This window comes from Danio rerio, chromosome 15 (assembly GCF_052040795.2).
Source record: "Danio rerio strain M-AB ecotype USA chromosome 15, GRCz13ab, whole genome shotgun sequence".
Lineage (NCBI taxonomy): Eukaryota > Metazoa > Chordata > Actinopteri > Cypriniformes > Danionidae > Danio > Danio rerio.
The window spans coordinates 10,817,472-10,889,560 of record NC_141035.1 but is presented as its reverse complement, the minus strand read 5'-3'; the positions used below and the strand labels follow the sequence as shown (position 1 = coordinate 10,889,560).

The 72,089-nt window shown below is 35.0% G+C and overlaps 1 protein-coding gene across 13 annotated transcripts; it reads right to left on the bottom strand.

The window, feature by feature from the left end:
• Positions 1 to 18,465: 18,465 nt before the first annotated feature.
• LOC147840506 (uncharacterized) lies at positions 18,466 to 24,997 on the bottom strand. 13 transcript variants are annotated; one of them, XR_015509057.2, is made up of 11 exons: positions 24,895 to 24,997; positions 24,398 to 24,488; positions 23,686 to 23,735; positions 22,917 to 23,215; positions 22,569 to 22,699; positions 22,393 to 22,439; positions 22,173 to 22,263; positions 21,945 to 22,075; positions 20,511 to 20,686; positions 20,029 to 20,116; positions 18,466 to 18,668 (listed from the first exon to the last, which is right to left on the bottom strand). XR_015509057.2 is itself a non-coding variant. In XM_087283733.2 (10 exons), exons 2-6 carry the CDS (start codon positions 24,410 to 24,412, stop codon positions 22,259 to 22,261), a joined length of 306 nt encoding a protein of 101 aa, XP_087139859.1. In that variant the 5' UTR covers positions 24,413 to 24,488; positions 24,895 to 24,997; the 3' UTR covers positions 18,466 to 18,668; positions 20,029 to 20,116; positions 20,615 to 20,686; positions 21,945 to 22,092; positions 22,173 to 22,258. The 13 variants fall into 13 exon arrangements, 6 of the variants coding, with proteins under 6 accessions (XP_087139859.1, XP_087139858.1, XP_087139854.1 ...); XR_015509056.2 differs by having other exon boundaries at positions 22,917 to 23,024; XR_015509058.2 differs by having other exon boundaries at positions 20,520 to 20,686; positions 22,917 to 23,024.
• Between the last annotated feature and the right edge of the window lie 47,092 nt (positions 24,998 to 72,089).

The window sequence follows — 72,089 nt, the reverse complement described above, 5'->3', positions numbered from 1 at the left end:
TGGACAAAAAATATATTAAATATATTTAATATATATTTTTACATTTTTGGTGCTGTGTAATATTCTGAGATACTTTATACGGTTCCTTTTACAGCATCCATGGTGTAAATTAAGCGTTTCCGGCGAATTGAATGCCAATGCAAAATCCGGTGCGTTTAAGGTCTGTTTTCTTTCAAAATCAGCGATCTCCACAAGCTGAGTGATATCCGATTTAAAGTGGGTCTCAGATTGTACAAGAAGCACTGCATTAAATTACATTTCCCCCGCCATATCCTTATAATATGAGCAATATATTTTACCCCAGTATATTCAATGGAGCTTCTGCGTTAGCCTGCCGATTCTGACGGGCGCGTGCGAGTAAACAGCTTTTTGTCTCGTTTTACGCTTGAGCAACTAAATAAATGCAAAAGTTTATTTAACTGAATGTATGTTAATGACATTACAACATCGATGCTGTATAAGGAACCGTATAAAATGGAAAAAAAGTTCACAATAACAGGTCACCGGAAGTGTATCAGCATGGAAACAGCACTAGCTCGGCATATACCCTATTTAAATAGGAACTTATATACATCTAATATATCTAGAAAACTACAGGAGTATTACATACTAAGCAACAGAATCCTGTGGTGCCACAGAAATGTTTAAGTGATACCACACACTACCACAAGAATACCGCAGGAGTATTACATACTGTACAACACAGAAAACATCCCAAAAAAACAACAAAGTAATTCACAATCATCACATGGTTTTTGTTTTGTACATTTGAAGGTTTACCACATGAAATACCACATGCTACCACAAAAATATTACAGGAATATAACAGTAATACCACACGCTCTACCACAAGAATATCCCAGGAATATTACATATTGTATAACAGAATCCTGTGGTAAATACTACCACAATATGAAAGTGATACACTACCACAAGAATACTACAGGAGTATCACATACTGTACAGCACAGAATCATGTGGTAAAACGTCCCAAAAAACAACAAAGTACTACACAGTTACCACATAACATTTGATGGTTTACCACATAGAATACCGCAGGTAATGTTTGTAATGGAGGGTGTCGGTCATCTTGTTGTTTCAATTGCAAATTTATTCCAGTACACAAACATTTGCACACTGAAAAGTTTTTACAATAAATATGAATACATGTGATGTTACTTTGTAAGAATAGGTATTTCTTAATTAAACGACTTAAATGCAGAACATACTGATTTTACCTTGCACTGAGAAAAAAAAAATGTTTTAGAAAAAAACAGAACAAAAAAGCTAATTCTTGTGATATTGTACTGCAGAAATTGCTGTAGCAATCCTGTGATATTTAGCTGTGTTGGTATTACCACACAAAAACAACAGAGAAACCACATACTTCATCCAATGGTAAATTCCTGTGAAATTTCACTGCAGAAAGGGCTGTAGTAATCCTGTCATATTTAGCTTTGCTCATTTTTTTGTGTGGTAAATTTATGTTGTACTGCTGAAATACCACAGGATTACCACAGGACATTTTTGTAAATCCGGTCGCACACCAGAAGCGAACTTAAGTCCAACTTTTGTGCTACAGAAAAGCCCAACAGTTTGTAACGACATAAGGGCATGTGCTAGCTAGACAATATTTTAAATGTCATCCTCTAGTATTAATTATCATAAAAATTCACATTTTCAAAAGAACTCCTCGTATTATAGTAAAACAGATAGTGAAGGGTTAACTAGTGAGTCTTTTCGTCATTTTATTTGATTTCTTTTTTATTACTACAGGTTTGGAACAACATGAGGATCAGATTATTTATTATTATTATTAATTTATTTTTTTGCTTTGGATGAAGTTTTTATATTTTTATTGTTTTTATTCAATGATATGTGCATGATTGTGATAAATGTAGGCAGTTCCTTTGAAAATATGCTATGTACCAGGGATGTCAAACTCCTGGAGGGCCGCAGCCCAGCAGAATTTAGTTCCAGCCCTGCTTCAACACACTACCTTTAGATTTAGTTTGATCAGGTGTGTTTAATTAGTATAACTGCAGTGTTACCCTGTAGATTGTGCAGTAAATAACTGTAAAATAGCCAGTGTTTTGCTGTAATAAAAGGAAACAGTATTTTACTGTAAAAGGAGTAGACTTTGTATGAAATTGTGTAGTGCAAAGAATAAATTACAGTAATTTATTTTATGTACTCATTACAGCTTTGACAATAAATAGCAAATTACTGTTCAACCATTACCGTCCCATCCACTCTGATGCTTTATGTTGCTAATTATAGAGACGTGCATTTTGAAGGTTGAAAACAATGATTTGGGCATCACCACACACTCCCACAGGCTGTCTGTCTTAAAAAGTTTTCAGAAAATGCTGGCCCTTTAAGGGAGTCAGGTGTTTGATTTGTTTACTGCTGAGTGTGCTTCATTCTCTGTCCATCAATTCAGATGTAGAGTCTGATATGTTTTAGGCTTTAAATAAGAATCTACAATGAGTAAGTAAAATGTGTTCAAATGTTTTTGAGGGTTTCTAAAATAAGGCTGTGTTTTAAGTTATATTGTTGTTATCTTGAACTGTGTACTTGAAAGCTACATTGTTAGCTAGTTAGCCCCTCCTCATATAACTTCTTACATTTATTGTATATTGCATACTGCCATAATGTACAGATGTTAACAGTTTTATGTATCTTTCTGGCAACTAAGCCAAAATTAAATTCCATCGCCTCAGTAAGGTAACATGTGCACAGAAATCATCACAGGGAATCACAAAAACATATGATACACTTAACCATCCACACACAAAAGCTCCACTGTCAGCTCCCAGGTTGTGAGTTTGTTGCTAAGTATTTTTCAGAGCTGTGTTTCCACCTATGAATTTATATTAGAAACAATAGAAAAGTTTGTTGTCATGAGATTTTTTAAGTAAATAATAATTATAACAATAAAATATTGGATTCTTTGGTTTTTCGGTGTTGCCGACTTTATTTTTGTTTATATAATTATTTGTAACTTTTTATTGAGAATTGAGTTTTTAATTATTTTAAACTTTAACATTTAAAATAATTAGTTTTTTTTTTTTTTTTTTGCATGGTCAGCATTGAGGAGAGAGTAACACATTTCACCGCAGCACTTTGTGTGTGTGTTTGTGTATAATACCTATACCTGCTGCAGTCAACCTAAAACCTACAGTAGGTTGACATAAAACGAAAATAACACCCATTCTTGTCTTAGGACATTTTATTTGGCAAATTTTAAAATAACAGTAAGTATATGTGACCTTTTAAATATATAGTATAATTTGCTGGTTTTAAACATACAGAATGATAATAAATATAGTTATGAAACAACTATAACACCAAATGTTGACTAATGAAAGTACATTTATAACAATTATTTATTTGTTAGACTTCTGTATTGTCAAACCATGTTGCATACAAATGCATTCAACAGACCTATATGACAGTGCATTGCTGTAGAGGACAAATAAAACACGAGACAGGTGTTTAGAAAGAGTATAGTTTATTTAGTTTGACATGCAAACTTATCTAAACAAGACACACTTTCAGAAAACAGCCCGGAAACATTATAATGCGCGCGCTCGTGAATATAACCCGCGGTTGTCTTCAACTGTTGTCTTCAATAGTTCTTCTTTGCTCAACAACTGAGCTGAAAAACAAAGCAAAACATTACAACAGTCAGACATGGAGCAAAGAGCATAGAATTACCAAGAGGCGACACTCTACAATTTGGGAAACAATAACGCGCTTTTTGAATAAAATAAATAAATAAAAAGCAGCTGCTTTCCATCGCGACAGCAATGACGAGCGATCGCTATCACTTGAAACTGGCGGAATCCGGGTCTGTTGCTCTTGGTCATTCTAAGCTCTTTGCTAAAGGTTTAATCATAACAGTTACCATGGTTTCTATTTCAAACTATAGTAAACTAAAGTTTGAAACTATAGTTTAAAATAGAAGATGAGTGGGCCTCGCTACTCCCACCCACCATAACCCTCGCAGCGAGGCCCCACTACCGGCCGCCCGTGTTTCCCCGAGGGTCCTCGGGGGTTGTGTTCTCCCTGCCTAGGGCTCAAAGGCCGCCTCGCTGACAGAGCACACGAGCTTTATAGGAATGCATATGCAAATTTTTACAAGGCACGTCACTGTTGTCTCGCTGTCATGGCGAGCGCTGAGGAGGGCTCACCTGATTGGACCAGGGAATCTGCGTCAGGGCGAGGTGCCGTCTGCTGTGGACAAAAAATATATTAAATATATTTAATATATATTTTTACATTTTTGGTGCTGTGTAATATTCTGAGATACTTTATACGGTTCCTTTTACAGCATCCATGGTGTAAATTAAGCGTTTCCGGCGAATTGAATGCCAATGCAAAATCCGGTGCGTTTAAGGTCTGTTTTCTTTCAAAATCAGCGATCTCCACAAGCTGAGTGATATCCGATTTAAAGTGGGTCTCAGATTGTACAAGAAGCACTGCATTAAATTACATTTCCCCCGCCATATCCTTATAATATGAGCAATATATTTTACCCCAGTATATTCAATGGAGCTTCTGCGTTAGCCTGCCGATTCTGACGGGCGCGTGCGAGTAAACAGCTTTTTGTCTCGTTTTACGCTTGAGCAACTAAATAAATGCAAAAGTTTATTTAACTGAATGTATGTTAATGACATTACAACATCGATGCTGTATAAGGAACCGTATAAAATGGAAAAAAAGTTCACAATAACAGGTCACCGGAAGTGTATCAGCATGGAAACAGCACTAGCTCGGCATATACCCTATTTAAATAGGAACTTAAATACATCTAATATATCTAGAAAACTACAGGAGTATTACATATTAAGCAACAGAATCCTGTGGTGCCACAGAAATGTTTAAGTGATACCACACACTACCACAAGAATACCGCAGGAGTATTACATACTGTACAACACAGAATCCTGTGGTAAAACATCCCAAAAAAACAACAAAGTACTACACAATCATCACATGGTTTTTGTTTTGTACATTTGAAGGTTTACCACATGAAATACCACATGCTACCACAAAAATATTACAGGAATATAACAGTAATACCACACGCTCTACCACAAGAATATCCCAGGAATATTACATATTGTATAACAGAATCCTGTGGTAAATACTACCACAATATGAAAGTGATACACTACCACAAGAATACTACAGGAGTATCACATACTGTACAGCACAGAATCATGTGGTAAAACGTCCCAAAAAACAACAAAGTACTACACAGTTACCACATAACATTTGATGGTTTACCACATAGAATACCGCAGGTAATGTTTGTAATGGAGGGTGTCGGTCATCTTGTTGTTTCAATTGCAAATTTATTCCAGTACACAAACATTTGCACACTGAAAAGTTTTTACAATAAATATGAATACATGTGATGTTACTTTGTAAGAATAGGTATTTCTTAATTAAACGACTTAAATGAACAACATACTGATTTTACCTTGCACTGAGAAAAAAAAAATGTTTTAGAAAAAAACAGAACAAAAAAGCTAATTCTTGTGATATTGTACTGCAGAAATTGCTGTAGCAATCCTGTGATATTTAGCTGTGTTGGTATTACCACACAAAAACAACAGAGAAACCACATACTTCATCCAATGGTAAATTCCTGTGAAATTTCACTGCAGAAAGGGCTGTAGTAATCCTGTCATATTTAGCTTTGCTCATTTTTTTGTGTGGTAAATTTATGTTGTACTGCTGAAATACCACAGGATTACCACAGGACATTTTTGTAAATCCGGTCGCACACCAGAAGCGAACTTAAGTCCAACTTTTGTGCTACAGAAAAGCCCAACAGTTTGTAACGACATAAGGGCATGTGCTAGCTAGACAATATTTTAAATGTCATCCTCTAGTATTAATTATCATAAAAATTCACATTTTCAAAAGAACTCCTCGTATTATAGTAAAACAGATAGTGAAGGGTTAACTAGTGAGTCTTTTCGTCATTTTATTTGATTTCTTTTTTATTACTACAGGTTTGGAACAACATGAGGATCAGATTATTTATTATTATTACTAATTTATTTTTTTGCTTTGGATGAAGTTTTTATATTTTTATTGTTTTTATTCAATGATATGTGCATGATTGTGATAAATGTAGGCAGTTCCTTTGAAAATATGCTATGTACCAGGGATGTCAAACTCCTGGAGGGCCGCAGCCCAGCAGAATTTAGTTCCAGCCCTGCTTCAACACACTACCTTTAGATTTAGTTTGATCAGGTGTGTTTAATTAGTATAACTGCAGTGTTACCCTGTAGATTGTGCAGTAAATAACTGTAAAATAGCCAGTGTTTTGCTGTAATAAAAGGAAACAGTATTTTACTGTAAAAGGAGTAGACTTTGTATGAAATTGTGTAGTGCAAAGAATAAATTACAGTAATTTATTTTATGTACTCATTACAGCTTTGACAATAAATAGCAAATTACTGTTCAACCATTACTGTCCCATCCACTCTGATGTTTTATGTTGCTAATTATAGAGACGTGCATTTTGAAGGCTGAAAACAATGATTTGGGCATCACCACACACTCCCACAGGCTGTCTGTCTTAAAAAGTTTTCAGAAAATGCTGGCCCTTTAAGGGAGTCAGGTGTTTGATTTGTTTACTGCTGAGTGTGCTTCATTCTCTGTCCATCAATTCAGATGTAGAGTCTGATATGTTTTAGGCTTTAAATAAGAATCTACAATGAGTAAGTAAAATGTGTTCAAATGTTTTTGAGGGTTTCTAAAATAAGGCTGTGTTTTAAGTTATATTGTTGTTATCTTGAACTGTGTACTTGAAAGCTACATTGTTAGCTAGTTAGCCCCTCCTCATATAACTTCTTACATTTATTGTATATTGCATACTGCCATAATGTACAGATGTTAACAGTTTTATGTATCTTTCTGGCAACTAAGCCAAAATTAAATTCCATCGCCTCAGTAAGGTAACATGTGCACAGAAATCATCACAGGGAATCACAAAAACATATGATACACTTAACCATCCACACACAAAAGCTCCACTGTCAGCTCCCAGGTTGTGAGTTTGTTGCTAAGTATTTTTCAGAGCTGTGTTTCCACCTATGAATTTATATTAGAAACAATAGAAAAGTTTGTTGTCATGAGATTTTTTAAGTAAATAATAATTATAACAATAAAATATTGGATTCTTTGGTTTTTCGGTGTTGCCGACTTTATTTTTGTTTATATAATTATTTGTAACTTTTTATTGAGAATTGAGTTTTTAATTATTTTAAACTTTAACATTTAAAATAATTAGTTTTTTTTTTTTTTTTTTGCATGGTCAGCATTGAGGAGAGAGTAACACATTTCACCGCAGCACTTTGTGTGTGTGTTTGTGTATAATACCTATACCTGCTGCAGTCAACCTAAAACCTACAGTAGGTTGACATAAAACGAAAATAACACCCATTCTTGTCTTAGGACATTTTATTTGGCAAATTTTAAAATAACAGTAAGTATATGTGACCTTTTAAATATATAGTATAATTTGCTGGTTTTAAACATACAGAATGATAATAAATATAGTTATGAAACAACTATAACACCAAATGTTGACTAATGAAAGTACATTTATAACAATTATTTATTTGTTAGACTTCTGTATTGTCAAACCATGTTGCATACAAATGCATTCAACAGACCTATATGACAGTGCATTGCTGTAGAGGACAAATAAAACACGAGACAGGTGTTTAGAAAGAGTATAGTTTATTTAGTTTGACATGCAAACTTATCTAAACAAGACACACTTTCAGAAAACAGCCCGGAAACATTATAACGCGCGCGCTCGTGAATATAACCCGCGGTTGTCTTCAACTGTTGTCTTCAATAGTTCTTCTTTGCTCAACAACTGAGCTGAAAAACAAAGCAAAACATTACAACAGTCAGACATGGAGCAAAGAGCATAGAATTACCAAGAGGCGACACTCTACAATTTGGGAAACAATAACGCGCTTTTTGAATAAAATAAATAAATAAAAAGCAGCTGCTTTCCATCGCGACAGCAATGACGAGCGATCGCTATCACTTGAAACTGGCGGAATCCGGGTCTGTTGCTCTTGGTCAATCTAAGCTCTTTGCTAAAGGTTTAATCATAACAGTTACCATGGTTTCTATTTCAAACTATAGTAAACTAAAGTTTGAAACTATAGTTTAAAATAGAAGATGAGTGGGCCTCGCTACTCCCACCCACCATAACCCTCGCAGCGAGGCCCCACTACCGGCCGCCCGTGTTTCCCCGAGGGTCCTCGGGGGTTGTGTTCTCCCTGCCTAGGGCTCAAAGGCCGCCTCGCTGACAGAGCACACGAGCTTTATAGGAATGCATATGCAAATTTTTACAAGGCACGTCACTGTTGTCTCGCTGTCATGGCGAGCGCTGAGGAGGGCTCACCTGATTGGACCAGGGAATCTGCGTCAGGGCGAGGTGCCGTCTGCTGTGGACAAAAAATATATTAAATATATTTAATATATATTTTTACATTTTTGGTGCTGTGTAATATTCTGAGATACTTTATACGGTTCCTTTTACAGCATCCATGGTGTAAATTAAGCGTTTCCGGCGAATTGAATGCCAATGCAAAATCCGGTGCGTTTAAGGTCTGTTTTCTTTCAAAATCAGCGATCTCCACAAGCTGAGTGATATCCGATTTAAAGTGGGTCTCAGATTGTACAAGAAGCACTGCATTAAATTACATTTCCCCCGCCATATCCTTATAATATGAGCAATATATTTTACCCCAGTATATTCAATGGAGCTTCTGCGTTAGCCTGCCGATTCTGACGGGCGCGTGCGAGTAAACAGCTTTTTGTCTCGTTTTACGCTTGAGCAACTAAATAAATGCAAAAGTTTATTTAACTGAATGTATGTTAATGACATTACAACATCGATGCTGTATAAGGAACCGTATAAAATGGAAAAAAAGTTCACAATAACAGGTCACCGGAAGTGTATCAGCATGGAAACAGCACTAGCTCGGCATATACCCTATTTAAATAGGAACTTATATACATCTAATATATCTAGAAAACTACAGGAGTATTACATACTAAGCAACAGAATCCTGTGGTGCCACAGAAATGTTTAAGTGATACCACACACTACCACAAGAATACCGCAGGAGTATTACATACTGTACAACACAGAAAACATCCCAAAAAAACAACAAAGTAATTCACAATCATCACATGGTTTTTGTTTTGTACATTTGAAGGTTTACCACATGAAATACCACATGCTACCACAAAAATATTACAGGAATATAACAGTAATACCACACGCTCTACCACAAGAATATCCCAGGAATATTACATATTGTATAACAGAATCCTGTGGTAAATACTACCACAATATGAAAGTGATACACTACCACAAGAATACTACAGGAGTATCACATACTGTACAGCACAGAATCATGTGGTAAAACGTCCCAAAAAACAACAAAGTACTACACAGTTACCACATAACATTTGATGGTTTACCACATAGAATACCGCAGGTAATGTTTGTAATGGAGGGTGTCGGTCATCTTGTTGTTTCAATTGCAAATTTATTCCAGTACACAAACATTTGCACACTGAAAAGTTTTTACAATAAATATGAATACATGTGATGTTACTTTGTAAGAATAGGTATTTCTTAATTAAACGACTTAAATGCAGAACATACTGATTTTACCTTGCACTGAGAAAAAAAAAATGTTTTAGAAAAAAACAGAACAAAAAAGCTAATTCTTGTGATATTGTACTGCAGAAATTGCTGTAGCAATCCTGTGATATTTAGCTGTGTTGGTATTACCACACAAAAACAACAGAGAAACCACATACTTCATCCAATGGTAAATTCCTGTGAAATTTCACTGCAGAAAGGGCTGTAGTAATCCTGTCATATTTAGCTTTGCTCATTTTTTTGTGTGGTAAATTTATGTTGTACTGCTGAAATACCACAGGATTACCACAGGACATTTTTGTAAATCCGGTCGCACACCAGAAGCGAACTTAAGTCCAACTTTTGTGCTACAGAAAAGCCCAACAGTTTGTAACGACATAAGGGCATGTGCTAGCTAGACAATATTTTAAATGTCATCCTCTAGTATTAATTATCATAAAAATTCACATTTTCAAAAGAACTCCTCGTATTATAGTAAAACAGATAGTGAAGGGTTAACTAGTGAGTCTTTTCGTCATTTTATTTGATTTCTTTTTTATTACTACAGGTTTGGAACAACATGAGGATCAGATTATTTATTATTATTATTAATTTATTTTTTTGCTTTGGATGAAGTTTTTATATTTTTATTGTTTTTATTCAATGATATGTGCATGATTGTGATAAATGTAGGCAGTTCCTTTGAAAATATGCTATGTACCAGGGATGTCAAACTCCTGGAGGGCCGCAGCCCAGCAGAATTTAGTTCCAGCCCTGCTTCAACACACTACCTTTAGATTTAGTTTGATCAGGTGTGTTTAATTAGTATAACTGCAGTGTTACCCTGTAGATTGTGCAGTAAATAACTGTAAAATAGCCAGTGTTTTGCTGTAATAAAAGGAAACAGTATTTTACTGTAAAAGGAGTAGACTTTGTATGAAATTGTGTAGTGCAAAGAATAAATTACAGTAATTTATTTTATGTACTCATTACAGCTTTGACAATAAATAGCAAATTACTGTTCAACCATTACCGTCCCATCCACTCTGATGCTTTATGTTGCTAATTATAGAGACGTGCATTTTGAAGGTTGAAAACAATGATTTGGGCATCACCACACACTCCCACAGGCTGTCTGTCTTAAAAAGTTTTCAGAAAATGCTGGCCCTTTAAGGGAGTCAGGTGTTTGATTTGTTTACTGCTGAGTGTGCTTCATTCTCTGTCCATCAATTCAGATGTAGAGTCTGATATGTTTTAGGCTTTAAATAAGAATCTACAATGAGTAAGTAAAATGTGTTCAAATGTTTTTGAGGGTTTCTAAAATAAGGCTGTGTTTTAAGTTATATTGTTGTTATCTTGAACTGTGTACTTGAAAGCTACATTGTTAGCTAGTTAGCCCCTCCTCATATAACTTCTTACATTTATTGTATATTGCATACTGCCATAATGTACAGATGTTAACAGTTTTATGTATCTTTCTGGCAACTAAGCCAAAATTAAATTCCATCGCCTCAGTAAGATAACATGTGCACAGAAATCATCACAGGGAATCACAAAAACATATGATACACTTAACCATCCACACACAAAAGCTCCACTGTCAGCTCCCAGGTTGTGAGTTTGTTGCTAAGTATTTTTCAGAGCTGTGTTTCCACCTATGAATTTATATTAGAAACAATAGAAAAGTTTGTTGTCATGAGATTTTTTAAGTAAATAATAATTATAACAATAAAATATTGGATTCTTTGGTTTTTCGGTGTTGCCGACTTTATTTTTGTTTATATAATTATTTGTAACTTTTTATTGAGAATTGAGTTTTTAATTATTTTAAACTTTAACATTTAAAATAATTAGTTTTTTTTTTTTTTTTTTTTTGCATGGTCAGCATTGAGGAGAGAGTAACACATTTCACCGCAGCACTTTGTGTGTGTGTTTGTGTATAATACCTATACCTGCTGCAGTCAACCTAAAACCTACAGTAGGTTGACATAAAACGAAAATAACACCCATTCTTGTCTTAGGACATTTTATTTGGCAAATTTTAAAATAACAGTAAGTATATGTGACCTTTTAAATATATAGTATAATTTGCTGGTTTTAAACATACAGAATGATAATAAATATAGTTATGAAACAACTATAACACCAAATGTTGACTAATGAAAGTACATTTATAACAATTATTTATTTGTTAGACTTCTGTATTGTCAAACCATGTTGCATACAAATGCATTCAACAGACCTATATGACAGTGCATTGCTGTAGAGGACAAATAAAACACGAGACAGGTGTTTAGAAAGAGTATAGTTTATTTAGTTTGACATGCAAACTTATCTAAACAAGACACACTTTCAGAAAACAGCCCGGAAACATTATAATGCGCGCGCTCGTGAATATAACCCGCGGTTGTCTTCAACTGTTGTCTTCAATAGTTCTTCTTTGCTCAACAACTGAGCTGAAAAACAAAGCAAAACATTACAACAGTCAGACATGGAGCAAAGAGCATAGAATTACCAAGAGGCGACACTCTACAATTTGGGAAACAATAACGCGCTTTTTGAATAAAATAAATAAATAAAAAGCAGCTGCTTTCCATCGCGACAGCAATGACGAGCGATCGCTATCACTTGAAACTGGCGGAATCCGGGTCTGTTGCTCTTGGTCATTCTAAGCTCTTTGCTAAAGGTTTAATCATAACAGTTACCATGGTTTCTATTTCAAACTATAGTAAACTAAAGTTTGAAACTATAGTTTAAAATAGAAGATGAGTGGGCCTCGCTACTCCCACCCACCATAACCCTCGCAGCGAGGCCCCACTACCGGCCGCCCGTGTTTCCCCGAGGGTCCTCGGGGGTTGTGTTCTCCCTGCCTAGGGCTCAAAGGCCGCCTCGCTGACAGAGCACACGAGCTTTATAGGAATGCATATGCAAATTTTTACAAGGCACGTCACTGTTGTCTCGCTGTCATGGCGAGCGCTGAGGAGGGCTCACCTGATTGGACCAGGGAATCTGCGTCAGGGCGAGGTGCCGTCTGCTGTGGACAAAAAATATATTAAATATATTTAATATATATTTTTACATTTTTGGTGCTGTGTAATATTCTGAGATACTTTATACGGTTCCTTTTACAGCATCCATGGTGTAAATTAAGCGTTTCCGGCGAATTGAATGCCAATGCAAAATCCGGTGCGTTTAAGGTCTGTTTTCTTTCAAAATCAGCGATCTCCACAAGCTGAGTGATATCCGATTTAAAGTGGGTCTCAGATTGTACAAGAAGCACTGCATTAAATTACATTTCCCCCGCCATATCCTTATAATATGAGCAATATATTTTACCCCAGTATATTCAATGGAGCTTCTGCGTTAGCCTGCCGATTCTGACGGGCGCGTGCGAGTAAACAGCTTTTTGTCTCGTTTTACGCTTGAGCAACTAAATAAATGCAAAAGTTTATTTAACTGAATGTATGTTAATGACATTACAACATCGATGCTGTATAAGGAACCGTATAAAATGGAAAAAAAGTTCACAATAACAGGTCACCGGAAGTGTATCAGCATGGAAACAGCACTAGCTCGGCATATACCCTATTTAAATAGGAACTTAAATACATCTAATATATCTAGAAAACTACAGGAGTATTACATATTAAGCAACAGAATCCTGTGGTGCCACAGAAATGTTTAAGTGATACCACACACTACCACAAGAATACCGCAGGAGTATTACATACTGTACAACACAGAATCCTGTGGTAAAACATCCCAAAAAAACAACAAAGTACTACACAATCATCACATGGTTTTTGTTTTGTACATTTGAAGGTTTACCACATGAAATACCACATGCTACCACAAAAATATTACAGGAATATAACAGTAATACCACACGCTCTACCACAAGAATATCCCAGGAATATTACATATTGTATAACAGAATCCTGTGGTAAATACTACCACAATATGAAAGTGATACACTACCACAAGAATACTACAGGAGTATCACATACTGTACAGCACAGAATCATGTGGTAAAACGTCCCAAAAAACAACAAAGTACTACACAGTTACCACATAACATTTGATGGTTTACCACATAGAATACCGCAGGTAATGTTTGTAATGGAGGGTGTCGGTCATCTTGTTGTTTCAATTGCAAATTTATTCCAGTACACAAACATTTGCACACTGAAAAGTTTTTACAATAAATATGAATACATGTGATGTTACTTTGTAAGAATAGGTATTTCTTAATTAAACGACTTAAATGCAGAACATACTGATTTTACCTTGCACTGAGAAAAAAAAAATGTTTTAGAAAAAAACAGAACAAAAAAGCTAATTCTTGTGATATTGTACTGCAGAAATTGCTGTAGCAATCCTGTGATATTTAGCTGTGTTGGTATTACCACACAAAAACAACAGAGAAACCACATACTTCATCCAATGGTAAATTCCTGTGAAATTTCACTGCAGAAAGGGCTGTAGTAATCCTGTCATATTTAGCTTTGCTCATTTTTTTGTGTGGTAAATTTATGTTGTACTGCTGAAATACCACAGGATTACCACAGGACATTTTTGTAAATCCGGTCGCACACCAGAAGCGAACTTAAGTCCAACTTTTGTGCTACAGAAAAGCCCAACAGTTTGTAACGACATAAGGGCATGTGCTAGCTAGACAATATTTTAAATGTCATCCTCTAGTATTAATTATCATAAAAATTCACATTTTCAAAAGAACTCCTCGTATTATAGTAAAACAGATAGTGAAGGGTTAACTAGTGAGTCTTTTCGTCATTTTATTTGATTTCTTTTTTATTACTACAGGTTTGGAACAACATGAGGATCAGATTATTTATTATTATTACTAATTTATTTTTTTGCTTTGGATGAAGTTTTTATATTTTTATTGTTTTTATTCAATGATATGTGCATGATTGTGATAAATGTAGGCAGTTCCTTTGAAAATATGCTATGTACCAGGGATGTCAAACTCCTGGAGGGCCGCAGCCCAGCAGAATTTAGTTCCAGCCCTGCTTCAACACACTACCTTTAGATTTAGTTTGATCAGGTGTGTTTAATTAGTATAACTGCAGTGTTACCCTGTAGATTGTGCAGTAAATAACTGTAAAATAGCCAGTGTTTTGCTGTAATAAAAGGAAACAGTATTTTACTGTAAAAGGAGTAGACTTTGTATGAAATTGTGTAGTGCAAAGAATAAATTACAGTAATTTATTTTATGTACTCATTACAGCTTTGACAATAAATAGCAAATTACTGTTCAACCATTACTGTCCCATCCACTCTGATGTTTTATGTTGCTAATTATAGAGACGTGCATTTTGAAGGCTGAAAACAATGATTTGGGCATCACCACACACTCCCACAGGCTGTCTGTCTTAAAAAGTTTTCAGAAAATGCTGGCCCTTTAAGGGAGTCAGGTGTTTGATTTGTTTACTGCTGAGTGTGCTTCATTCTCTGTCCATCAATTCAGATGTAGAGTCTGATATGTTTTAGGCTTTAAATAAGAATCTACAATGAGTAAGTAAAATGTGTTCAAATGTTTTTGAGGGTTTCTAAAATAAGGCTGTGTTTTAAGTTATATTGTTGTTATCTTGAACTGTGTACTTGAAAGCTACATTGTTAGCTAGTTAGCCCCTCCTCATATAACTTCTTACATTTATTGTATATTGCATACTGCCATAATGTACAGATGTTAACAGTTTTATGTATCTTTCTGGCAACTAAGCCAAAATTAAATTCCATCGCCTCAGTAAGGTAACATGTGCACAGAAATCATCACAGGGAATCACAAAAACATATGATACACTTAACCATCCACACACAAAAGCTCCACTGTCAGCTCCCAGGTTGTGAGTTTGTTGCTAAGTATTTTTCAGAGCTGTGTTTCCACCTATGAATTTATATTAGAAACAATAGAAAAGTTTGTTGTCATGAGATTTTTTAAGTAAATAATAATTATAACAATAAAATATTGGATTCTTTGGTTTTTCGGTGTTGCCGACTTTATTTTTGTTTATATAATTATTTGTAACTTTTTATTGAGAATTGAGTTTTTAATTATTTTAAACTTTAACATTTAAAATAATTAGTTTTTTTTTTTTTTTTTTGCATGGTCAGCATTGAGGAGAGAGTAACACATTTCACCGCAGCACTTTGTGTGTGTGTTTGTGTATAATACCTATACCTGCTGCAGTCAACCTAAAACCTACAGTAGGTTGACATAAAACGAAAATAACACCCATTCTTGTCTTAGGACATTTTATTTGGCAAATTTTAAAATAACAGTAAGTATATGTGACCTTTTAAATATATAGTATAATTTGCTGGTTTTAAACATACAGAATGATAATAAATATAGTTATGAAACAACTATAACACCAAATGTTGACTAATGAAAGTACATTTATAACAATTATTTATTTGTTAGACTTCTGTATTGTCAAACCATGTTGCATACAAATGCATTCAACAGACCTATATGACAGTGCATTGCTGTAGAGGACAAATAAAACACGAGACAGGTGTTTAGAAAGAGTATAGTTTATTTAGTTTGACATGCAAACTTATCTAAACAAGACACACTTTCAGAAAACAGCCCGGAAACATTATAACGCGCGCGCTCGTGAATATAACCCGCGGTTGTCTTCAACTGTTGTCTTCAATAGTTCTTCTTTGCTCAACAACTGAGCTGAAAAACAAAGCAAAACATTACAACAGTCAGACATGGAGCAAAGAGCATAGAATTACCAAGAGGCGACACTCTACAATTTGGGAAACAATAACGCGCTTTTTGAATAAAATAAATAAATAAAAAGCAGCTGCTTTCCATCGCGACAGCAATGACGAGCGATCGCTATCACTTGAAACTGGCGGAATCCGGGTCTGTTGCTCTTGGTCAATCTAAGCTCTTTGCTAAAGGTTTAATCATAACAGTTACCATGGTTTCTATTTCAAACTATAGTAAACTAAAGTTTGAAACTATAGTTTAAAATAGAAGATGAGTGGGCCTCGCTACTCCCACCCACCATAACGAGGCCCCACTACCGGCCGCCCGTGTTTCCCCGAGGGTCCTCGGGGGTTGTGTTCTCCCTGCCTAGGGCTCAAAGGCCGCCTCGCTGACAGAGCACACGAGCTTTATAGGAATGCATATGCAAATTTTTACAAGGCACGTCACTGTTGTCTCGCTGTCATGGCGAGCGCTGAGGAGGGCTCACCTGATTGGACCAGGCCCAGACAGCACACATACGTTGGGCCGACGTCGTGCCGATTTTCAAAATTCCATCGGCGCGATGTCGCTCAGGGAGCGTTTGCTAATTGGCAAAATGTCGCCGCGACGTCGGCAAATGATCGGAAACGCTGTCCGGCCGATGTTAGGACGACGCAACCGGAAATACCGGCCGCTCCGCGGAGGCGCTGTTCTCAGGCGTTTTGCTCATACTTATGGACCACTAGCTGCAGCAGCTGCTTATTTATAATAAACACGACACACCACTCTCAATAACAGTTAAAGATTTATTAATATTTTCACAAACATACAGACAGATTAACATACTTTTATCACACATAACCATGTTTTACCACGTTTAAAACAAAACCAACAAGTTGTACTATAACCATGGCTGAACTACTGTGCAATAAAGATTTTAAATACAAAGTCCATTGCAGCATTTACATTAAGACCATAGGAATATTTACAAGTACTTCAAAACATGTACACTAAGGGAGACTATAGTTTACTATAGTAAAAACACAAATAACTTGTGTAAGCACATGTTATAATGCTTATAATTTCTTAAATAGTGTTAAAGAAAATGCATGTTTCCAAGACTATAATTTTAATACCAGTCATGATAATACCAGTCATGTGTTCAGTATCCAAAAGACTTTCTTCAAGGAGTTACAATAATAAAAGAGTACACAAACACAAAATAAATACCAAGCAAACAATATTTACAGTAGTAAATAAAATCATACAAATTAAAATAATTGTCTGATAAAATCTTATTAAAGACTGTAGTCAATTTATTTTTTACAATTTTTTTATAAATGGCATTCAACAATTTGCAATCTCCTCTGAACTAATAACACATCAATAATATAAAATAACAATACTTTCTCAGAGATAATCAGTTTTTTTAAGCAAACTCTAATGCACGACACAAAACAGTTTTTGTCATATATATATATATATATATATATATATATATATATATATATATATATATATATATATATATATATATATATATATATAATCCCTTAATTTCTGTTTATAGGATATATTTTTTACCACATTTCTAATCACAATAGTTTTAATAACTAATAACTAATTTCTAATAACTGAGTAAATAATATTTGACTAGATATTTTCAAGACACTTCTATACAGCTTAAAGTGACATTTAAAGGCTTAACTAGGTTAATTAGCTTAACTAGGCAGGTTAGGGTAAGTAGGCAAGTTATTGTATATCGATGGTTTGTTCTGTAGACAGTAGAAAAAAATTGCTTAAAGGGGCTAATAATAATTACCTTAAAATGTTTTTAAAAAAAATTCAAAACTGTTTTTTTTTCTAGCCGAAATAAAAGAAATAAGACTTTCTCCAGAAGAAAACATAACATTTTCTTGCTCTGACATATATATATATATATATATATATATATATATATATATATATATATATATATATATATAAATAAAACTGGTTGTAAATTGTGTACAATGTTCCAAGAAAACAGACAAAATTAAAAGAAATAACCTGTCATTTAGTTTTGTTTTATCTTGTGGAATGTTGCTTACACATAAAAGGTGATATATAGGTGGAATAAAAAGTGTGTCGCCATCCTCTAAATTGTTCATGTATGTTGTCTTCATCTTTAGTCTTCACAAGTGAGGCTGGCCCAAACCGGGACTGCAGTAGCCAAATCTAATCCTTGTAGTGGGAACCCTTAAATAAAGCAAGAAACCAAAAGGAGAAAGATTAGCATTGCAGCAGTTCATATTACCACAAATATATATTATTTGTTTCATGACAGACATATAACTGGAGTATGTGTTATGCAAGTGCCTAGCTAAAGTGTGTAATTTAATTTAAACTTAAAGAGTGTGTCTGAGCACTAATTTTCAGAAAAGCCATTTGAAAGTTAAATTCCTTGTGAAATTATAATGAATGTTTTTTTTTTTTTTTTTGGTTTTTAGTATCATTGTGTTAGTATAAATGTGTATCTAAATATATGTCTAATCTTCAGATACCACATTACATGCAAATTAAACTAAGTTTTGTCAACTAAAATGTCACACTGTACACCACATTTAATATATCATGACTAGGGCCAGGAGGAATCTGCAGATGTTTTTTTGCTATTTCTGCTGAAAATTTTGGTGGAAGTCTGCGGAACTATTTTGGGAGTATCATAACTAAAACCTTAATATATAAAATAAAAAAATAATATATTTTTAAGTTTTATTTAATGTTTAAAATGCAAATCCAATTAGATTCACGTTATTTGGTAAATAAAGCAAGTTTTTCATATAACATATCTAGTAAGACAGAAAATATTACTGTACAAACCTCATTGTACATAAATCAGATGAACATTTTCACATTAGTCAATAATATTACTGAAATTAATTTAAAAACTGAATAAATATAGATTTACACACGTTTACTCAAGTAAATAAACAGAATTAATGATAGGCTAAACATCTGCGGAGTTCTGCGAAAAATCCGGGTGGGTCTAATCATAGCTTTATTTCTGCTACAAAAAGGTTTTTCAGCAAACAACTTCTATTATATGTAGGCTATAGAGGAGGATATATAAAGAAATTATATATTCAACTCTCTAATTAAATGCACCTGATGCAGCTAATCAAGTCTTTTAGGCTTATTTGAAAACTTAAATGACCTGTTGGACCACAGTTGGACAACGCTCAGTGAGAATACTTTTTTGCACAAATTCTTTCTGTTCTAAAGAAACATGTCTGATTGTTAGCAATCATCAAAGAGCAAACTTTTTTTTTCCAAATAAATACTATGCTCTTAAAAATAAACTTTTCATACATCAAGAATATTAAAAATATGTTTATTTAAAATGTTTTATATTTAAAAAAACAGCTTGAGGAGAGAATCAGTACATTGGAATACTATTTTTTCATCATGTGACACTATTAATTATATACATTGTATTAAATTCACAGTATTACTGCTTGACTATATTAATTAAATAAAGCTGACACTATTAGAAGAGAATTTACCATACCAACCTAAAAGCTATGAAACAGTAGTGTATGTTTAAGATGTTACTTACTAGTCCTATTGTACTTTGGAGAGGTTGTCTGACAGGAGGATCCCTTCAACTCAGCAGAATTCTCAGCAGACCATCAGCGTACACCAATCTAGGAATAAAATAAGCAATTGGTTAAAAACCAAAAATATATATATTTTATATTTCCAGGTTTATAGGAAAGAAGAAAGCTAAAGCAGATTTAAAATGTAGGAAAAAAATAAAACCTGTTGACAATTTAATGGCACAACATACCCCAAACTAAGCACGCTCAAATGGTTAATTTACATAAATGACAACTGCTGCTCATTATACCAATATTAACTGTTAAGGATTCATTCATTCATTTTCTTTTGGGCGTAGTCCCTTTAATAATCTGGGGTCGTCACAGCGGAATGAAAGGCCAACTTATCCAGCATATGTTTTACGCAGCGGATGCCTTTCCAGCTGCAACCAATACACACTCATTCACACACACTTATACACTATGGTCAATTTTAGCATACCCAATTCACCTATGTCTTTGGACTTGGGAAAACAGGAGCACCCGGAGGAAACCCACGCCAACACGGGGAGAGCATGCAAACTTCACACAGAAACGCCAACTGACCCAGCCGAGGCTCGAAGCAGCGACCTTCTTGCTGTGAGGCAAACGTGCTACCCTCTGCGCCACCGTGCTGTCCTGTTAAGGAATCAGATTAATATAAATGAATTGACATGTTTATTTAGTGTCTGACACATTAAATATTGCATTTTTAAATATTGTTTCATTTTAAGATTTATTTCAGAATTAACTATAGAACCTGGATATATCGTCACATTTTCATGCACAGCAGCATTTCCAAGAACATAGAAAAACAGAATATAGGCCAAATGAAAAAAAAAATTAATTAAAAAAACTCTGACTGTAACTGGCTAGGAATGGGCAGGTATAAGATTCTGAGGGTATAATCTTGGATAAAAATACCATAGGTTCACAGTATTGTGATTACTGCTCTGAAATGTGTTTTTTTTTTTATCTCTGTGTAAAAAACAGCTACTTTTTCCCCATTGAACACAATATGTTTTGTTTTAAGAAACATTTAAAATATTTTGTAACAGTAAACATGCCAGGCTAAATAATAATTTAATAAAATAGTACTATCTTCATTAGACTCAAAAACACTGATTTCTTGTGAAGGCATAATAAGCTATTTGTTTTTCAGATTTTTGCTTAATCGTGAGCTGACCAGTAGCTTTTGATGTGGAGGGTCTTTTGCTGCTGTAGATAAAGTTGGACTATTTTTTTAAGCCTTTGATAACGCGCTAAAAACCATATACAATGCATCCGGAAAGTATTGATAGCGCTTCACTTTTTCCACATTTTTAATGGTTCAGTCTTATTTCAAAATGGATTAAATTCATTAATTTCCTCAAAATTCTACACACAATCGCCATAATGGTTGTTGACCCGATTTTAGTTTATCATTTACAAGTCAATATTGCCTATATGGATTGTGATTTAAAAAAAAATAACATATAAAATTGCAGTGTTAAATGCAATGCCATCAAACATTTTAGATGCACCAGTGCAAAAAGCTAGTCTAGAGCACTTGGAATGCTGGTGTAGTTCTAGTTAAATTCAGTTCAGTTAAAGCTGTATATGCAGCCGGTCTCAAGTATAGGATTTAGTATTCAACTAATCTTAACAACTAAACATTTACGAGTCTGTATTTTCCAGCTCATGTACTACAATGTAACAGATACTGTATATTGCCACCTTGATACTTAAGCTTTCTTTAAAATATTTTGTGTTCAACCGATTAATTAATTCTTTCATTTAATTTTTTCAGTGCAATAGTATAGCTTACACTGGTGTATTTGTATGGACCCCCCAAAATAGCGGAGGCCACTTTCTGGCCACCCAAGTATAAACTTCTAGCCTAGCCACTGTGAACTACCTGTCTGTCCTGCTCCAGAACTCTTTGTCGGCTGCTTGTATGTCTGCATACAGCTGCACAAGTCTTTTAACACTGACAAATACAGCCTCTGCACATCCTCACAACCAGGAGAACAGAATGATCAGGAGGACCTGAAAAATATAACCAACTGAAATCAGTTGAAATGTATTTTGTCTTGTGATGATGGCACAAAAATATATCTTATTTTCACAAAGGATGTGCTTGTACCTATGAAACGGTCTATAATGAATGATCTTTTGATCCTGTTTCCTTGATGTCATTCACTCAGAGATGGTTTGGACATTTGATTGTATCTAAACTGTACTGAATTTAAGTTACAAAAACATTGATAGCAGGACCATTGATCTTGTAACTTATACAAATTGTTAATTATTGAACAAGTCTGCAACCAAACTAGTCAAGTTAATAATACTAATCTCAACCTAACTATGATTAGTTGTCTTGTTTCTGCTGCCCAGACGGTCTCTCCACCTGCTGATAAAAAAAGGAAAAAGTATGGTATTTTTACAACAATGAAACTGCAAACAACTTAACTATAAGGGGGTAAGCAGTGAGCATCTTTTATTATAAGCAATTTACTGAATACTTTGTCACTGGAATTACCTAAAAGCCAAACGTCCCAAGTTTGGCTCATAGCTGTCCACATATCTGCCCAGAAGCTTGTGGTAATACTGAAGACACTGATCAGCTGGTCCAACTGAGTTTGGAGTTGAACTGCAATCAGGCATCCAACACTGCAAAAAAAGAGAAACTCACTTTGGGTTAACAAATAATTGAATCCCATCCACACATTTCAAGTAATTGTGCAGTTAATTCTCTTATTGAATTTTCTGAGAGCTTATGAATATATTTTGTCTTCCCAAAATAGCATGTACTGAAACACAACATTATATAAATATAATTTAATAAGAGCGTGACGTGGTGACACAATAGGTAGTGCTGTCGCCTTACAGCAAGGATGCTGACTCGAGGCTCGGCTGGATCAGCTGGCATTTCTGTGTGGAGTTTGCAAATTCTCCCTGCGTTTGCGTGGGTTTTCTCTGGGTGCTCCGGTTTTGCCTACAAGTTCAAAGACATGGTGTACAGGTGAATTGGGTAAACTAAATTGTCTGTAGTGTATAAGTGAGAATAAGCGTATATGGTTGTTTCCCAGTGATGGCTTGCAGCTGGAAGGGCATCCACTGCGTAAAACATATGCTGGATAAGTTGACAGTTCATTCCGCTGTGGTTACCCCAGATTAAAAAAGGGACTAAGCAGAAAAGAAAATGAATGAATGAATGAATGAATGAATTTAATAAGAGTTAAACTGATTTGTTAACATGTCTGTCAGGAGCTGATCTACGTTTTAATTAATTTTTTGCTTAATTTTTTTTTAACAGGTAAATCAATACACTTTTTCTATGCTATTTGTGAGATTGTGTATGTTGTCAAACTGATGAAAATGTTTTCTCAATTTACTTTAACATTTTTGTGTTTGTTTGTTTTTATAACTTGCAGCCGTTGTTAAATTTAAAAGTATTTTAAACATGGATGGACATCTAAATGCATAAAGGGCACATATCTCAACAAATTATGAAATATTTCCAGATAAATCAATTTTGAATTAAAATGTATATTAATCTCCAGACTTGCATCTCCCTGATCTTTTTAAAAGAACAGCCCCTCGTTTGCTCATCACTGTTTGACAAGTGTCTGGCAGTCAGTCAAAAATATACTTACATATAAAGATGTTCATCAGCTACACAGCACTTAGGTTAAACTTAGACCTCCTTTTCAGTTGATGTGGAAAACAAAAGCAAAGAAAGAAAAAACAAAACGACTGAATACAAGTTGCATATCATGCCTGTACAAATCAAAATGTATTCATTTAGGGCTTAAATTGACTTGTTTGAGGATGAGTTAGGGTGTAAGGGATGGGTGAACGGTGTAAATATACATGTAATTCATAGCTATGATGTAAAGCTGAATTTTCAGCATCATTACTCAAGTCTTCAGTGTCAGTTGATCTTTCAGAAATCTTTTTTTAAGATGTTGATTTAGTGCTTGAGGTTGAACTAATATAATGGTGATTATCAAATGGTGCTGATTTGCTGCTCAAGAAAAATTTCTGATTGCTATCAATGCTAAAAACAGATGTGATGACAAATAATTTAGTGTAAACTTTTTTCTAAGATTTAATAAATCAATTAATCATAAAAAAATTAAACAAAATGAAAATCACAAATATTACTTCATTAGCAGCAAATCTGCATATTTATTAAGTTCTGAAGAATCATGTGATGTGAAATTTAATACCACGTTTCAATATCAAAACTTTCTTAAAATAACTGCAATAAAGACAAGTAACAGATGCATAATATATAGACATGTAGCGTGTGCATAATGATGTGCAATGGAAATTCATATGAATTAATCCTCTGCTTAAAGTTACCTGTCTTTCCTGCATCTCTGTGATCAGCTCCCTGCAGAAATTTAGGAATCTTGTGTTATATTTTCTGTAGCAGGGGGTTATTCTCTCACTCCTGAAACCACAGAACACTTTTTTTACTTAACATTTGTTTAAGATACCATGAAATATCAAAACACGATTGAACTTTTGATTCACGGTCCTTTACAGTACAATGCGTATTTTACACTACATATGGAGTGCATTCAATAAAACATTGACAAAACCTCTCATCTACACATAAAGAATAAATAAAAGCCAAAACTTTAACAAACAAGTTTAACAATAGCTAACATTAAGTAAGTTAACGTAATATTACCCCGACGCTAACGTTACCAGTGCTAATATGCTAACGGACTTTTACGAAGACTTACCACGCTTATATAACATATTATTCAACTGAATATTCATCAATTGCCAATAATAAAAGTGTGAGGAACAGTTTTATGTAGTATTTGCTTTGTTTTAGGGACTAAACTTACCTGAAAATAGTCAAAACGGCAGCTTGAGAGAAGTCGTGTTGTGTCTTTCAGGTGTGGTGTCGTGTCGTGTTGTAGCTTCGTTTCCCATAGCAACATCCTCTCCGCTCCAGTGTTGGAATGAGACGCGCGCGCGCACATCAAAGTCATGCAGTATTACATTTATAAACATGACAACTCCATAGACAATTTAAATAATAACCTTGTATTTTATATCTTGAATTTAAAATGTATTTAGCAGTTTTATATACGCTATTATCTTTAAGACGAGCTTTATTGCCTACTAACTGTTACAAAACAAACACTTTATTTGTGCAACAGATTCACTGTCAAAATAACCAATAAATATAAATGCAAGTATATATAAAACAAAGATGTCACTCTGTAAAAAGGGGTTTATTTTAATTAAACAGCCGAAATGCAGAACATACTTGATTTTTACACTGGGAAAAATTTAATAGAAAAAGCCACGATGAAAAAAGCAAACAGCAAAAACTAGAAAAAAACAACGTTTTCTTTATTAAAGCATAACAATAAAGCTTTTATATTTTAATGAATTGAAATCATGTATTGTAGGCATTTTGGTCAGTTTTACTGCATTAATGTAGGCTATATTCAAAGCTGGACCGACCGACGCAGTAGACATGATGCATGGCGCGTTTGTCTAATTAATTATGCACGCAAAAACTTACTTGTAAACAAATATGTTGCCGGATTCTTTCATGGGCATGAGAGATAAAGTGCTTATATAAGTGCTTCGTCGGCCCCTGGTCGTTAACCGATGCAGAGCCGACGTTTGTTGAGCTGGAACAATAGAACACACGACCGAACGATCATGCGTATGTTTGGCCGACCATATACCGATGTTAGAATTAGAGGGGCCGACGTGTTGACCTTCGGCCGACGTCGGCCCAACGTATGTGTGCTGTCTGGGGGGAATCTGCGTCAGGGCGAGGTGCCGTCTGCTGTGGACAAAAAATATATTAAATATATTTAATATATATTTTTACATTTTTGGTGCTGTGTAATATTCTGAGATACTTTATACGGTTCCTTTTACAGCATCCATGGTGTAAATTAAGCGTTTCCGGCGAATTGAATGCCAATGCAAAATCCGGTGCGTTTAAGGTCTGTTTTCTTTCAAAATCAGCGATCTCCACAAGCTGAGTGATATCCGATTTAAAGTGGGTCTCAGATTGTACAAGAAGCACTGCATTAAATTACATTTCCCCCGCCATATCCTTATAATATGAGCAATATATTTTACCCCAGTATATTCAATGGAGCTTCTGCGTTAGCCTGCCGATTCTGACGGGCGCGTGCGAGTAAACAGCTTTTTGTCTCGTTTTACGCTTGAGCAACTAAATAAATGCAAAAGTTTATTTAACTGAATGTATGTTAATGACATTACAACATCGATGCTGTATAAGGAACCGTATAAAATGGAAAAAAAGTTCACAATAACAGGTCACCGGAAGTGTATCAGCATGGAAACAGCACTAGCTCGGCATATACCCTATTTAAATAGGAACTTATATACATCTAATATATCTAGAAAACTACAGGAGTATTACATACTAAGCAACAGAATCCTGTGGTGCCACAGAAATGTTTAAGTGATACCACACACTACCACAAGAATACCGCAGGAGTATTACATACTGTACAACACAGAAAACATCCCAAAAAAACAACAAAGTAATTCACAATCATCACATGGTTTTTGTTTTGTACATTTGAAGGTTTACCACATGAAATACCACATGCTACCACAAAAATATTACAGGAATATAACAGTAATACCACACGCTCTACCACAAGAATATCCCAGGAATATTACATATTGTATAACAGAATCCTGTGGTAAATACTACCACAATATGAAAGTGATACACTACCACAAGAATACTACAGGAGTATCACATACTGTACAGCACAGAATCATGTGGTAAAACGTCCCAAAAAACAACAAAGTACTACACAGTTACCACATAACATTTGATGGTTTACCACATAGAATACCGCAGGTAATGTTTGTAATGGAGGGTGTCGGTCATCTTGTTGTTTCAATTGCAAATTTATTCCAGTACACAAACATTTGCACACTGAAAAGTTTTTACAATAAATATGAATACATGTGATGTTACTTTGTAAGAATAGGTATTTCTTAATTAAACGACTTAAATGCAGAACATACTGATTTTACCTTGCACTGAGAAAAAAAAAATGTTTTAGAAAAAAACAGAACAAAAAAGCTAATTCTTGTGATATTGTACTGCAGAAATTGCTGTAGCAATCCTGTGATATTTAGCTGTGTTGGTATTACCACACAAAAACAACAGAGAAACCACATACTTCATCCAATGGTAAATTCCTGTGAAATTTCACTGCAGAAAGGGCTGTAGTAATCCTGTCATATTTAGCTTTGCTCATTTTTTTGTGTGGTAAATTTATGTTGTACTGCTGAAATACCACAGGATTACCACAGGACATTTTTGTAAATCCGGTCGCACACCAGAAGCGAACTTAAGTCCAACTTTTGTGCTACAGAAAAGCCCAACAGTTTGTAACGACATAAGGGCATGTGCTAGCTAGACAATATTTTAAATGTCATCCTCTAGTATTAATTATCATAAAAATTCACATTTTCAAAAGAACTCCTCGTATTATAGTAAAACAGATAGTGAAGGGTTAACTAGTGAGTCTTTTCGTCATTTTATTTGATTTCTTTTTTATTACTACAGGTTTGGAACAACATGAGGATCAGATTATTTATTATTATTACTAATTTATTTTTTTGCTTTGGATGAAGTTTTTATATTTTTATTGTTTTTATTCAATGATATGTGCATTATTGTGATAAATGTAGGCAGTTCCTTTGAAAATATGCTATGTACCAGGGATGTCAAACTCCTGGAGGGCCGCAGCCCAGCAGAATTTAGTTCCAGCCCTGCTTCAACACACTACCTTTAGATTTAGTTTGATCAGGTGTGTTTAATTAGTATAACTGCAGTGTTACCCTGTAGATTGTGCAGTAAATAACTGTAAAATAGCCAGTGTTTTGCTGTAATAAAAGGAAACAGTATTTTACTGTAAAAGGAGTAGACTTTGTATGAAATTGTGTAGTGCAAAGAATAAATTACAGTAATTTATTTTATGTACTCATTACAGCTTTGACAATAAATAGCAAATTACTGTTCAACCATTACCGTCCCATCCACTCTGATGCTTTATGTTGCTAATTATAGAGACGTGCATTTTGAAGGTTGAAAACAATGATTTGGGCATCACCACACACTCCCACAGGCTGTCTGTCTTAAAAAGTTTTCAGAAAATGCTGGCCCTTTAAGGGAGTCAGGTGTTTGATTTGTTTACTGCTGAGTGTGCTTCATTCTCTGTCCATCAATTCAGATGTAGAGTCTGATATGTTTTAGGCTTTAAATAAGAATCTACAATGAGTAAGTAAAATGTGTTCAAATGTTTTTGAGGGTTTCTAAAATAAGGCTGTGTTTTAAGTTATATTGTTGTTATCTTGAACTGTGTACTTGAAAGCTACATTGTTAGCTAGTTAGCCCCTCCTCATATAACTTCTTACATTTATTGTATATTGCATACTGCCATAATGTACAGATGTTAACAGTTTTATGTATCTTTCTGGCAACTAAGCCAAAATTAAATTCCATCGCCTCAGTAAGATAACATGTGCACAGAAATCATCACAGGGAATCACAAAAACATATGATACACTTAACCATCCACACACAAAAGCTCCACTGTCAGCTCCCAGGTTGTGAGTTTGTTGCTAAGTATTTTTCAGAGCTGTGTTTCCACCTATGAATTTATATTAGAAACAATAGAAAAGTTTGTTGTCATGAGATTTTTTAAGTAAATAATAATTATAACAATAAAATATTGGATTCTTTGGTTTTTCGGTGTTGCCGACTTTATTTTTGTTTATATAATTATTTGTAACTTTTTATTGAGAATTGAGTTTTTAATTATTTTAAACTTTAACATTTAAAATAATTAGTTTTTTTTTTTTTTTTTTTTTGCATGGTCAGCATTGAGGAGAGAGTAACACATTTCACCGCAGCACTTTGTGTGTGTGTTTGTGTATAATACCTATACCTGCTGCAGTCAACCTAAAACCTACAGTAGGTTGACATAAAACGAAAATAACACCCATTCTTGTCTTAGGACATTTTATTTGGCAAATTTTAAAATAACAGTAAGTATATGTGACCTTTTAAATATATAGTATAATTTGCTGGTTTTAAACATACAGAATGATAATAAATATAGTTATGAAACAACTATAACACCAAATGTTGACTAATGAAAGTACATTTATAACAATTATTTATTTGTTAGACTTCTGTATTGTCAAACCATGTTGCATACAAATGCATTCAACAGACCTATATGACAGTGCATTGCTGTAGAGGACAAATAAAACACGAGACAGGTGTTTAGAAAGAGTATAGTTTATTTAGTTTGACATGCAAACTTATCTAAACAAGACACACTTTCAGAAAACAGCCCGGAAACATTATAACGCGCGCGCTCGTGAATATAACCCGCGGTTGTCTTCAACTGTTGTCTTCAATAGTTCTTCTTTGCTCAACAACTGAGCTGAAAAACAAAGCAAAACATTACAACAGTCAGACATGGAGCAAAGAGCATAGAATTACCAAGAGGCGACACTCTACAATTTGGGAAACAATAACGCGCTTTTTGAATAAAATAAATAAATAAAAAGCAGCTGCTTTCCATCGCGACAGCAATGACGAGCGATCGCTATCACTTGAAACTGGCGGAATCCGGGTCTGTTGCTCTTGGTCAATCTAAGCTCTTTGCTAAAGGTTTAATCATAACAGTTACCATGGTTTCTATTTCAAACTATAGTAAACTAAAGTTTGAAACTATAGTTTAAAATAGAAGATGAGTGGGCCTCGCTACTCCCACCCACCATAACCCTCGCAGCGAGGCCCCACTACCGGCCGCCCGTGTTTCCCCGAGGGTCCTCGGGGGTTGTGTTCTCCCTGCCTAGGGCTCAAAGGCCGCCTCGCTGACAGAGCACACGAGCTTTATAGGAATGCATATGCAAATTTTTACAAGGCACGTCACTGTTGTCTCGCTGTCATGGCGAGCGCTGAGGAGGGCTCACCTGATTGGACCAGGGAATCTGCGTCAGGGCGAGGTGCCGTCTGCTGTGGACAAAAAATATATTAAATATATTTAATATATATTTTTACATTTTTGGTGCTGTGTAATATTCTGAGATACTTTATACGGTTCCTTTTACAGCATCCATGGTGTAAATTAAGCGTTTCCGGCGAATTGAATGCCAATGCAAAATCCGGTGCGTTTAAGGTCTGTTTTCTTTCAAAATCAGCGATCTCCACAAGCTGAGTGATATCCGATTTAAAGTGGGTCTCAGATTGTACAAGAAGCACTGCATTAAATTACATTTCCCCCGCCATATCCTTATAATATGAGCAATATATTTTACCCCAGTATATTCAATGGAGCTTCTGCGTTAGCCTGCCGATTCTGACGGGCGCGTGCGAGTAAACAGCTTTTTGTCTCGTTTTACGCTTGAGCAACTAAATAAATGCAAAAGTTTATTTAACTGAATGTATGTTAATGACATTACAACATCGATGCTGTATAAGGAACCGTATAAAATGGAAAAAAAGTTCACAATAACAGGTCACCGGAAGTGTATCAGCATGGAAACAGCACTAGCTCGGCATATACCCTATTTAAATAGGAACTTATATACATCTAATATATCTAGAAAACTACAGGAGTATTACATACTAAGCAACAGAATCCTGTGGTGCCACAGAAATGTTTAAGTGATACCACACACTACCACAAGAATACCGCAGGAGTATTACATACTGTACAACACAGAAAACATCCCAAAAAAACAACAAAGTACTACACAATCATCACATGGTTTTTGTTTTGTACATTTGAAGGTTTACCACATGAAATACCACATGCTACCACAAAAATATTACAGGAATATAACAGTAATACCACACGCTCTACCACAAGAATATCCCAGGAATATTACATATTGTATAACAGAATCCTGTGGTAAATACTACCACAATATGAAAGTGATACACTACCACAAGAATACTACAGGAGTATCACATACTGTACAGCACAGAATCATGTGGTAAAACGTCCCAAAAAACAACAAAGTACTACACAGTTACCACATAACATTTGATGGTTTACCACATAGAATACCGCAGGTAATGTTTGTAATGGAGGGTGTCGGTCATCTTGTTGTTTCAATTGCAAATTTATTCCAGTACACAAACATTTGCACACTGAAAAGTTTTTACAATAAATATGAATACATGTGATGTTACTTTGTAAGAATAGGTATTTCTTAATTAAACGACTTAAATGAACAACATACTGATTTTACCTTGCACTGAGAAAAAAAAAATGTTTTAGAAAAAAACAGAACAAAAAAGCTAATTCTTGTGATATTGTACTGCAGAAATTGCTGTAGCAATCCTGTGATATTTAGCTGTGTTGGTATTACCACACAAAAACAACAGAGAAACCACATACTTCATCCAATGGTAAATTCCTGTGAAATTTCACTGCAGAAAGGGCTGTAGTAATCCTGTCATATTTAGCTTTGCTCATTTTTTTGTGTGGTAAATTTATGTTGTACTGCTGAAATACCACAGGATTACCACAGGACATTTTTGTAAATCCGGTCGCACACCAGAAGCGAACTTAAGTCCAACTTTTGTGCTACAGAAAAGCCCAACAGTTTGTAACGACATAAGGGCATGTGCTAGCTAGACAATATTTTAAATGTCATCCTCTAGTATTAATTATCATAAAAATTCACATTTTCAAAAGAACTCCTCGTATTATAGTAAAACAGATAGTGAAGGGTTAACTAGTGAGTCTTTTCGTCATTTTATTTGATTTCTTTTTTATTACTACAGGTTTGGAACAACATGAGGATCAGATTATTTATTATTATTACTAATTTATTTTTTTGCTTTGGATGAAGTTTTTATATTTTTATTGTTTTTATTCAATGATATGTGCATGATTGTGATAAATGTAGGCAGTTCCTTTGAAAATATGCTATGTACCAGGGATGTCAAACTCCTGGAGGGCCGCAGCCCAGCAGAATTTAGTTCCAGCCCTGCTTCAACACACTACCTTTAGATTTAGTTTGATCAGGTGTGTTTAATTAGTATAACTGCAGTGTTACCCTGTAGATTGTGCAGTAAATAACTGTAAAATAGCCAGTGTTTTGCTGTAATAAAAGGAAACAGTATTTTACTGTAAAAGGAGTAGACTTTGTATGAAATTGTGTAGTGCAAAGAATAAATTACAGTAATTTATTTTATGTACTCATTACAGCTTTGACAATAAATAGCAAATTACTGTTCAACCATTACTGTCCCATCCACTCTGATGTTTTATGTTGCTAATTATAGAGACGTGCATTTTGAAGGCTGAAAACAATGATTTGGGCATCACCACACACTCCCACAGGCTGTCTGTCTTAAAAAGTTTTCAGAAAATGCTGGCCCTTTAAGGGAGTCAGGTGTTTGATTTGTTTACTGCTGAGTGTGCTTCATTCTCTGTCCATCAATTCAGATGTAGAGTCTGATATGTTTTAGGCTTTAAATAAGAATCTACAATGAGTAAGTAAAATGTGTTCAAATGTTTTTGAGGGTTTCTAAAATAAGGCTGTGTTTTAAGTTATATTGTTGTTATCTTGAACTGTGTACTTGAAAGCTACATTGTTAGCTAGTTAGCCCCTCCTCATATAACTTCTTACATTTATTGTATATTGCATACTGCCATAATGTACAGATGTTAACAGTTTTATGTATCTTTCTGGCAACTAAGCCAAAATTAAATTCCATCGCCTCAGTAAGGTAACATGTGCACAGAAATCATCACAGGGAATCACAAAAACATATGATACACTTAACCATCCACACACAAAAGCTCCACTGTCAGCTCCCAGGTTGTGAGTTTGTTGCTAAGTATTTTTCAGAGCTGTGTTTCCACCTATGAATTTATATTAGAAACAATAGAAAAGTTTGTTGTCATGAGATTTTTTAAGTAAATAATAATTATAACAATAAAATATTGGATTCTTTGGTTTTTCGGTGTTGCCGACTTTATTTTTGTTTATATAATTATTTGTAACTTTTTATTGAGAATTGAGTTTTTAATTATTTTAAACTTTAACATTTAAAATAATTAGTTTTTTTTTTTTTTTTTTTTTGCATGGTCAGCATTGAGGAGAGAGTAACACATTTCACCGCAGCACTTTGTGTGTGTGTTTGTGTATAATACCTATACCTGCTGCAGTCAACCTAAAACCTACAGTAGGTTGACATAAAACGAAAATAACACCCATTCTTGTCTTAGGACATTTTATTTGGCAAATTTTAAAATAACAGTAAGTATATGTGACCTTTTAAATATATAGTATAATTTGCTGGTTTTAAACATACAGAATGATAATAAATATAGTTATGAAACAACTATAACACCAAATGTTGACTAATGAAAGTACATTTATAACAATTATTTATTTGTTAGACTTCTGTATTGTCAAACCATGTTGCATACAAATGCATTCAACAGATATGACAGTGCATTGCTGTAGAGGACAAATAAAACACGAGACAGGTGTTTAGAAAGAGTATAGTTTATTTAGTTTGACATGCAAACTTATCTAAACAAGACACACTTTCAGAAAACAGCCCGGAAACATTATAACGCGCGCGCTCGTGAATATAACCCGCGGTTGTCTTCAACTGTTGTCTTCAATAGTTCTTCTTTGCTCAACAACTGAGCTGAAAAACAAAGCAAAACATTACAACAGTCAGACATGGAGCAAAGAGCATAGAATTACCAAGAGGCGACACTCTACAATTTGGGAAACAATAACGCGCTTTTTGAATAAAATAAATAAATAAAAAGCAGCTGCTTTCCATCGCGACAGCAATGACGAGCGATCGCTATCACTTGAAACTGGCGGAATCCGGGTCTGTTGCTCTTGGTCAATCTAAGCTCTTTGCTAAAGGTTTAATCATAACAGTTACCATGGTTTCTATTTCAAACTATAGTAAACTAAAGTTTGAAACTATAGTTTAAAATAGAAGATGAGTGGGCCTCGCTACTCCCACCCACCATAACCCTCGCAGCGAGGCCCCACTACCGGCCGCCCGTGTTTCCCCGAGGGTCCTCGGGGGTTGTGTTCTCCCTGCCTAGGGCTCAAAGGCCGCCTCGCTGACAGAGCACACGAGCTTTATAGGAATGCATATGCAAATTTTTACAAGGCACGTCACTGTTGTCTCGCTGTCATGGCGAGCGCTGAGGAGGGCTCACCTGATTGGACCAGGGAATCTGCGTCAGGGCGAGGTGCCGTCTGCTGTGGACAAAAAATATATTAAATATATTTAATATATATTTTTACATTTTTGGTGCTGTGTAATATTCTGAGATACTTTATACGGTTCCTTTTACAGCATCCATGGTGTAAATTAAGCGTTTCCGGCGAATTGAATGCCAATGCAAAATCCGGTGCGTTTAAGGTCTGTTTTCTTTCAAAATCAGCGATCTCCACAAGCTGAGTGATATCCGATTTAAAGTGGGTCTCAGATTGTACAAGAAGCACTGCATTAAATTACATTTCCCCCGCCATATCCTTATAATATGAGCAATATATTTTACCCCAGTATATTCAATGGAGCTTCTGCGTTAGCCTGCCGATTCTGACGGGCGCGTGCGAGTAAACAGCTTTTTGTCTCGTTTTACGCTTGAGCAACTAAATAAATGCAAAAGTTTATTTAACTGAATGTATGTTAATGACATTACAACATCGATGCTGTATAAGGAACCGTATAAAATGGAAAAAAAGTTCACAATAACAGGTCACCGGAAGTGTATCAGCATGGAAACAGCACTAGCTCGGCATATACCCTATTTAAATAGGAACTTATATACATCTAATATATCTAGAAAACTACAGGAGTATTACATACTAAGCAACAGAATCCTGTGGTGCCACAGAAATGTTTAAGTGATACCACACACTACCACAAGAATACCGCAGGAGTATTACATACTGTACAACACAGAAAACATCCCAAAAAAACAACAAAGTAATTCACAATCATCACATGGTTTTTGTTTTGTACATTTGAAGGTTTACCACATGAAATACCACATGCTACCACAAAAATATTACAGGAATATAACAGTAATACCACACGCTCTACCACAAGAATATCCCAGGAATATTACATATTGTATAACAGAATCCTGTGGTAAATACTACCACAATATGAAAGTGATACACTACCACAAGAATACTACAGGAGTATCACATACTGTACAGCACAGAATCATGTGGTAAAACGTCCCAAAAAACAACAAAGTACTACACAGTTACCACATAACATTTGATGGTTTACCACATAGAATACCGCAGGTAATGTTTGTAATGGAGGGTGTCGGTCATCTTGTTGTTTCAATTGCAAATTTATTCCAGTACACAAACATTTGCACACTGAAAAGTTTTTACAATAAATATGAATACATGTGATGTTACTTTGTAAGAATAGGTATTTCTTAATTAAACGACTTAAATGCAGAACATACTGATTTTACCTTGCACTGAGAAAAAAAAAATGTTTTAGAAAAAAACAGAACAAAAAAGCTAATTCTTGTGATATTGTACTGCAGAAATTGCTGTAGCAATCCTGTGATATTTAGCTGTGTTGGTATTACCACACAAAAACAACAGAGAAACCACATACTTCATCCAATGGTAAATTCCTGTGAAATTTCACTGCAGAAAGGGCTGTAGTAATCCTGTCATATTTAGCTTTGCTCATTTTTTTGTGTGGTAAATTTATGTTGTACTGCTGAAATACCACAGGATTACCACAGGACATTTTTGTAAATCCGGTCGCACACCAGAAGCGAACTTAAGTCCAACTTTTGTGCTACAGAAAAGCCCAACAGTTTGTAACGACATAAGGGCATGTGCTAGCTAGACAATATTTTAAATGTCATCCTCTAGTATTAATTATCATAAAAATTCACATTTTCAAAAGAACTCCTCGTATTATAGTAAAACAGATAGTGAAGGGTTAACTAGTGAGTCTTTTCGTCATTTTATTTGATTTCTTTTTTATTACTACAGGTTTGGAACAACATGAGGATCAGATTATTTATTATTATTACTAATTTATTTTTTTGCTTTGGATGAAGTTTTTATATTTTTATTGTTTTTATTCAATGATATGTGCATTATTGTGATAAATGTAGGCAGTTCCTTTGAAAATATGCTATGTACCAGGGATGTCAAACTCCTGGAGGGCCGCAGCCCAGCAGAATTTAGTTCCAGCCCTGCTTCAACACACTACCTTTAGATTTAGTTTGATCAGGTGTGTTTAATTAGTATAACTGCAGTGTTACCCTGTAGATTGTGCAGTAAATAACTGTAAAATAGCCAGTGTTTTGCTGTAATAAAAGGAAACAGTATTTTACTGTAAAAGGAGTAGACTTTGTATGAAATTGTGTAGTGCAAAGAATAAATTACAGTAATTTATTTTATGTACTCATTACAGCTTTGACAATAAATAGCAAATTACTGTTCAACCATTACCGTCCCATCCACTCTGATGCTTTATGTTGCTAATTATAGAGACGTGCATTTTGAAGGTTGAAAACAATGATTTGGGCATCACCACACACTCCCACAGGCTGTCTGTCTTAAAAAGTTTTCAGAAAATGCTGGCCCTTTAAGGGAGTCAGGTGTTTGATTTGTTTACTGCTGAGTGTGCTTCATTCTCTGTCCATCAATTCAGATGTAGAGTCTGATATGTTTTAGGCTTTAAATAAGAATCTACAATGAGTAAGTAAAATGTGTTCAAATGTTTTTGAGGGTTTCTAAAATAAGGCTGTGTTTTAAGTTATATTGTTGTTATCTTGAACTGTGTACTTGAAAGCTACATTGTTAGCTAGTTAGCCCCTCCTCATATAACTTCTTACATTTATTGTATATTGCATACTGCCATAATGTACAGATGTTAACAGTTTTATGTATCTTTCTGGCAACTAAGCCAAAATTAAATTCCATCGCCTCAGTAAGATAACATGTGCACAGAAATCATCACAGGGAATCACAAAAACATATGATACACTTAACCATCCACACACAAAAGCTCCACTGTCAGCTCCCAGGTTGTGAGTTTGTTGCTAAGTATTTTTCAGAGCTGTGTTTCCACCTATGAATTTATATTAGAAACAATAGAAAAGTTTGTTGTCATGAGATTTTTTAAGTAAATAATAATTATAACAATAAAATATTGGATTCTTTGGTTTTTCGGTGTTGCCGACTTTATTTTTGTTTATATAATTATTTGTAACTTTTTATTGAGAATTGAGTTTTTAATTATTTTAAACTTTAACATTTAAAATAATTAGTTTTTTTTTTTTTTTTTTTTGCATGGTCAGCATTGAGGAGAGAGTAACACATTTCACCGCAGCACTTTGTGTGTGTGTTTGTGTATAATACCTATACCTGCTGCAGTCAACCTAAAACCTACAGTAGGTTGACATAAAACGAAAATAACACCCATTCTTGTCTTAGGACATTTTATTTGGCAAATTTTAAAATAACAGTAAGTATATGTGACCTTTTAAATATATAGTATAATTTGCTGGTTTTAAACATACAGAATGATAATAAATATAGTTATGAAACAACTATAACACCAAATGTTGACTAATGAAAGTACATTTATAACAATTATTTATTTGTTAGACTTCTGTATTGTCAAACCATGTTGCATACAAATGCATTCAACAGACCTATATGACAGTGCATTGCTGTAGAGGACAAATAAAACACGAGACAGGTGTTTAGAAAGAGTATAGTTTATTTAGTTTGACATGCAAACTTATCTAAACAAGACACACTTTCAGAAAACAGCCCGGAAACATTATAACGCGCGCGCTCGTGAATATAACCCGCGGTTGTCTTCAACTGTTGTCTTCAATAGTTCTTCTTTGCTCAACAACTGAGCTGAAAAACAAAGCAAAACATTACAACAGTCAGACATGGAGCAAAGAGCATAGAATTACCAAGAGGCGACACTCTACAATTTGGGAAACAATAACGCGCTTTTTGAATAAAATAAATAAATAAAAAGCAGCTGCTTTCCATCGCGACAGCAATGACGAGCGATCGCTATCACTTGAAACTGGCGGAATCCGGGTCTGTTGCTCTTGGTCAATCTAAGCTCTTTGCTAAAGGTTTAATCATAACAGTTACCATGGTTTCTATTTCAAACTATAGTAAACTAAAGTTTGAAACTATAGTTTAAAATAGAAGATGAGTGGGCCTCGCTACTCCCACCCACCATAACCCTCGCAGCGAGGCCCCACTACCGGCCGCCCGTGTTTCCCCGAGGGTCCTCGGGGGTTGTGTTCTCCCTGCCTAGGGCTCAAAGGCCGCCTCGCTGGAGAGGGTGCTCGCTGCAGAGCCATTTGAGGAGAGCTGAGCTCCAGCGAGGGGGAGCATGAGCTGTCGCTCCTCCTCCTGTAAGCTGTTTTAATGCGTACACCAACCCCACCCCTAACCCTACCCCCAGTGACATCACTCGTAGAAGAAGTGCAAAAAAGGTGGAGCTCAAGCTTAAGCTCCCCCTCGCAGGAGCTCAGCTCTCCTCAAATGGCTCTGCAGCGAGCACCACTTGCCTCGCTGACAGAGCACACGAGCTTTATAGGAATGCATATGCAAATTTTTACAAGGCACGTCACTGTTGTCTCGCTGTCATGGCGAGCGCTGAGGAGGGCTCACCTGATTGGACCAGGGAATCTGCGTCAGGGCGAGGTGCCGTCTGCTGTGGACAAAAAATATATTAAATATATTTAATATATATTTTTACATTTTTGGTGCTGTGTAATATTCTGAGATACTTTATACGGTTCCTTTTACAGCATCCATGGTGTAAATTAAGCGTTTCCGGCGAATTGAATGCCAATGCAAAATCCGGTGCGTTTAAGGTCTGTTTTCTTTCAAAATCAGCGATCTCCACAAGCTGAGTGATATCCGATTTAAAGTGGGTCTCAGATTGTACAAGAAGCACTGCATTAAATTACATTTCCCCCGCCATATCCTTATAATATGAGCAATATATTTTACCCCAGTATATTCAATGGAGCTTCTGCGTTAGCCTGCCGATTCTGACGGGCGCGTGCGAGTAAACAGCTTTTTGTCTCGTTTTACGCTTGAGCAACTAAATAAATGCAAAAGTTTATTTAACTGAATGTATGTTAATGACATTACAACATCGATGCTGTATAAGGAACCGTATAAAATGGAAAAAAAGTTCACAATAACAGGTCACCGGAAGTGTATCAGCATGGAAACAGCACTAGCTCGGCATATACCCTATTTAAATAGGAACTTATATACATCTAATATATCTAGAAAACTACAGGAGTATTACATACTAAGCAACAGAATCCTGTGGTGCCACAGAAATGTTTAAGTGATACCACACACTACCACAAGAATACCGCAGGAGTATTACATACTGTACAACACAGAAAACATCCCAAAAAAACAACAAAGTACTACACAATCATCACATGGTTTTTGTTTTGTACATTTGAAGGTTTACCACATGAAATACCACATGCTACCACAAAAATATTACAGGAATATAACAGTAATACCACACGCTCTACCACAAGAATATCCCAGGAATATTACATATTGTATAACAGAATCCTGTGGTAAATACTACCACAATATGAAAGTGATACACTACCACAAGAATACTACAGGAGTATCACATACTGTACAGCACAGAATCATGTGGTAAAACGTCCCAAAAAACAACAAAGTACTACACAGTTACCACATAACATTTGATGGTTTACCACATAGAATACCGCAGGTAATGTTTGTAATGGAGGGTGTCGGTCATCTTGTTGTTTCAATTGCAAATTTATTCCAGTACACAAACATTTGCACACTGAAAAGTTTTTACAATAAATATGAATACATGTGATGTTACTTTGTAAGAATAGGTATTTCTTAATTAAACGACTTAAATGAACAACATACTGATTTTACCTTGCACTGAGAAAAAAAAAATGTTTTAGAAAAAAACAGAACAAAAAAGCTAATTCTTGTGATATTGTACTGCAGAAATTGCTGTAGCAATCCTGTGATATTTAGCTGTGTTGGTATTACCACACAAAAACAACAGAGAAACCACATACTTCATCCAATGGTAAATTCCTGTGAAATTTCACTGCAGAAAGGGCTGTAGTAATCCTGTCATATTTAGCTTTGCTCATTTTTTTGTGTGGTAAATTTATGTTGTACTGCTGAAATACCACAGGATTACCACAGGACATTTTTGTAAATCCGGTCGCACACCAGAAGCGAACTTAAGTCCAACTTTTGTGCTACAGAAAAGCCCAACAGTTTGTAACGACATAAGGGCATGTGCTAGCTAGACAATATTTTAAATGTCATCCTCTAGTATTAATTATCATAAAAATTCACATTTTCAAAAGAACTCCTCGTATTATAGTAAAACAGATAGTGAAGGGTTAACTAGTGAGTCTTTTCGTCATTTTATTTGATTTCTTTTTTATTACTACAGGTTTGGAACAACATGAGGATCAGATTATTTATTATTATTACTAATTTATTTTTTTGCTTTGGATGAAGTTTTTATATTTTTATTGTTTTTATTCAATGATATGTGCATGATTGTGATAAATGTAGGCAGTTCCTTTGAAAATATGCTATGTACCAGGGATGTCAAACTCCTGGAGGGCCGCAGCCCAGCAGAATTTAGTTCCAGCCCTGCTTCAACACACTACCTTTAGATTTAGTTTGATCAGGTGTGTTTAATTAGTATAACTGCAGTGTTACCCTGTAGATTGTGCAGTAAATAACTGTAAAATAGCCAGTGTTTTGCTGTAATAAAAGGAAACAGTATTTTACTGTAAAAGGAGTAGACTTTGTATGAAATTGTGTAGTGCAAAGAATAAATTACAGTAATTTATTTTATGTACTCATTACAGCTTTGACAATAAATAGCAAATTACTGTTCAACCATTACTGTCCCATCCACTCTGATGTTTTATGTTGCTAATTATAGAGACGTGCATTTTGAAGGCTGAAAACAATGATTTGGGCATCACCACACACTCCCACAGGCTGTCTGTCTTAAAAAGTTTTCAGAAAATGCTGGCCCTTTAAGGGAGTCAGGTGTTTGATTTGTTTACTGCTGAGTGTGCTTCATTCTCTGTCCATCAATTCAGATGTAGAGTCTGATATGTTTTAGGCTTTAAATAAGAATCTACAATGAGTAAGTAAAATGTGTTCAAATGTTTTTGAGGGTTTCTAAAATAAGGCTGTGTTTTAAGTTATATTGTTGTTATCTTGAACTGTGTACTTGAAAGCTACATTGTTAGCTAGTTAGCCCCTCCTCATATAACTTCTTACATTTATTGTATATTGCATACTGCCATAATGTACAGATGTTAACAGTTTTATGTATCTTTCTGGCAACTAAGCCAAAATTAAATTCCATCGCCTCAGTAAGGTAACATGTGCACAGAAATCATCACAGGGAATCACAAAAACATATGATACACTTAACCATCCACACACAAAAGCTCCACTGTCAGCTCCCAGGTTGTGAGTTTGTTGCTAAGTATTTTTCAGAGCTGTGTTTCCACCTATGAATTTATATTAGAAACAATAGAAAAGTTTGTTGTCATGAGATTTTTTAAGTAAATAATAATTATAACAATAAAATATTGGATTCTTTGGTTTTTCGGTGTTGCCGACTTTATTTTTGTTTATATAATTATTTGTAACTTTTTATTGAGAATTGAGTTTTTAATTATTTTAAACTTTAACATTTAAAATAATTAGTTTTTTTTTTTTTTTTTTTTTGCATGGTCAGCATTGAGGAGAGAGTAACACATTTCACCGCAGCACTTTGTGTGTGTGTTTGTGTATAATACCTATACCTGCTGCAGTCAACCTAAAACCTACAGTAGGTTGACATAAAACGAAAATAACACCCATTCTTGTCTTAGGACATTTTATTTGGCAAATTTTAAAATAACAGTAAGTATATGTGACCTTTTAAATATATAGTATAATTTGCTGGTTTTAAACATACAGAATGATAATAAATATAGTTATGAAACAACTATAACACCAAATGTTGACTAATGAAAGTACATTTATAACAATTATTTATTTGTTAGACTTCTGTATTGTCAAACCATGTTGCATACAAATGCATTCAACAGACCTATATGACAGTGCATTGCTGTAGAGGACAAATAAAACACGAGACAGGTGTTTAGAAAGAGTATAGTTTATTTAGTTTGACATGCAAACTTATCTAAACAAGACACACTTTCAGAAAACAGCCCGGAAACATTATAATGCGCGCGCTCGTGAATATAACCCGCGGTTGTCTTCAACTGTTGTCTTCAATAGTTCTTCTTTGCTCAACAACTGAGCTGAAAAACAAAGCAAAACATTACAACAGTCAGACATGGAGCAAAGAGCATAGAATTACCAAGAGGCGACACTCTACAATTTGGGAAACAATAACGCGCTTTTTGAATAAAATAAATAAATAAAAAGCAGCTGCTTTCCATCGCGACAGCAATGACGAGCGATCGCTATCACTTGAAACTGGCGGAATCCGGGTCTGTTGCTCTTGGTCATTCTAAGCTCTTTGCTAAAGGTTTAATCATAACAGTTACCATGGTTTCTATTTCAAACTATAGTAAACTAAAGTTTGAAACTATAGTTTAAAATAGAAGATGAGTGGGCCTCGCTACTCCCACCCACCATAACCCTCGCAGCGAGGCCCCACTACCGGCCGCCCGTGTTTCCCCGAGGGTCCTCGGGGGTTGTGTTCTCCCTGCCTAGGGCTCAAAGGCCGCCTCGCTGACAGAGCACACGAGCTTTATAGGAATGCATATGCAAATTTTTACAAGGCACGTCACTGTTGTCTCGCTGTCATGGCGAGCGCTGAGGAGGGCTCACCTGATTGGACCAGGGAATCTGCGTCAGGGCGAGGTGCCGTCTGCTGTGGACAAAAAATATATTAAATATATTTAATATATATTTTTACATTTTTGGTGCTGTGTAATATTCTGAGATACTTTATACGGTTCCTTTTACAGCATCCATGGTGTAAATTAAGCGTTTCCGGCGAATTGAATGCCAATGCAAAATCCGGTGCGTTTAAGGTCTGTTTTCTTTCAAAATCAGCGATCTCCACAAGCTGAGTGATATCCGATTTAAAGTGGGTCTCAGATTGTACAAGAAGCACTGCATTAAATTACATTTCCCCCGCCATATCCTTATAATATGAGCAATATATTTTACCCCAGTATATTCAATGGAGCTTCTGCGTTAGCCTGCCGATTCTGACGGGCGCGTGCGAGTAAACAGCTTTTTGTCTCGTTTTACGCTTGAGCAACTAAATAAATGCAAAAGTTTATTTAACTGAATGTATGTTAATGACATTACAACATCGATGCTGTATAAGGAACCGTATAAAATGGAAAAAAAGTTCACAATAACAGGTCACCGGAAGTGTATCAGCATGGAAACAGCACTAGCTCGGCATATACCCTATTTAAATAGGAACTTAAATACATCTAATATATCTAGAAAACTACAGGAGTATTACATATTAAGCAACAGAATCCTGTGGTGCCACAGAAATGTTTAAGTGATACCACACACTACCACAAGAATACCGCAGGAGTATTACATACTGTACAACACAGAATCCTGTGGTAAAACATCCCAAAAAAACAACAAAGTACTACACAATCATCACATGGTTTTTGTTTTGTACATTTGAAGGTTTACCACATGAAATACCACATGCTACCACAAAAATATTACAGGAATATAACAGTAATACCACACGCTTTACCACAAGAATATCCCAGGAATATTACATATTGTATAACAGAATCCTGTGGTAAATACTACCACAATATGAAAGTGATACACTACCACAAGAATACTACAGGAGTATCACATACTGTACAGCACAGAATCATGTGGTAAAACGTCCCAAAAAACAACAAAGTACTACACAGTTACCACATAACATTTGATGGTTTACCACATAGAATACCGCAGGTAATGTTTGTAATGGAGGGTGTCGGTCATCTTGTTGTTTCAATTGCAAATTTATTCCAGTACACAAACATTTGCACACTGAAAAGTTTTTACAATAAATATGAATACATGTGATGTTACTTTGTAAGAATAGGTATTTCTTAATTAAACGACTTAAATGCAGAACATACTGATTTTACCTTGCACTGAGAAAAAAAAAATGTTTTAGAAAAAAACAGAACAAAAAAGCTAATTCTTGTGATATTGTACTGCAGAAATAGCTGTAGCAATCCTGTGATATTTAGCTGTGTTGGTATTACCACACAAAAACAACAGAGAAACCACATACTTCATCCAATGGTAAATTCCTGTGAAATTTCACTGCAGAAAGGGCTGTAGTAATCCTGTCATATTTAGCTTTGCTCATTTTTTTGTGTGGTAAATTTATGTTGTACTGCTGAAATACCACAGGATTACCACAGGACATTTTTGTAAATCCGGTCGCACACCAGAAGCGAACTTAAGTCCAACTTTTGTGCTACAGAAAAGCCCAACAGTTTGTAACGACATAAGGGCATGTGCTAGCTAGACAATATTTTAAATGTCATCCTCTAGTATTAATTATCATAAAAATTCACATTTTCAAAAGAACTCCTCGTATTATAGTAAAACAGATAGTGAAGGGTTAACTAGTGAGTCTTTTCGTCATTTTATTTGATTTCTTTTTTATTACTACAGGTTTGGAACAACATGAGGATCAGATTATTTATTATTATTATTAATTTATTTTTTTGCTTTGGATGAAGTTTTTATATTTTTATTGTTTTTATTCAATGATATGTGCATGATTGTGATAAATGTAGGCAGTTCCTTTGAAAATATGCTATGTACCAGGGATGTCAAACTCCTGGAGGGCCGCAGCCCAGCAGAATTTAGTTCCAGCCCTGCTTCAACACACTACCTTTAGATTTAGTTTGATCAGGTGTGTTTAATTAGTATAACTGCAGTGTTACCCTGTAGATTGTGCAGTAAATAACTGTAAAATAGCCAGTGTTTTGCTGTAATAAAAGGAAACAGTATTTTACTGTAAAAGGAGTAGACTTTGTATGAAATTGTGTAGTGCAAAGAATAAATTACAGTAATTTATTTTATGTACTCATTACAGCTTTGACAATAAATAGCAAATTACTGTTCAACCATTACCGTCCCATCCACTCTGATGCTTTATGTTGCTAATTATAGAGACGTGCATTTTGAAGGTTGAAAACAATGATTTGGGCATCACCACACACTCCCACAGGCTGTCTGTCTTAAAAAGTTTTCAGAAAATGCTGGCCCTTTAAGGGAGTCAGGTGTTTGATTTGTTTACTGCTGAGTGTGCTTCATTCTCTGTCCATCAATTCAGATGTAGAGTCTGATATGTTTTAGGCTTTAAATAAGAATCTACAATGAGTAAGTAAAATGTGTTCAAATGTTTTTGAGGGTTTCTAAAATAAGGCTGTGTTTTAAGTTATATTGTTGTTATCTTGAACTGTGTACTTGAAAGCTACATTGTTAGCTAGTTAGCCCCTCCTCATATAACTTCTTACATTTATTGTATATTGCATACTGCCATAATGTACAGATGTTAACAGTTTTATGTATCTTTCTGGCAACTAAGCCAAAATTAAATTCCATCGCCTCAGTAAGATAACATGTGCACAGAAATCATCACAGGGAATCACAAAAACATATGATACACTTAACCATCCACACACAAAAGCTCCACTGTCAGCTCCCAGGTTGTGAGTTTGTTGCTAAGTATTTTTCAGAGCTGTGTTTCCACCTATGAATTTATATTAGAAACAATAGAAAAGTTTGTTGTCATGAGATTTTTTAAGTAAATAATAATTATAACAATAAAATATTGGATTCTTTGGTTTTTCGGTGTTGCCGACTTTATTTTTGTTTATATAATTATTTGTAACTTTTTATTGAGAATTGAGTTTTTAATTATTTTAAACTTTAACATTTAAAATAATTAGTTTTTTTTTTTTTTTTTTTTGCATGGTCAGCATTGAGGAGACTGTAACACATTTCACCGCAGCACTTTGTGTGTGTGTTTGTGTATAATACCTATACCTGCTGCAGTCAACCTAAAACCTACAGTAGGTTGACATAAAACGAAAATAACACCCATTCTTGTCTTAGGACATTTTATTTGGCAAATTTTAAAATAACAGTAAGTATATGTGACCTTTTAAATATATAGTATAATTTGCTGGTTTTAAACATACAGAATGATAATAAATATAGTTATGAAACAACTATAACACCAAATGTTGACTAATGAAAGTACATTTATAACAATTATTTATTTGTTAGACTTCTGTATTGTCAAACCATGTTGCATACAAATGCATTCAACAGACCTATATGACAGTGCATTGCTGTAGAGGACAAATAAAACACGAGACAGGTGTTTAGAAAGAGTATAGTTTATTTAGTTTGACATGCAAACTTATCTAAACAAGACACACTTTCAGAAAACAGCCCGGAAACATTATAATGCGCGCGCTCGTGAATATAACCCGCGGTTGTCTTCAACTGTTGTCTTCAATAGTTCTTCTTTGCTCAACAACTGAGCTGAAAAACAAAGCAAAACATTACAACAGTCAGACATGGAGCAAAGAGCATAGAATTACCAAGAGGCGACACTCTACAATTTGGGAAACAATAACGCGCTTTTTGAATAAAATAAATAAATAAAAAGCAGCTGCTTTCCATCGCGACAGCAATGACGAGCGATCGCTATCACTTGAAACTGGCGGAATCCGGGTCTGTTGCTCTTGGTCATTCTAAGCTCTTTGCTAAAGGTTTAATCATAACAGTTACCATGGTTTCTATTTCAAACTATAGTAAACTAAAGTTTGAAACTATAGTTTAAAATAGAAGATGAGTGGGCCTCGCTACTCCCACCCACCATAACCCTCGCAGCGAGGCCCCACTACCGGCCGCCCGTGTTTCCCCGAGGGTCCTCGGGGGTTGTGTTCTCCCTGCCTAGGGCTCAAAGGCCGCCTCGCTGACAGAGCACACGAGCTTTATAGGAATGCATATGCAAATTTTTACAAGGCACGTCACTGTTGTCTCGCTGTCATGGCGAGCGCTGAGGAGGGCTCACCTGATTGGACCAGGGAATCTGCGTCAGGGCGAGGTGCCGTCTGCTGTGGACAAAAAATATATTAAATATATTTAATATATATTTTTACATTTTTGGTGCTGTGTAATATTCTGAGATACTTTATACGGTTCCTTTTACAGCATCCATGGTGTAAATTAAGCGTTTCCGGCGAATTGAATGCCAATGCAAAATCCGGTGCGTTTAAGGTCTGTTTTCTTTCAAAATCAGCGATCTCCACAAGCTGAGTGATATCCGATTTAAAGTGGGTCTCAGATTGTACAAGAAGCACTGCATTAAATTACATTTCCCCCGCCATATCCTTATAATATGAGCAATATATTTTACCCCAGTATATTCAATGGAGCTTCTGCGTTAGCCTGCCGATTCTGACGGGCGCGTGCGAGTAAACAGCTTTTTGTCTCGTTTTACGCTTGAGCAACTAAATAAATGCAAAAGTTTATTTAACTGAATGTATGTTAATGACATTACAACATCGATGCTGTATAAGGAACCGTATAAAATGGAAAAAAAGTTCACAATAACAGGTCACCGGAAGTGTATCAGCATGGAAACAGCACTAGCTCGGCATATACCCTATTTAAATAGGAACTTAAATACATCTAATATATCTAGAAAACTACAGGAGTATTACATATTAAGCAACAGAATCCTGTGGTGCCACAGAAATGTTTAAGTGATACCACACACTACCACAAGAATACCGCAGGAGTATTACATACTGTACAACACAGAATCCTGTGGTAAAACATCCCAAAAAAACAACAAAGTACTACACAATCATCACATGGTTTTTGTTTTGTACATTTGAAGGTTTACCACATGAAATACCACATGCTACCACAAAAATATTACAGGAATATAACAGTAATACCACACGCTTTACCACAAGAATATCCCAGGAATATTACATATTGTATAACAGAATCCTGTGGTAAATACTACCACAATATGAAAGTGATACACTACCACAAGAATACTACAGGAGTATCACATACTGTACAGCACAGAATCATGTGGTAAAACGTCCCAAAAAACAACAAAGTACTACACAGTTACCACATAACATTTGATGGTTTACCACATAGAATACCGCAGGTAATGTTTGTAATGGAGGGTGTCGGTCATCTTGTTGTTTCAATTGCAAATTTATTCCAGTACACAAACATTTGCACACTGAAAAGTTTTTACAATAAATATGAATACATGTGATGTTACTTTGTAAGAATAGGTATTTCTTAATTAAACGACTTAAATGCAGAACATACTGATTTTACCTTGCACTGAGAAAAAAAAAATGTTTTAGAAAAAAACAGAACAAAAAAGCTAATTCTTGTGATATTGTACTGCAGAAATAGCTGTAGCAATCCTGTGATATTTAGCTGTGTTGGTATTACCACACAAAAACAACAGAGAAACCACATACTTCATCCAATGGTAAATTCCTGTGAAATTTCACTGCAGAAAGGGCTGTAGTAATCCTGTCATATTTAGCTTTGCTCATTTTTTTGTGTGGTAAATTTATGTTGTACTGCTGAAATACCACAGGATTACCACAGGACATTTTTGTAAATCCGGTCGCACACCAGAAGCGAACTTAAGTCCAACTTTTGTGCTACAGAAAAGCCCAACAGTTTGTAACGACATAAGGGCATGTGCTAGCTAGACAATATTTTAAATGTCATCCTCTAGTATTAATTATCATAAAAATTCACATTTTCAAAAGAACTCCTCGTATTATAGTAAAACAGATAGTGAAGGGTTAACTAGTGAGTCTTTTCGTCATTTTATTTGATTTCTTTTTTATTACTACAGGTTTGGAACAACATGAGGATCAGATTATTTATTATTATTATTAATTTATTTTTTTGCTTTGGATGAAGTTTTTATATTTTTATTGTTTTTATTCAATGATATGTGCATGATTGTGATAAATGTAGGCAGTTCCTTTGAAAATATGCTATGTACCAGGGATGTCAAACTCCTGGAGGGCCGCAGCCCAGCAGAATTTAGTTCCAGCCCTGCTTCAACACACTACCTTTAGATTTAGTTTGATCAGGTGTGTTTAATTAGTATAACTGCAGTGTTACCCTGTAGATTGTGCAGTAAATAACTGTAAAATAGCCAGTGTTTTGCTGTAATAAAAGGAAACAGTATTTTACTGTAAAAGGAGTAGACTTTGTATGAAATTGTGTAGTGCAAAGAATAAATTACAGTAATTTATTTTATGTACTCATTACAGCTTTGACAATAAATAGCAAATTACTGTTCAACCATTACCGTCCCATCCACTCTGATGCTTTATGTTGCTAATTATAGAGACGTGCATTTTGAAGGTTGAAAACAATGATTTGGGCATCACCACACACTCCCACAGGCTGTCTGTCTTAAAAAGTTTTCAGAAAATGCTGGCCCTTTAAGGGAGTCAGGTGTTTGATTTGTTTACTGCTGAGTGTGCTTCATTCTCTGTCCATCAATTCAGATGTAGAGTCTGATATGTTTTAGGCTTTAAATAAGAATCTACAATGAGTAAGTAAAATGTGTTCAAATGTTTTTGAGGGTTTCTAAAATAAGGCTGTGTTTTAAGTTATATTGTTGTTATCTTGAACTGTGTACTTGAAAGCTACATTGTTAGCTAGTTAGCCCCTCCTCATATAACTTCTTACATTTATTGTATATTGCATACTGCCATAATGTACAGATGTTAACAGTTTTATGTATCTTTCTGGCAACTAAGCCAAAATTAAATTCCATCGCCTCAGTAAGATAACATGTGCACAGAAATCATCACAGGGAATCACAAAAACATATGATACACTTAACCATCCACACACAAAAGCTCCACTGTCAGCTCCCAGGTTGTGAGTTTGTTGCTAAGTATTTTTCAGAGCTGTGTTTCCACCTATGAATTTATATTAGAAACAATAGAAAAGTTTGTTGTCATGAGATTTTTTAAGTAAATAATAATTATAACAATAAAATATTGGATTCTTTGGTTTTTCGGTGTTGCCGACTTTATTTTTGTTTATATAATTATTTGTAACTTTTTATTGAGAATTGAGTTTTTAATTATTTTAAACTTTAACATTTAAAATAATTAGTTTTTTTTTTTTTTTTTTGCATGGTCAGCATTGAGGAGAGAGTAACACATTTCACCGCAGCACTTTGTGTGTGTGTTTGTGTATAATACCTATACCTGCTGCAGTCAACCTAAAACCTACAGTAGGTTGACATAAAACGAAAATAACACCCATTCTTGTCTTAGGACATTTTATTTGGCAAATTTTAAAATAACAGTAAGTATATGTGACCTTTTAAATATATAGTATAATTTGCTGGTTTTAAACATACAGAATGATAATAAATATAGTTATGAAACAACTATAACACCAAATGTTGACTAATGAAAGTACATTTATAACAATTATTTATTTGTTAGACTTCTGTATTGTCAAACCATGTTGCATACAAATGCATTCAACAGACCTATATGACAGTGCATTGCTGTAGAGGACAAATAAAACACGAGACAGGTGTTTAGAAAGAGTATAGTTTATTTAGTTTGACATGCAAACTTATCTAAACAAGACACACTTTCAGAAAACAGCCCGGAAACATTATAATGCGCGCGCTCGTGAATATAACCCGCGGTTGTCTTCAACTGTTGTCTTCAATAGTTCTTCTTTGCTCAACAACTGAGCTGAAAAACAAAGCAAAACATTACAACAGTCAGACATGGAGCAAAGAGCATAGAATTACCAAGAGGCGACACTCTACAATTTGGGAAACAATAACGCGCTTTTTGAATAAAATAAATAAATAAAAAGCAGCTGCTTTCCATCGCGACAGCAATGACGAGCGATCGCTATCACTTGAAACTGGCGGAATCCGGGTCTGTTGCTCTTGGTCATTCTAAGCTCTTTGCTAAAGGTTTAATCATAACAGTTACCATGGTTTCTATTTCAAACTATAGTAAACTAAAGTTTGAAACTATAGTTTAAAATAGAAGATGAGTGGGCCTCGCTACTCCCACCCACCATAACCCTCGCAGCGAGGCCCCACTACCGGCCGCCCGTGTTTCCCCGAGGGTCCTCGGGGGTTGTGTTCTCCCTGCCTAGGGCTCAAAGGCCGCCTCGCTGACAGAGCACACGAGCTTTATAGGAATGCATATGCAAATTTTTACAAGGCACGTCACTGTTGTCTCGCTGTCATGGCGAGCGCTGAGGAGGGCTCACCTGATTGGACCAGGGAATCTGCGTCAGGGCGAGGTGCCGTCTGCTGTGGACAAAAAATATATTAAATATATTTAATATATATTTTTACATTTTTGGTGCTGTGTAATATTCTGAGATACTTTATACGGTTCCTTTTACAGCATCCATGGTGTAAATTAAGCGTTTCCGGCGAATTGAATGCCAATGCAAAATCCGGTGCGTTTAAGGTCTGTTTTCTTTCAAAATCAGCGATCTCCACAAGCTGAGTGATATCCGATTTAAAGTGGGTCTCAGATTGTACAAGAAGCACTGCATTAAATTACATTTCCCCCGCCATATCCTTATAATATGAGCAATATATTTTACCCCAGTATATTCAATGGAGCTTCTGCGTTAGCCTGCCGATTCTGACGGGCGCGTGCGAGTAAACAGCTTTTTGTCTCGTTTTACGCTTGAGCAACTAAATAAATGCAAAAGTTTATTTAACTGAATGTATGTTAATGACATTACAACATCGATGCTGTATAAGGAACCGTATAAAATGGAAAAAAAGTTCACAATAACAGGTCACCGGAAGTGTATCAGCATGGAAACAGCACTAGCTCGGCATATACCCTATTTAAATAGGAACTTATATACATCTAATATATCTAGAAAACTACAGGAGTATTACATACTAAGCAACAGAATCCTGTGGTGCCACAGAAATGTTTAAGTGATACCACACACTACCACAAGAATACCGCAGGAGTATTACATACTGTACAACACAGAAAACATCCCAAAAAAACAACAAAGTAATTCACAATCATCACATGGTTTTTGTTTTGTACATTTGAAGGTTTACCACATGAAATACCACATGCTACCACAAAAATATTACAGGAATATAACAGTAATACCACACGCTCTACCACAAGAATATCCCAGGAATATTACATATTGTATAACAGAATCCTGTGGTAAATACTACCACAATATGAAAGTGATACACTACCACAAGAATACTACAGGAGTATCACATACTGTACAGCACAGAATCATGTGGTAAAACGTCCCAAAAAACAACAAAGTACTACACAGTTACCACATAACATTTGATGGTTTACCACATAGAATACCGCAGGTAATGTTTGTAATGGAGGGTGTCGGTCATCTTGTTGTTTCAATTGCAAATTTATTCCAGTACACAAACATTTGCACACTGAAAAGTTTTTACAATAAATATGAATACATGTGATGTTACTTTGTAAGAATAGGTATTTCTTAATTAAACGACTTAAATGCAGAACATACTGATTTTACCTTGCACTGAGAAAAAAAAAATGTTTTAGAAAAAAACAGAACAAAAAAGCTAATTCTTGTGATATTGTACTGCAGAAATTGCTGTAGCAATCCTGTGATATTTAGCTGTGTTGGTATTACCACACAAAAACAACAGAGAAACCACATACTTCATCCAATGGTAAATTCCTGTGAAATTTCACTGCAGAAAGGGCTGTAGTAATCCTGTCATATTTAGCTTTGCTCATTTTTTTGTGTGGTAAATTTATGTTGTACTGCTGAAATACCACAGGATTACCACAGGACATTTTTGTAAATCCGGTCGCACACCAGAAGCGAACTTAAGTCCAACTTTTGTGCTACAGAAAAGCCCAACAGTTTGTAACGACATAAGGGCATGTGCTAGCTAGACAATATTTTAAATGTCATCCTCTAGTATTAATTATCATAAAAATTCACATTTTCAAAAGAACTCCTCGTATTATAGTAAAACAGATAGTGAAGGGTTAACTAGTGAGTCTTTTCGTCATTTTATTTGATTTCTTTTTTATTACTACAGGTTTGGAACAACATGAGGATCAGATTATTTATTATTATTACTAATTTATTTTTTTGCTTTGGATGAAGTTTTTATATTTTTATTGTTTTTATTCAATGATATGTGCATGATTGTGATAAATGTAGGCAGTTCCTTTGAAAATATGCTATGTACCAGGGATGTCAAACTCCTGGAGGGCCGCAGCCCAGCAGAATTTAGTTCCAGCCCTGCTTCAACACACTACCTTTAGATTTAGTTTGATCAGGTGTGTTTAATTAGTATAACTGCAGTGTTACCCTGTAGATTGTGCAGTAAATAACTGTAAAATAGCCAGTGTTTTGCTGTAATAAAAGGAAACAGTATTTTACTGTAAAAGGAGTAGACTTTGTATGAAATTGTGTAGTGCAAAGAATAAATTACAGTAATTTATTTTATGTACTCATTACAGCTTTGACAATAAATAGCAAATTACTGTTCAACCATTACTGTCCCATCCACTCTGATGTTTTATGTTGCTAATTATAGAGACGTGCATTTTGAAGGCTGAAAACAATGATTTGGGCATCACCACACACTCCCACAGGCTGTCTGTCTTAAAAAGTTTTCAGAAAATGCTGGCCCTTTAAGGGAGTCAGGTGTTTGATTTGTTTACTGCTGAGTGTGCTTCATTCTCTGTCCATCAATTCAGATGTAGAGTCTGATATGTTTTAGGCTTTAAATAAGAATCTACAATGAGTAAGTAAAATGTGTTCAAATGTTTTTGAGGGTTTCTCAAATAAGGCTGTGTTTTAAGTTATATTGTTGTTATCTTGAACTGTGTACTTGAAAGCTACATTGTTAGCTAGTTAGCCCCTCCTCATATAACTTCTTACATTTATTGTATATTGCATACTGCCATAATGTACAGATGTTAACAGTTTCATGTATCTTTCTGGCAACTAAGCCAAAATTAAATTCCATCGCCTCAGTAAGGTAACATGTGCACAGAAATCATCACAGGGAATCACAAAAACATATGATACACTTAACCATCCACACACAAAAGCTCCACTGTCAGCTCCCAGGTTGTGAGTTTGTTGCTAAGTATTTTTCAGAGCTGTGTTTCCACCTATGAATTTATATTAGAAACAATAGAAAAGTTTGTTGTCATGAGATTTTTTAAGTAAATAATAATTATAACAATAAAATATTGGATTCTTTGGTTTTTCGGTGTTGCCGACTTTATTTTTGTTTATATAATTATTTGTAACTTTTTATTGAGAATTGAGTTTTTAATTATTTTAAACTTTAACATTTAAAATAATTAGTTTTTTTTTTTTTTTTTTTTTGCATGGTCAGCATTGAGGAGAGAGTAACACATTTCACCGCAGCACTTTGTGTGTGTGTTTGTGTATAATACCTATACCTGCTGCAGTCAACCTAAAACCTACAGTAGGTTGACATAAAACGAAAATAACACCCATTCTTGTCTTAGGACATTTTATTTGGCAAATTTTAAAATAACAGTAAGTATATGTGACCTTTTAAATATATAGTATAATTTGCTGGTTTTAAACATACAGAATGATAATAAATATAGTTATGAAACAACTATAACACCAAATGTTGACTAATGAAAGTACATTTATAACAATTATTTATTTGTTAGACTTCTGTATTGTCAAACCATGTTGCATACAAATGCATTCAACAGACCTATATGACAGTGCATTGCTGTAGAGGACAAATAAAACACGAGACAGGTGTTTAGAAAGAGTATAGTTTATTTAGTTTGACATGCAAACTTATCTAAACAAGACACACTTTCAGAAAACAGCCCGGAAACATTATAATGCGCGCGCTCGTGAATATAACCCGCGGTTGTCTTCAACTGTTGTCTTCAATAGTTCTTCTTTGCTCAACAACTGAGCTGAAAAACAAAGCAAAACATTACAACAGTCAGACATGGAGCAAAGAGCATAGAATTACCAAGAGGCGACACTCTACAATTTGGGAAACAATAACGCGCTTTTTGAATAAAATAAATAAATAAAAAGCAGCTGCTTTCCATCGCGACAGCAATGACGAGCGATCGCTATCACTTGAAACTGGCGGAATCCGGGTCTGTTGCTCTTGGTCATTCTAAGCTCTTTGCTAAAGGTTTAATCATAACAGTTACCATGGTTTCTATTTCAAACTATAGTAAACTAAAGTTTGAAACTATAGTTTAAAATAGAAGATGAGTGGGCCTCGCTACTCCCACCCACCATAACCCTCGCAGCGAGGCCCCACTACCGGCCGCCCGTGTTTCCCCGAGGGTCCTCGGGGGTTGTGTTCTCCCTGCCTAGGGCTCAAAGGCCGCCTCGCTGACAGAGCACACGAGCTTTATAGGAATGCATATGCAAATTTTTACAAGGCACGTCACTGTTGTCTCGCTGTCATGGCGAGCGCTGAGGAGGGCTCACCTGATTGGACCAGGGAATCTGCGTCAGGGCGAGGTGCCGTCTGCTGTGGACAAAAAATATATTAAATATATTTAATATATATTTTTACATTTTTGGTGCTGTGTAATATTCTGAGATACTTTATACGGTTCCTTTTACAGCATCCATGGTGTAAATTAAGCGTTTCCGGCGAATTGAATGCCAATGCAAAATCCGATGCGTTTAAGGTCTGTTTTCTTTCAAAATCAGCGATCTCCACAAGCTGAGTGATATCCGATTTAAAGTGGGTCTCAGATTGTACAAGAAGCACTGCATAAAATTACATTTCCCCCGCCATATCCTTATAATATGAGCAATATATTTTACCCCAGTATATTCAATGGAGCTTCTGCGTTAGCCTGCCGATTCTGACGGGCGCGTGCGAGTAAACAGCTTTTTGTCTCGTTTTACGCTTGAGCAACTAAATAAATGCAAAAGTTTATTTAACTGAATGTATGTTAATGACATTACAACATCGATGCTGTATAAGGAACCGTATAAAATGGAAAAAAAGTTCACAATAACAGGTCACCGGAAGTGTATCAGCATGGAAACAGCACTAGCTCGGCATATACCCTATTTAAATAGGAACTTAAATACATCTAATATATCTAGAAAACTACAGGAGTATTACATATTAAGCAACAGAATCCTGTGGTGCCACAGAAATGTTTAAGTGATACCACACACTACCACAAGAATACCGCAGGAGTATTACATACTGTACAACACAGAATCCTGTGGTAAAACATCCCAAAAAAACAACAAAGTACTACACAATCATCACATGGTTTTTGTTTTGTACATTTGAAGGTTTACCACATGAAATACCACATGCTACCACAAAAATATTACAGGAATATAACAGTAATACCACACGCTTTACCACAAGAATATCCCAGGAATATTACATATTGTATAACAGAATCCTGTGGTAAATACTACCACAATATGAAAGTGATACACTACCACAAGAATACTACAGGAGTATCACATACTGTACAGCACAGAATCATGTGGTAAAACGTCCCAAAAAACAACAAAGTACTACACAGTTACCACATAACATTTGATGGTTTACCACATAGAATACCGCAGGTAATGTTTGTAATGGAGGGTGTCGGTCATCTTGTTGTTTCAATTGCAAATTTATTCCAGTACACAAACATTTGCACACTGAAAAGTTTTTACAATAAATATGAATACATGTGATGTTACTTTGTAAGAATAGGTATTTCTTAATTAAACGACTTAAATGCAGAACATACTGATTTTACCTTGCACTGAGAAAAAAAAAATGTTTTAGAAAAAAACAGAACAAAAAAGCTAATTCTTGTGATATTGTACTGCAGAAATAGCTGTAGCAATCCTGTGATATTTAGCTGTGTTGGTATTACCACACAAAAACAACAGAGAAACCACATACTTCATCCAATGGTAAATTCCTGTGAAATTTCACTGCAGAAAGGGCTGTAGTAATCCTGTCATATTTAGCTTTGCTCATTTTTTTGTGTGGTAAATTTATGTTGTACTGCTGAAATACCACAGGATTACCACAGGACATTTTTGTAAATCCGGTCGCACACCAGAAGCGAACTTAAGTCCAACTTTTGTGCTACAGAAAAGCCCAACAGTTTGTAACGACATAAGGGCATGTGCTAGCTAGACAATATTTTAAATGTCATCCTCTAGTATTAATTATCATAAAAATTCACATTTTCAAAAGAACTCCTCGTATTATAGTAAAACAGATAGTGAAGGGTTAACTAGTGAGTCTTTTCGTCATTTTATTTGATTTCTTTTTTATTACTACAGGTTTGGAACAACATGAGGATCAGATTATTTATTATTATTACTAATTTATTTTTTTGCTTTGGATGAAGTTTTTATATTTTTATTGTTTTTATTCAATGATATGTGCATGATTGTGATAAATGTAGGCAGTTCCTTTGAAAATATGCTATGTACCAGGGATGTCAAACTCCTGGAGGGCCGCAGCCCAGCAGAATTTAGTTCCAGCCCTGCTTCAACACACTACCTTTAGATTTAGTTTGATCAGGTGTGTTTAATTAGTATAACTGCAGTGTTACCCTGTAGATTGTGCAGTAAATAACTGTAAAATAGCCAGTGTTTTGCTGTAATAAAAGGAAACAGTATTTTACTGTAAAAGGAGTAGACTTTGTATGAAATTGTGTAGTGCAAAGAATAAATTACAGTAATTTATTTTATGTACTCATTACAGCTTTGACAATAAATAGCAAATTACTGTTCAACCATTACTGTCCCATCCACTCTGATGTTTTATGTTGCTAATTATAGAGACGTGCATTTTGAAGGCTGAAAACAATGATTTGGGCATCACCACACACTCCCACAGGCTGTCTGTCTTAAAAAGTTTTCAGAAAATGCTGGCCCTTTAAGGGAGTCAGGTGTTTGATTTGTTTACTGCTGAGTGTGCTTCATTCTCTGTCCATCAATTCAGATGTAGAGTCTGATATGTTTTAGGCTTTAAATAAGAATCTACAATGAGTAAGTAAAATGTGTTCAAATGTTTTTGAGGGTTTCTCAAATAAGGCTGTGTTTTAAGTTATATTGTTGTTATCTTGAACTGTGTACTTGAAAGCTACATTGTTAGCTAGTTAGCCCCTCCTCATATAACTTCTTACATTTATTGTATATTGCATACTGCCATAATGTACAGATGTTAACAGTTTCATGTATCTTTCTGGCAACTAAGCCAAAATTAAATTCCATCGCCTCAGTAAGGTAACATGTGCACAGAAATCATCACAGGGAATCACAAAAACATATGATACACTTAACCATCCACACACAAAAGCTCCACTGTCAGCTCCCAGGTTGTGAGTTTGTTGCTAAGTATTTTTCAGAGCTGTGTTTCCACCTATGAATTTATATTAGAAACAATAGAAAAGTTTGTTGTCATGAGATTTTTTAAGTAAATAATAATTATAACAATAAAATATTGGATTCTTTGGTTTTTCGGTGTTGCCGACTTTATTTTTGTTTATATAATTATTTGTAACTTTTTATTGAGAATTGAGTTTTTAATTATTTTAAACTTTAACATTTAAAATAATTAGTTTTTTTTTTTTTTTTTTTTTGCATGGTCAGCATTGAGGAGAGAGTAACACATTTCACCGCAGCACTTTGTGTGTGTGTTTGTGTATAATACCTATACCTGCTGCAGTCAACCTAAAACCTACAGTAGGTTGACATAAAACGAAAATAACACCCATTCTTGTCTTAGGACATTTTATTTGGCAAATTTTAAAATAACAGTAAGTATATGTGACCTTTTAAATATATAGTATAATTTGCTGGTTTTAAACATACAGAATGATAATAAATATAGTTATGAAACAACTATAACACCAAATGTTGACTAATGAAAGTACATTTATAACAATTATTTATTTGTTAGACTTCTGTATTGTCAAACCATGTTGCATACAAATGCATTCAACAGACCTATATGACAGTGCATTGCTGTAGAGGACAAATAAAACACGAGACAGGTGTTTAGAAAGAGTATAGTTTATTTAGTTTGACATGCAAACTTATCTAAACAAGACACACTTTCAGAAAACAGCCCGGAAACATTATAATGCGCGCGCTCGTGAATATAACCCGCGGTTGTCTTCAACTGTTGTCTTCAATAGTTCTTCTTTGCTCAACAACTGAGCTGAAAAACAAAGCAAAACATTACAACAGTCAGACATGGAGCAAAGAGCATAGAATTACCAAGAGGCGACACTCTACAATTTGGGAAACAATAACGCGCTTTTTGAATAAAATAAATAAATAAAAAGCAGCTGCTTTCCATCGCGACAGCAATGACGAGCGATCGCTATCACTTGAAACTGGCGGAATCCGGGTCTGTTGCTCTTGGTCATTCTAAGCTCTTTGCTAAAGGTTTAATCATAACAGTTACCATGGTTTCTATTTCAAACTATAGTAAACTAAAGTTTGAAACTATAGTTTAAAATAGAAGATGAGTGGGCCTCGCTACTCCCACCCACCATAACCCTCGCAGCGAGGCCCCACTACCGGCCGCCCGTGTTTCCCCGAGGGTCCTCGGGGGTTGTGTTCTCCCTGCCTAGGGCTCAAAGGCCGCCTCGCTGACAGAGCACACGAGCTTTATAGGAATGCATATGCAAATTTTTACAAGGCACGTCACTGTTGTCTCGCTGTCATGGCGAGCGCTGAGGAGGGCTCACCTGATTGGACCAGGGAATCTGCGTCAGGGCGAGGTGCCGTCTGCTGTGGACAAAAAATATATTAAATATATTTAATATATATTTTTACATTTTTGGTGCTGTGTAATATTCTGAGATACTTTATACGGTTCCTTTTACAGCATCCATGGTGTAAATTAAGCGTTTCCGGCGAATTGAATGCCAATGCAAAATCCGATGCGTTTAAGGTCTGTTTTCTTTCAAAATCAGCGATCTCCACAAGCTGAGTGATATCCGATTTAAAGTGGGTCTCAGATTGTACAAGAAGCACTGCATAAAATTACATTTCCCCCGCCATATCCTTATAATATGAGCAATATATTTTACCCCAGTATATTCAATGGAGCTTCTGCGTTAGCCTGCCGATTCTGACGGGCGCGTGCGAGTAAACAGCTTTTTGTCTCGTTTTACGCTTGAGCAACTAAATAAATGCAAAAGTTTATTTAACTGAATGTATGTTAATGACATTACAACATCGATGCTGTATAAGGAACCGTATAAAATGGAAAAAAAGTTCACAATAACAGGTCACCGGAAGTGTATCAGCATGGAAACAGCACTAGCTCGGCATATACCCTATTTAAATAGGAACTTAAATACATCTAATATATCTAGAAAACTACAGGAGTATTACATATTAAGCAACAGAATCCTGTGGTGCCACAGAAATGTTTAAGTGATACCACACACTACCACAAGAATACCGCAGGAGTATTACATACTGTACAACACAGAATCCTGTGGTAAAACATCCCAAAAAAACAACAAAGTACTACACAATCATCACATGGTTTTTGTTTTGTACATTTGAAGGTTTACCACATGAAATACCACATGCTACCACAAAAATATTACAGGAATATAACAGTAATACCACACGCTTTACCACAAGAATATCCCAGGAATATTACATATTGTATAACAGAATCCTGTGGTAAATACTACCACAATATGAAAGTGATACACTACCACAAGAATACTACAGGAGTATCACATACTGTACAGCACAGAATCATGTGGTAAAACGTCCCAAAAAACAACAAAGTACTACACAGTTACCACATAACATTTGATGGTTTACCACATAGAATACCGCAGGTAATGTTTGTAATGGAGGGTGTCGGTCATCTTGTTGTTTCAATTGCAAATTTATTCCAGTACACAAACATTTGCACACTGAAAAGTTTTTACAATAAATATGAATACATGTGATGTTACTTTGTAAGAATAGGTATTTCTTAATTAAACGACTTAAATGCAGAACATACTGATTTTACCTTGCACTGAGAAAAAAAAAATGTTTTAGAAAAAAACAGAACAAAAAAGCTAATTCTTGTGATATTGTACTGCAGAAATAGCTGTAGCAATCCTGTGATATTTAGCTGTGTTGGTATTACCACACAAAAACAACAGAGAAACCACATACTTCATCCAATGGTAAATTCCTGTGAAATTTCACTGCAGAAAGGGCTGTAGTAATCCTGTCATATTTAGCTTTGCTCATTTTTTTGTGTGGTAAATTTATGTTGTACTGCTGAAATACCACAGGATTACCACAGGACATTTTTGTAAATCCGGTCGCACACCAGAAGCGAACTTAAGTCCAACTTTTGTGCTACAGAAAAGCCCAACAGTTTGTAACGACATAAGGGCATGTGCTAGCTAGACAATATTTTAAATGTCATCCTCTAGTATTAATTATCATAAAAATTCACATTTTCAAAAGAACTCCTCGTATTATAGTAAAACAGATAGTGAAGGGTTAACTAGTGAGTCTTTTCGTCATTTTATTTGATTTCTTTTTTATTACTACAGGTTTGGAACAACATGAGGATCAGATTATTTATTATTATTATTAATTTATTTTTTTGCTTTGGATGAAGTTTTTATATTTTTATTGTTTTTATTCAATGATATGTGCATTATTGTGATAAATGTAGGCAGTTCCTTTGAAAATATGCTATGTACCAGGGATGTCAAACTCCTGGAGGGCCGCAGCCCAGCAGAATTTAGTTCCAGCCCTGCTTCAACACACTACCTTTAGATTTAGTTTGATCAGGTGTGTTTAATTAGTATAACTGCAGTGTTACCCTGTAGATTGTGCAGTAAATAACTGTAAAATAGCCAGTGTTTTGCTGTAATAAAAGGAAACAGTATTTTACTGTAAAAGGAGTAGACTTTGTATGAAATTGTGTAGTGCAAAGAATAAATTACAGTAATTTATTTTATGTACTCATTACAGCTTTGACAATAAATAGCAAATTACTGTTCAACCATTACCGTCCCATCCACTCTGATGCTTTATGTTGCTAATTATAGAGACGTGCATTTTGAAGGTTGAAAACAATGATTTGGGCATCACCACACACTCCCACAGGCTGTCTGTCTTAAAAAGTTTTCAGAAAATGCTGGCCCTTTAAGGGAGTCAGGTGTTTGATTTGTTTACTGCTGAGTGTGCTTCATTCTCTGTCCATCAATTCAGATGTAGAGTCTGATATGTTTTAGGCTTTAAATAAGAATCTACAATGAGTAAGTAAAATGTGTTCAAATGTTTTTGAGGGTTTCTAAAATAAGGCTGTGTTTTAAGTTATATTGTTGTTATCTTGAACTGTGTACTTGAAAGCTACATTGTTAGCTAGTTAGCCCCTCCTCATATAACTTCTTACATTTATTGTATATTGCATACTGCCATAATGTACAGATGTTAACAGTTTTATGTATCTTTCTGGCAACTAAGCCAAAATTAAATTCCATCGCCTCAGTAAGATAACATGTGCACAGAAATCATCACAGGGAATCACAAAAACATATGATACACTTAACCATCCACACACAAAAGCTCCACTGTCAGCTCCCAGGTTGTGAGTTTGTTGCTAAGTATTTTTCAGAGCTGTGTTTCCACCTATGAATTTATATTAGAAACAATAGAAAAGTTTGTTGTCATGAGATTTTTTAAGTAAATAATAATTATAACAATAAAATATTGGATTCTTTGGTTTTTCGGTGTTGCCGACTTTATTTTTGTTTATATAATTATTTGTAACTTTTTATTGAGAATTGAGTTTTTAATTATTTTAAACTTTAACATTTAAAATAATTAGTTTTTTTTTTTTTTTTTGCATGGTCAGCATTGAGGAGACTGTAACACATTTCACCGCAGCACTTTGTGTGTGTGTTTGTGTATAATACCTATACCTGCTGCAGTCAACCTAAAACCTACAGTAGGTTGACATAAAACGAAAATAACACCCATTCTTGTCTTAGGACATTTTATTTGGCAAATTTTAAAATAACAGTAAGTATATGTGACCTTTTAAATATATAGTATAATTTGCTGGTTTTAAACATACAGAATGATAATAAATATAGTTATGAAACAACTATAACACCAAATGTTGACTAATGAAAGTACATTTATAACAATTATTTATTTGTTAGACTTCTGTATTGTCAAACCATGTTGCATACAAATGCATTCAACAGACCTATATGACAGTGCATTGCTGTAGAGGACAAATAAAACACGAGACAGGTGTTTAGAAAGAGTATAGTTTATTTAGTTTGACATGCAAACTTATCTAAACAAGACACACTTTCAGAAAACAGCCCGGAAACATTATAATGCGCGCGCTCGTGAATATAACCCGCGGTTGTCTTCAACTGTTGTCTTCAATAGTTCTTCTTTGCTCAACAACTGAGCTGAAAAACAAAGCAAAACATTACAACAGTCAGACATGGAGCAAAGAGCATAGAATTACCAAGAGGCGACACTCTACAATTTGGGAAACAATAACGCGCTTTTTGAATAAAATAAATAAATAAAAAGCAGCTGCTTTCCATCGCGACAGCAATGACGAGCGATCGCTATCACTTGAAACTGGCGGAATCCGGGTCTGTTGCTCTTGGTCATTCTAAGCTCTTTGCTAAAGGTTTAATCATAACAGTTACCATGGTTTCTATTTCAAACTATAGTAAACTAAAGTTTGAAACTATAGTTTAAAATAGAAGATGAGTGGGCCTCGCTACTCCCACCCACCATAACCCTCGCAGCGAGGCCCCACTACCGGCCGCCCGTGTTTCCCCGAGGGTCCTCGGGGGTTGTGTTCTCCCTGCCTAGGGCTCAAAGGCCGCCTCGCTGACAGAGCACACGAGCTTTATAGGAATGCATATGCAAATTTTTACAAGGCACGTCACTGTTGTCTCGCTGTCATGGCGAGCGCTGAGGAGGGCTCACCTGATTGGACCAGGGAATCTGCGTCAGGGCGAGGTGCCGTCTGCTGTGGACAAAAAATATATTAAATATATTTAATATATATTTTTACATTTTTGGTGCTGTGTAATATTCTGAGATACTTTATACGGTTCCTTTTACAGCATCCATGGTGTAAATTAAGCGTTTCCGGCGAATTGAATGCCAATGCAAAATCCGGTGCGTTTAAGGTCTGTTTTCTTTCAAAATCAGCGATCTCCACAAGCTGAGTGATATCCGATTTAAAGTGGGTCTCAGATTGTACAAGAAGCACTGCATTAAATTACATTTCCCCCGCCATATCCTTATAATATGAGCAATATATTTTACCCCAGTATATTCAATGGAGCTTCTGCGTTAGCCTGCCGATTCTGACGGGCGCGTGCGAGTAAACAGCTTTTTGTCTCGTTTTACGCTTGAGCAACTAAATAAATGCAAAAGTTTATTTAACTGAATGTATGTTAATGACATTACAACATCGATGCTGTATAAGGAACCGTATAAAATGGAAAAAAAGTTCACAATAACAGGTCACCGGAAGTGTATCAGCATGGAAACAGCACTAGCTCGGCATATACCCTATTTAAATAGGAACTTAAATACATCTAATATATCTAGAAAACTACAGGAGTATTACATATTAAGCAACAGAATCCTGTGGTGCCACAGAAATGTTTAAGTGATACCACACACTACCACAAGAATACCGCAGGAGTATTACATACTGTACAACACAGAATCCTGTGGTAAAACATCCCAAAAAAACAACAAAGTACTACACAATCATCACATGGTTTTTGTTTTGTAAATTTGAAGGTTTACCACATGAAATACCACATGCTACCACAAAAATATTACAGGAATATAACAGTAATACCACACGCTTTACCACAAGAATATCCCAGGAATATTACATATTGTATAACAGAATCCTGTGGTAAATACTACCACAATATGAAAGTGATACACTACCACAAGAATACTACAGGAGTATCACATACTGTACAGCACAGAATCATGTGGTAAAACGTCCCAAAAAACAACAAAGTACTACACAGTTACCACATAACATTTGATGGTTTACCACATAGAATACCGCAGGTAATGTTTGTAATGGAGGGTGTCGGTCATCTTGTTGTTTCAATTGCAAATTTATTCCAGTACACAAACATTTGCACACTGAAAAGTTTTTACAATAAATATGAATACATGTGATGTTACTTTGTAAGAATAGGTATTTCTTAATTAAACGACTTAAATGCAGAACATACTGATTTTACCTTGCACTGAGAAAAAAAAAATGTTTTAGAAAAAAACAGAACAAAAAAGCTAATTCTTGTGATATTGTACTGCAGAAATAGCTGTAGCAATCCTGTGATATTTAGCTGTGTTGGTATTACCACACAAAAACAACAGAGAAACCACATACTTCATCCAATGGTAAATTCCTGTGAAATTTCACTGCAGAAAGGGCTGTAGTAATCCTGTCATATTTAGCTTTGCTCATTTTTTTGTGTGGTAAATTTATGTTGTACTGCTGAAATACCACAGGATTACCACAGGACATTTTTGTAAATCCGGTCGCACACCAGAAGCGAACTTAAGTCCAACTTTTGTGCTACAGAAAAGCCCAACAGTTTGTAACGACATAAGGGCATGTGCTAGCTAGACAATATTTTAAATGTCATCCTCTAGTATTAATTATCATAAAAATTCACATTTTCAAAAGAACTCCTCGTATTATAGTAAAACAGATAGTGAAGGGTTAACTAGTGAGTCTTTTCGTCATTTTATTTGATTTCTTTTTTATTACTACAGGTTTGGAACAACATGAGGATCAGATTATTTATTATTATTATTAATTTATTTTTTTGCTTTGGATGAAGTTTTTATATTTTTATTGTTTTTATTCAATGATATGTGCATTATTGTGATAAATGTAGGCAGTTCCTTTGAAAATATGCTATGTACCAGGGATGTCAAACTCCTGGAGGGCCGCAGCCCAGCAGAATTTAGTTCCAGCCCTGCTTCAACACACTACCTTTAGATTTAGTTTGATCAGGTGTGTTTAATTAGTATAACTGCAGTGTTACCCTGTAGATTGTGCAGTAAATAACTGTAAAATAGCCAGTGTTTTGCTGTAATAAAAGGAAACAGTATTTTACTGTAAAAGGAGTAGACTTTGTATGAAATTGTGTAGTGCAAAGAATAAATTACAGTAATTTATTTTATGTACTCATTACAGCTTTGACAATAAATAGCAAATTACTGTTCAACCATTACCGTCCCATCCACTCTGATGCTTTATGTTGCTAATTATAGAGACGTGCATTTTGAAGGTTGAAAACAATGATTTGGGCATCACCACACACTCCCACAGGCTGTCTGTCTTAAAAAGTTTTCAGAAAATGCTGGCCCTTTAAGGGAGTCAGGTGTTTGATTTGTTTACTGCTGAGTGTGCTTCATTCTCTGTCCATCAATTCAGATGTAGAGTCTGATATGTTTTAGGCTTTAAATAAGAATCTACAATGAGTAAGTAAAATGTGTTCAAATGTTTTTGAGGGTTTCTAAAATAAGGCTGTGTTTTAAGTTATATTGTTGTTATCTTGAACTGTGTACTTGAAAGCTACATTGTTAGCTAGTTAGCCCCTCCTCATATAACTTCTTACATTTATTGTATATTGCATACTGCCATAATGTACAGATGTTAACAGTTTTATGTATCTTTCTGGCAACTAAGCCAAAATTAAATTCCATCGCCTCAGTAAGATAACATGTGCACAGAAATCATCACAGGGAATCACAAAAACATATGATACACTTAACCATCCACACACAAAAGCTCCACTGTCAGCTCCCAGGTTGTGAGTTTGTTGCTAAGTATTTTTCAGAGCTGTGTTTCCACCTATGAATTTATATTAGAAACAATAGAAAAGTTTGTTGTCATGAGATTTTTTAAGTAAATAATAATTATAACAATAAAATATTGGATTCTTTGGTTTTTCGGTGTTGCCGACTTTATTTTTGTTTATATAATTATTTGTAACTTTTTATTGAGAATTGAGTTTTTAATTATTTTAAACTTTAACATTTAAAATAATTAGTTTTTTTTTTTTTTTTTGCATGGTCAGCATTGAGGAGAGAGTAACACATTTCACCGCAGCACTTTGTGTGTGTGTTTGTGTATAATACCTATACCTGCTGCAGTCAACCTAAAACCTACAGTAGGTTGACATAAAACGAAAATAACACCCATTCTTGTCTTAGGACATTTTATTTGGCAAATTTTAAAATAACAGTAAGTATATGTGACCTTTTAAATATATAGTATAATTTGCTGGTTTTAAACATACAGAATGATAATAAATATAGTTATGAAACAACTATAACACCAAATGTTGACTAATGAAAGTACATTTATAACAATTATTTATTTGTTAGACTTCTGTATTGTCAAACCATGTTGCATACAAATGCATTCAACAGACCTATATGACAGTGCATTGCTGTAGAGGACAAATAAAACACGAGACAGGTGTTTAGAAAGAGTATAGTTTATTTAGTTTGACATGCAAACTTATCTAAACAAGACACACTTTCAGAAAACAGCCCGGAAACATTATAATGCGCGCGCTCGTGAATATAACCCGCGGTTGTCTTCAACTGTTGTCTTCAATAGTTCTTCTTTGCTCAACAACTGAGCTGAAAAACAAAGCAAAACATTACAACAGTCAGACATGGAGCAAAGAGCATAGAATTACCAAGAGGCGACACTCTACAATTTGGGAAACAATAACGCGCTTTTTGAATAAAATAAATAAATAAAAAGCAGCTGCTTTCCATCGCGACAGCAATGACGAGCGATCGCTATCACTTGAAACTGGCGGAATCCGGGTCTGTTGCTCTTGGTCATTCTAAGCTCTTTGCTAAAGGTTTAATCATAACAGTTACCATGGTTTCTATTTCAAACTATAGTAAACTAAAGTTTGAAACTATAGTTTAAAATAGAAGATGAGTGGGCCTCGCTACTCCCACCCACCATAACCCTCGCAGCGAGGCCCCACTACCGGCCGCCCGTGTTTCCCCGAGGGTCCTCGGGGGTTGTGTTCTCCCTGCCTAGGGCTCAAAGGCCGCCTCGCTGACAGAGCACACGAGCTTTATAGGAATGCATATGCAAATTTTTACAAGGCACGTCACTGTTGTCTCGCTGTCATGGCGAGCGCTGAGGAGGGCTCACCTGATTGGACCAGGGAATCTGCGTCAGGGCGAGGTGCCGTCTGCTGTGGACAAAAAATATATTAAATATATTTAATATATATTTTTACATTTTTGGTGCTGTGTAATATTCTGAGATACTTTATACGGTTCCTTTTACAGCATCCATGGTGTAAATTAAGCGTTTCCGGCGAATTGAATGCCAATGCAAAATCCGGTGCGTTTAAGGTCTGTTTTCTTTCAAAATCAGCGATCTCCACAAGCTGAGTGATATCCGATTTAAAGTGGGTCTCAGATTGTACAAGAAGCACTGCATTAAATTACATTTCCCCCGCCATATCCTTATAATATGAGCAATATATTTTACCCCAGTATATTCAATGGAGCTTCTGCGTTAGCCTGCCGATTCTGACGGGCGCGTGCGAGTAAACAGCTTTTTGTCTCGTTTTACGCTTGAGCAACTAAATAAATGCAAAAGTTTATTTAACTGAATGTATGTTAATGACATTACAACATCGATGCTGTATAAGGAACCGTATAAAATGGAAAAAAAGTTCACAATAACAGGTCACCGGAAGTGTATCAGCATGGAAACAGCACTAGCTCGGCATATACCCTATTTAAATAGGAACTTATATACATCTAATATATCTAGAAAACTACAGGAGTATTACATACTAAGCAACAGAATCCTGTGGTGCCACAGAAATGTTTAAGTGATACCACACACTACCACAAGAATACCGCAGGAGTATTACATACTGTACAACACAGAAAACATCCCAAAAAAACAACAAAGTAATTCACAATCATCACATGGTTTTTGTTTTGTACATTTGAAGGTTTACCACATGAAATACCACATGCTACCACAAAAATATTACAGGAATATAACAGTAATACCACACGCTCTACCACAAGAATATCCCAGGAATATTACATATTGTATAACAGAATCCTGTGGTAAATACTACCACAATATGAAAGTGATACACTACCACAAGAATACTACAGGAGTATCACATACTGTACAGCACAGAATCATGTGGTAAAACGTCCCAAAAAACAACAAAGTACTACACAGTTACCACATAACATTTGATGGTTTACCACATAGAATACCGCAGGTAATGTTTGTAATGGAGGGTGTCGGTCATCTTGTTGTTTCAATTGCAAATTTATTCCAGTACACAAACATTTGCACACTGAAAAGTTTTTACAATAAATATGAATACATGTGATGTTACTTTGTAAGAATAGGTATTTCTTAATTAAACGACTTAAATGCAGAACATACTGATTTTACCTTGCACTGAGAAAAAAAAAATGTTTTAGAAAAAAACAGAACAAAAAAGCTAATTCTTGTGATATTGTACTGCAGAAATTGCTGTAGCAATCCTGTGATATTTAGCTGTGTTGGTATTACCACACAAAAACAACAGAGAAACCACATACTTCATCCAATGGTAAATTCCTGTGAAATTTCACTGCAGAAAGGGCTGTAGTAATCCTGTCATATTTAGCTTTGCTCATTTTTTTGTGTGGTAAATTTATGTTGTACTGCTGAAATACCACAGGATTACCACAGGACATTTTTGTAAATCCGGTCGCACACCAGAAGCGAACTTAAGTCCAACTTTTGTGCTACAGAAAAGCCCAACAGTTTGTAACGACATAAGGGCATGTGCTAGCTAGACAATATTTTAAATGTCATCCTCTAGTATTAATTATCATAAAAATTCACATTTTCAAAAGAACTCCTCGTATTATAGTAAAACAGATAGTGAAGGGTTAACTAGTGAGTCTTTTCGTCATTTTATTTGATTTCTTTTTTATTACTACAGGTTTGGAACAACATGAGGATCAGATTATTTATTATTATTACTAATTTATTTTTTTGCTTTGGATGAAGTTTTTATATTTTTATTGTTTTTATTCAATGATATGTGCATGATTGTGATAAATGTAGGCAGTTCCTTTGAAAATATGCTATGTACCAGGGATGTCAAACTCCTGGAGGGCCGCAGCCCAGCAGAATTTAGTTCCAGCCCTGCTTCAACACACTACCTTTAGATTTAGTTTGATCAGGTGTGTTTAATTAGTATAACTGCAGTGTTACCCTGTAGATTGTGCAGTAAATAACTGTAAAATAGCCAGTGTTTTGCTGTAATAAAAGGAAACAGTATTTTACTGTAAAAGGAGTAGACTTTGTATGAAATTGTGTAGTGCAAAGAATAAATTACAGTAATTTATTTTATGTACTCATTACAGCTTTGACAATAAATAGCAAATTACTGTTCAACCATTACTGTCCCATCCACTCTGATGTTTTATGTTGCTAATTATAGAGACGTGCATTTTGAAGGCTGAAAACAATGATTTGGGCATCACCACACACTCCCACAGGCTGTCTGTCTTAAAAAGTTTTCAGAAAATGCTGGCCCTTTAAGGGAGTCAGGTGTTTGATTTGTTTACTGCTGAGTGTGCTTCATTCTCTGTCCATCAATTCAGATGTAGAGTCTGATATGTTTTAGGCTTTAAATAAGAATCTACAATGAGTAAGTAAAATGTGTTCAAATGTTTTTGAGGGTTTCTCAAATAAGGCTGTGTTTTAAGTTATATTGTTGTTATCTTGAACTGTGTACTTGAAAGCTACATTGTTAGCTAGTTAGCCCCTCCTCATATAACTTCTTACATTTATTGTATATTGCATACTGCCATAATGTACAGATGTTAACAGTTTCATGTATCTTTCTGGCAACTAAGCCAAAATTAAATTCCATCGCCTCAGTAAGGTAACATGTGCACAGAAATCATCACAGGGAATCACAAAAACATATGATACACTTAACCATCCACACACAAAAGCTCCACTGTCAGCTCCCAGGTTGTGAGTTTGTTGCTAAGTATTTTTCAGAGCTGTGTTTCCACCTATGAATTTATATTAGAAACAATAGAAAAGTTTGTTGTCATGAGATTTTTTAAGTAAATAATAATTATAACAATAAAATATTGGATTCTTTGGTTTTTCGGTGTTGCCGACTTTATTTTTGTTTATATAATTATTTGTAACTTTTTATTGAGAATTGAGTTTTTAATTATTTTAAACTTTAACATTTAAAATAATTAGTTTTTTTTTTTTTTTTTTTTTGCATGGTCAGCATTGAGGAGAGAGTAACACATTTCACCGCAGCACTTTGTGTGTGTGTTTGTGTATAATACCTATACCTGCTGCAGTCAACCTAAAACCTACAGTAGGTTGACATAAAACGAAAATAACACCCATTCTTGTCTTAGGACATTTTATTTGGCAAATTTTAAAATAACAGTAAGTATATGTGACCTTTTAAATATATAGTATAATTTGCTGGTTTTAAACATACAGAATGATAATAAATATAGTTATGAAACAACTATAACACCAAATGTTGACTAATGAAAGTACATTTATAACAATTATTTATTTGTTAGACTTCTGTATTGTCAAACCATGTTGCATACAAATGCATTCAACAGACCTATATGACAGTGCATTGCTGTAGAGGACAAATAAAACACGAGACAGGTG

Bases quoted from the DNA above. Each gene is read 5' to 3' on its own strand.
- LOC147840506 (XM_087283728.2), bottom strand. The intron at 22,700-22,916 runs GTAAGGCGACAG...CTTTTTTTGCAG, and splicing joins CTCGAGTCAGCATCCTTGCT to TGTTGGATGCCTGATTGCAG. The intron at 22,440-22,568 runs GTAATTCCAGTG...TTTTTTTATCAG, and splicing joins TTGGGACGTTTGGCTTTTAG to CAGGTGGAGAGACCGTCTGG.